The 61,370-nt window shown below is 38.9% G+C and overlaps 5 protein-coding genes across 5 annotated transcripts in view; 2 read left to right on the top strand and 3 right to left on the bottom strand.

Moving 5' to 3' along the window:
• Nucleotides 1–38: 38 nt before the first annotated feature.
• LOC106012165 lies at nt 39–4,948 on the top strand (the record flags this gene model as incomplete). The annotated part of the gene is given in 4 exon segments (XM_013084221.2): nt 39–83; nt 1,539–1,603; nt 2,603–2,693; nt 4,515–4,948. Coding segments are annotated over 4 exon segments (321 nt in total), but the record flags the coding sequence as incomplete, so codon positions are not given.
• A 14,932-nt stretch (nt 4,949–19,880) lies between these two features.
• On the bottom strand, nt 19,881–22,737 carry LOC106012166. Its single transcript, XM_035970524.1, has 2 exons — nt 22,225–22,737; nt 19,881–22,146 (listed from the first exon to the last, which is right to left on the bottom strand). Exon 2 carries the CDS (start codon nt 22,116–22,118, stop codon nt 21,144–21,146), a length of 975 nt encoding a protein of 324 aa, XP_035826417.1. The 5' UTR covers nt 22,119–22,146; nt 22,225–22,737; the 3' UTR covers nt 19,881–21,143.
• Nucleotides 22,738–25,434: 2,697 nt separating this feature from the next.
• Nucleotides 25,435–35,414, bottom strand: LOC101861897 (receptor-binding cancer antigen expressed on SiSo cells). The gene is made up of 5 exons (XM_005101345.3): nt 35,045–35,414; nt 30,618–30,841; nt 28,416–28,667; nt 26,772–26,861; nt 25,435–25,651 (listed from the first exon to the last, which is right to left on the bottom strand). The coding sequence occupies exons 2-5, from the start codon at nt 30,813–30,815 to the stop codon at nt 25,445–25,447; spliced, it is 747 nt and encodes a 248-aa protein (XP_005101402.2). The 5' UTR covers nt 30,816–30,841; nt 35,045–35,414; the 3' UTR covers nt 25,435–25,444.
• A 637-nt stretch (nt 35,415–36,051) lies between these two features.
• LOC101862119 (protein LKAAEAR1) lies at nt 36,052–47,378 on the top strand. Its single transcript, XM_005101346.3, has 7 exons — nt 36,052–36,154; nt 38,885–39,004; nt 39,426–39,508; nt 41,797–41,868; nt 43,191–43,248; nt 45,190–45,312; nt 45,870–47,378. The coding sequence occupies exons 1-7, from the start codon at nt 36,146–36,148 to the stop codon at nt 45,930–45,932; spliced, it is 528 nt and encodes a 175-aa protein (XP_005101403.1). The 5' UTR covers nt 36,052–36,145; the 3' UTR covers nt 45,933–47,378.
• Nucleotides 47,379–55,626: 8,248 nt separating this feature from the next.
• Nucleotides 55,627–61,370, bottom strand: part of LOC101862354 (membrane-bound O-acyltransferase domain-containing protein 2) — a 27,867-nt gene continuing 22,123 nt past the window's right edge. Inside the window, exons 11-13 of the mRNA XM_005101347.3 lie at nt 60,753–60,904; nt 59,906–60,019; nt 55,627–58,422 (exon numbers count right to left, since the gene is read on the bottom strand). Coding sequence (XP_005101404.1) covers nt 58,239–58,422; nt 59,906–60,019; nt 60,753–60,904 — 450 coding nt within the window. The 3' untranslated portion in view covers nt 55,627–58,238. The remainder of the gene's footprint in view (nt 58,423–59,905; nt 60,020–60,752; nt 60,905–61,370) is intronic.

A 61,370-nucleotide genomic window follows, 5' to 3' on the forward strand; every position in this document is an offset into this window, starting at 1 on the left:
TTTGGTTTAAGCGGATTCTGCTGTCTATCAGAACAGATCTGACCTCTCTCCTGGACATCAGCACAGTGCAGGTTATTGCCAAGGTAAGACACATGGGTGAACTGTGTTGTTTACCTGGGGTTTTCAGGCAGTTGTTCTAAGAAATGACCTCATATCATCACCCAAAAATAATGCTGATTCTTCATGATTACTAACTGGAATATTAAAGCAGAATGATGGACTTTTTAACCCGCTGACTTATTTCCACTTATATTTTCCCTCTGTGCTGAATTTATTTTGGAAAAATGCCAGATTTGCACATACGCTTTTTTTTGTTGCTAATAACTTTTTAATTTGTCAAAATTTCTAATGAAGGTAAGAATAAAAGTTTTAGAATATTGAAAGTTCTTTATGAATATCTGAAGCAAAAAGTATTTTGTGAAGTTATTGTTGTAGTAGTGGTGTTGGAAATGACTGAATAAAAACTGCCGGTTCATTAGATCTCTAGATCTAGTCCAGATTCTAGATGCTTCGTAGGCCTACATATATTCCTCAAAGTGTTAGCTCTAGCATCAAAACCCTTTTAATCATCTTCCGATTCAAGGAAAATATGTGGAACATTTTCGTCTGAATCTGATGCGACACTATTTTCATGTTCGTCGCAGGTCGCAATTGCGAATTTTCCAACTTCACTGTCACTCAATTTCAACGTGAAACAAAAAACTCCCTGTGACAAGAAAAACGATGGGCGAAATCAATTCTGAGTAGCCTACCAGCTAGCAGCATAAAAATTAGTACCTCGTTCTTTTCGTACATCGCATTATACCATGCCAATGTCTATCGTGACCGCGATCAGCGCTTTACAGAAGTTCGGGCCGTCGTGACCGAGATCAGCGCTCTAAGGGTTAATTAATTTTTTATTGAATCTGGTTGTTTTAACCTCTCCCCTCCCCCCCATGGACTCAATTTAGATCATATAGGAGGGGGGCTTCCTATCTTGCCTGTCAGGACCAGCTAAGGCCGAGAGGGAAACATTCCAGCGGAAAAACTGAGATACTTGATAAGTATTTCCTCCTTTCTGGGGAATAGAACTTAGATCTCCTGCTTGGAGCAGTGAAGCACCTAACCACTGCACCACAGAGGCCAGTAATAATAGACTGAATTTGTGCCCATTAAAGAACACATTTCTGTGTGGATTTGACTGAAAGACGCTGATTAAAGGCAGAACTTCACTTATTCTGTCGTTTCTTAAGTGTGTTCTAACCAGTTCCCTATGAGGATGATGGAGAGTACCTCTTATAGGTCTTTTTTTTCTTTTCTTTCCCTCTCTTGTCTCTGTCTGCTTGCTGGCTTTTTTAAATACTAAATGACCATTATTGTTTCTGTGCGTTTTTACAGTATTAATGTGAAAAATAATAGCAATGATAATGATAATTATAATTATAATGGGAATAGTAATAAATAGCATAATAATGTAGTGCAAATTTCTGCTCAACAGCAAGTGCTACCCGCTTTACTAAAGCGATAACTATAACTTTATTTTCTGTTTTTCTCTCCAGGTGCTGTGTTCGTGTGCTTCCCTGTTCTTTTTTGACATGCAGCTCTCCCACTCCTTCGCATTCCTGTGAGTGTTGCGATTATTTGTGACTGTTGATGTTTATGAAGTTTTCGTGTTTTGCTGTTGAGTTGCTGCAGAGTGGATCTTGTTTCAGACCTCACCTCCTACTTTCTGCCTTTCTGCCCGTGTGATACCTTTAACCCTACTCCCTTCTTTTCTCTTGGTATTTAAGAAAAATGTTTAAAAACTAGTTTTAGTAACAGTTTTACGTCACAAGGAACACAATAAGGTCATATAAAGTACCTAACATTAGAGGTGTTAGGATAGAGTGACAAACGCAAAAAAGAAAAAGGAGAGATAAAGACGATGGGTGTTTGAGAGGAAAGAAGTAAAGAAGGAGCAAATCACACTAAAGCAGTTTGTACCTCTAGTTCTTCTTATGTCATACTATATAAGACGTATATACAGTACAGCATGGATAGGTCGAACACAGAAGACTAGAAATCATGCATCAGTTGAACTGTACCTGCAGTCCCTTTTTTTTCTTCTCTTCATTATCTTTGTAAGATATCCCTTGAACTACACATCCCTCAAACTACCAAGGCCGGTCCTGACGAATTTGAGCAATATGTGTTATACTGTACATCGTACTGAAGCTACAATTATTATACAGGGTTTCTAATAAAAAGAGGATTCATTTAAAGGATATTAACTCAGTCATCTCTACACTAATTTCAACAAAAATTCGAACAAATAAAATTCAACCATGAGGACGTGAAGTTTGCAAATTTAATCAAATCAATCTACGTTTTCGAGAAATATCAATCAAGTTTTAACGATTTCAGCCAAAAATGGGTAAAACTGTTGATTTTTGTCTGTCTTGTCTTGCTTTTTCCTTGCCCGTATGACCATCATTATATCAATGTCCTTCTGTTTTTACTGTAACTAAACTAAAAAATAGCCGCTATTTTGCCAATTGGCAGAAAACTACTACTGCACTTTCTATGCTGTTCCTCAGACTTGCTACATGTGGTCACTGTGCGTCTTTTTTTTTCCCCACAACAGTCTCGCCATCAACTTCCTGTGCAGTTTCGGATTCTGTGAGAGCTCGAGCCAGCGACGTAGCCCAGAGGGTGGAGCCCTTTCGCTTGGGCAGGTAAGACAAGTCATGGAAAATAGGTTTTTAAAGTTTTTTGCAGTTTTAATAAGAGTTTTTCAGCACTTGCAATACCTATGAATACCAAATATTTGAGATGTTAGTAGAGAGTAACGTATGAGATAAAAAGGATCAGAGATAAGGATGACAAATTTTTTATAGGAGAGGAGTGAATCACACAAGAGCACCCACCCACCACCTAAGTGGGAGATATCACGGTCGCTGATCAATGCACGCTTTTAATGGGATGTATGCCTATTCTGCAGTAATATGTATACACACATATCATCGTGTTGAGATGTGCTCACAGTGTTACATATAAACGTCCACCCACATACAGTGAGTGGGTGGTTGGCGGGTGCTCTGGTGTGGTTTGCTTCTTCTTTCCTATCAAACATATATCGTCCTATTCTCCCCTTTTTATTTTTTATGTTTGTTACTCTCTTGTAACACCTCTAATCTTTTGGCAATCATATGACCTTATGCAGTTGCGAGCGCCGTAAAACCTCTACTAAAACTAAACTAAAACATACAGTGAAGCCCCCTCAAATTGAGCTCTTTGGGACCTCCAGGTTTTCTTTGGTTTAGTTGGGTTTTTAGATGAGAGAGATTGCTGAAGTAGAAAAAAAAAAAGGATTCTATTTGCTTTAGGTTTATCATTGTTTCCAGATTTACTGTGTTTGGTTTAAGCGGATTCTGCTGTCTATCAGAACAGATGAAGATAGCAAAAGAAAAATTGTCAAAGTCACTCTTCAAATCTTAAAGTGCAATTTTCTTTAATGGTTTGTTTTTTCTACCTTCTTTTGAAAAGGGTCTCCAACTTGAAACTGAATCTGTTGTTCAGTTTGACAGGTTTTTTTTTTTAGAGTTGTTTTTTTTTACTGGTTTAACACCCCTTTCAACACTGAAAATAAGGTTATTTAAATATATGGGATGGGACCTCTAAATTTAACATCTGTCTCCCTTAGGACTATGCCAAATGGATGTAGACCCAAACTCCCCAAATAACCTATGATCAAGAACACCTGGTTAGGGATTCAAAACCAGGGCTATCTGCTCCATAGTTCAGCATGATACCAATTGAGCTAAAGGAAGTCCTTTTGTGAGTGACCATTGAAACCTAGTGCACATGTTGAAGGCAATATTTGAGTAGTCTTTATTTTGTGTCTTTCATTCAATAGTACACAACACTGCTAATGAATAGATGTGCTCACATGCAAGTTCATGCTCTCACACATAAATGCACACACTGTCGGATGCCTGTGTACGCTGTCTTAAATGTGTTAAAGAGGAAACACCAGTAGTATAGCGAAACTTGGAAATAACAAAGTCGTCAGACATTTAATTTTGTGGAATCTGCGTGTTCATTATATGCTATTTGAGCAACAAGTTACGCTGCAGTGTAGAGCTTAGCATACATCAATGTTTTGTTCCACAGACCGGAACTCTATTCATAGCCTAGATCTATGTCGAGGCTAACCTATTACTGTTCAGTAGCCAGGGGAAAAATATGACTGTGACGCTTCTATATCTCAACGAACATTCTATGTCAGGAACACAGGTGCGCCCCCCACCCAACAGTGCCACACTTTGGGTGGTTGGTGGTGTTCTAATGTAGTTTTCTCCTTCTTTTCCTTCAAACACCTATCATCCTTATATCTCTCATGCTTCTTTTCATAGCATATTACTCTCAATTAATATTTCTAGTGTACAGTATGTGTGTATCCTACTTATTTTGACCTTTTGCCACTAAACATTTGCAATGAAAGTTTATATAATAAAGTCAGAACTCAAGTTTTCTTGAATTCTTTCTTTCTGTAGGGTCTTCTGCCGCAGTCCTCTGACCGGGACAGTAAGCCTTCAAATGACGACATTGATGAGCCACAACTGCTCAAAAGACACGAACTGCAGCAGGATATGATTCGTCTGGAGCTTGGATGATTCAGGGGGTGATTTTTGTTGCGTTAAATAGAGGTTTGTGACAATTCTCAGATCAGAAAGTTTTTATGATTCATCGGGTGATTTTTTTATGTTTTTGAGTGGAGATTTTGGATGATATATTTGTGTCACGATGTGGTGGAATCAGGCACTGGTCAATTTTTGGGCATGTGGTTTTTACTGTCATCTTAAAACTTGTTCATTCGTCTATCTTTCGATTTAAAAAGTATCCATCTGTCTTTAACAGAAGTCAAAATATTTGCAAATGAAATATGTTATTAATGAACACAAAAGATGTTGAGCCAAAAAAACAAAAATTTTATAGAAATTCCCAACCAGTGGACAAATGCGGCAATATCTTTGATTTCATTAGTTTGATGAGCACCTGATTTCACCACGATGCCTCACGTTTGGTCCTTTTGGAGATTTAGAATGACTCTCTCAAAGATTTTGTACTATTAGATGATCCATGTTTGGGTTTTGGATGATACACATGGAGGTTTTAAATGACCTGTGAGGACATATCCGATGACAGGTGTCAAACTCACGGCCTGCCATCAGGCCTATCAAACAATTCTGTCCATCCTACAGGAAAATTTCAAGTAAGCCATTCTGTGGACCTCCATAACACAAAACTTTTTTCCAAACATAAACAAATTTATGGCATAGAAAGGATGCCTAATACCGATCTTCTACAAGTTGTTAGGAGAGTGAAAATTGAAATGCCTTGATTTGGTCGTTTTTCTATCTTTTGTCAATATTCATTCATGTGCTCACATTCTGTTTAAAAGAGGTTTAGTCGTCCACTGTGTAATAAGTGTTTATTCAGTTTGTCTCACCACCTTAAATGTAATTTGAGCAATTGAGTTTGGTACCTCTGTTTTCGATGGTCCACATGGAGATGTTGAAAGATCTATGAGGACAATATAGATGATCTGCCTGGAGAATTTGGATAACTACATGGAGATTAAGGGTGATCTGAGAGGACATGTTAGACGATCCATATTGAGATTCTGTATGATTTGTGAGGACAATTCAGATGATCCACATTGAGATTTTGAATGTGTAATGACAGTTTAGATGATCCACATTGAGATTTTTGATGACTGTATGTAGATTTTTGATGATCTGTATAAATATTGACCAAGTTTTTGTCCTTGTAGCAATGCGCCATTGACCATCAACAATTTTCACACTCCCGGCTCAAGTAGTGTTAGTAGTTAGTGTTGCATGGCCCCATTAGGTGGTCATTTTTCTGGTACTTTGTGCAGATCTAAGCGGTGGTCCTGTATCTCTGTGGACACAGTGGGTTGTGTTTATGTTATTTCTTTTCTTGGGTAAGTTGGGTTTTTTTCTGTTCAAAAAGCTCCATTAGCTTTCTTAAGATGGATAAAAAATGAATCACATAATTGTGTGACGACGCGGTGGAATCAGGCACTGGTCTATTTTTTAGCATTCGGAGTTGTTGATATCATCTTAAAACTTTTTCACTTGTCTTGCTTTGGATTTTTTTAAGATACCCATCTATCTTCCATGGAAGTCGAGATATTTGCGATTGAAGGGGGTGGGGGCCATCATGTGTCAAGGGTAAATTATGTGTGGAAATGACTGTCAAATTTTGGTTGCTTCCAAAGCTGGAGGTCTTTAGAAACTGCAAATTACCTTTTTTTTGTGCCTTTTTTCAACATTTTTCCTTAAAATCCACTCAGAAATTTGTTTTAAATGGACATAAAAGATTTTGAGCCGAAAAACAAAATTTCGATAAAACTTGCCAAAGGGGTGAAAAGGTGCCAGTTTTTTCTATTTCATTGTCTTGATGAGCGCCTGATTTCACCACAATGCCTCTCAATTTGTTTGTGGGTACAAATGTACTACAAGTCTTGTGCAAAGAAAACGTGGAGATGAAAAATTTCACTATTGTGGTTTTTTATTTTTGTCTGCGAATGAGTTCTTGAAACACTTCCCCTGTGATGATAGTGAGGGGTTTTCTGTCTTTTCAACTTTCCACAAGTCATGAAGACTGCTGAATTTTTTGTTCATAAGCTTACCTCATGCAATTAATACTTACAGTGACTGTTTTCATAGTGTGTATGTTTGTAGTCGTGATTCACTATTCTACATCCAGTTCTTTGCAAGCATTTTTCCGACATAAATTTGGAGCCATGTTTTTGTCTTTGATTCCTTTTATCTTTTTAATGTAGATGTTTACATTTGTATTTTGTGTTTACCTCTTTTTTCTTTCTCTTTTATTCAAGTTTTCTCAAAACTTTACTGAAGTGGTATTTTTCATTTGAACTACGGTGTATATTTACGTCTATCCTGAGGTTTTTTTCATTTTAAAAAAATTCAGTTTTTTCTGTATGTGTTATTCTACAAATATTCTGGAATTGAATAAACATATGATGTTTGTGAATTGTTTAAGGGCACCACAGGTAAACCTTTTTTTCTTGTACCCTGTTTATCATGGTGGATATGACTCACTGACAACACGCGCATCTCGGGTGTTCATCTTTCTTGCTTATTCCCTGTTATCAAAACGATGCATCCGTACGTCATGTTTTACTATCGTATCCATATGCCGTGGGGAACTCTATGCCACCAGTTTCCAAAGAGGAAATTTACTCGTTTATCCGATCGGTATGCTTTGCGTAGCGGTCTGTCAAAATGAATTTTTAAGAAATACTGAAAGTTTCAAAGAGATCTTCGTACTGGAAGTATTCTAAAATGTGAAGAATACTACCCTGGGGGTACAAAATGACCCCAGGGCATACGGATAGGGTTAATTAAACTAAACTCAACATATTGACTGCTGTGTTTAAGACTCAGCCATTTGCCATTTTGAAAAGTGACGTATGACGGTGCCTTCCACTGAGCAGTGGCTATGTTGTTGTTTTTTACCTTGCTCTGTTTATGATGAATGAAAAAGTAAATTCTTCCGTTTACCCTGCTCCTTTCTTTTATGTGTTACATGTATTAGTATTGTCCTAAACTGCTTCCTTGTGAAATGTAGATCATCATTGTTAAGCTGACTTGGCATAAAGGACGCTAAGATGCACGTGTTGTCTGTAAGTCACATCCACTATGATGCCTCATCTCTTAGTAATAATAATAATAATAGATAGCATTTGTATAGCGCAAATCCCTGCTCAACAGCAGGCTCTATGGGCTTGTCTCTTCATTGTTCTATTTGATATATGTTTAGTATCTTCTACATATTTAATAGGATTAAAAATGCATAAATCGTTGGCAAGCTATTCAACTGTTCTAAACCCAGAAAGCAAAATATTTGAAGAAAGAAGAAACTTGTTTCTTTCCTCCATTATAAATTGTACCTTACATGTGTTGTTTTTTCCCAACGTTTAGAATTTGAATTTCAGTAAAATATTAAAGCACATGCAACCAATACCACAGATTAAGAAACCCTAATATGCAGGTGGTTGGAGGGCACCACTGGTAGGTCCTACCTCTTTATTTTCTCTCTTTTGTTTCTGTCTGTCTTACTGTTTCCCAACATTAAATGCCCATTATTATGTCAGTGTGCTTCTCTTTACTCAAAATAAATAAACTATAAATTATAATAAAATTCTGGGCCTAGAATATCTGAACAGCTGACCAACGATATCTTTGTTCAGTTTCATCTTTTTGCAATGGTCTTTTCAGCGTTGTCGGTATCATGTTCACCTACCATGTTCACCTACGCATTGCGGTGTTCTGTAACTTGAGTTGTTTATGGAGTTTTTCCAAGGGCTCTCAGCCAACTTGTCCTTGTCCTAACGGAAGTGAATGTTAAATTAGGAGGTCAAAGGTCAGGCCTCCTAAATTGCCGGTGTTTTACAGAGGCTTTACAGCCATATTATACTAAACTAAATACTACTACGTAACTATTGTGTATCATCTTTTTGTGATCTCCACAGTGAGTGGGTTGAAATGTACATGACATTGGGTTGATATTTTTGGGGTGTTTTTCTTTTGTTTTTTTGTTTTTTGAGGGGGCGGAGTTTGTTTTGTTGATTGTTGGGTTGTTGTTGTTTTTTTGTTGATTTTTTTTTGGGGGGGTCATCTTTACTGCAAAAAAATTTTAATCATGTGTGTATGATACATTTCTTTTTTCTTCTCTTTCCACACATTACTTATTTTTTCATTTCCACAGCCAGTGGACAAACACTTTCATGTAACTTTATTCTTTTTTTTTTTTTTCTTTCTGTTCCGCAGCCAGTGGAAGACCATAACACATTATTCGTTTTTCTTTTTTCTATCATTTCCACAAACAGTTAAACAAACACACACATAAATTGTTCAATTTTGTCTTTCTCTTTTTTCCACTGCCATTTAAGTTACGCAGCCTTATCCATTTTTGTATGGGTTTTTGTTTTTTTTTGCTTAAATGATGTTAACTTAATGATCATAGACCATAACATTGTTTATGATTTTGTTCAGTAAAGTACTTTTTTTTTTCATTTAATATCTTGAATTTTATCAAACCTGTTGCGGCTGAAAACAAACTTGTTTCTTTGTACACTTTCGAGCTTGATTCTGTAATTCCAATGAATTAAGACTCTGTGTCTCTCAGGGGACTGTATTCACGATATTCATGGTTTTGATCATTTGAATCAGTTGGACCTATACGATTCGAGTCAGATTCGTTTTGTAGCAGAGGAATTTCCAGGAGAAAAATATTTGTTAAAGACTTTGCAGAGCAAAGATATTTCCTCTCTAGTTTCTTGTACTTTTCTTCTGAATTTTTAAAAAGCTCTAATCTTCTGGCGCTCATATGACCTTATGCAGTTGCGAGCACCGTAAAACCTCTACTAAAACTAAAACTTCCAAACGCAACAAAGCTTTCCTATTGTTGTTTCTCTTGACTGTCTTCTTTTTTTTTTTTCCCAGCTCTAAATGACCATTAGTCTGCCATATGCTGACCAAACGTTTTTTACTAACAGTAGTTTTGAGAAAAAAAAGGCATTTTGTCAGCATAACCATGAAAGAAAAGGCATTTTTCCAAACTTTGCATTAAAATTTATTCAAAAACTAGTCGCAGTTTCACTTTGTTTGATTTTTTCATGCAAGCAGGGTAACTGATCAGGCTATCCATTCAGCAAATAAAAAAATGTTGGCGCCAAAAATGAAAAAAAGGCGTTTTGTCAGCTTTGAGCAGTATTGTGTCAGCGTGCTTCTCTTTTAGTAGGTATTTCTTCCCTAGCTCTTATTGTATATGGTGTAACATGTGACATGGCATGACACACAGCATAAGGTGTGGCATGTTACAGCATTGTCAAAATACATGTGTAATAATTGTTGCTGTTGTGCAATTCTGTAAAAACTTCCTGGGGGATAATGTAATAATTTGAATAATAATAAAAATTGCATTTTGATTTATTTATATTGCGCCTACCCATGCTCTATGTGCTTTCCAATTTACAACTATCGTTTTGTTCATTTTTTGCGGAGGGGGTCTTTTTTCTCCTATTTCTGTCATTCTGTCACAAATGTGAGAGACAGAACATTAGATCGATTTGAATGTCCTCTTGAACAATAATAAAAGAGATAAAAAAGTAAAGGTGTTCATCTACTTTGTCTGCTTTGTGAGATTTGTTACTAAATAGCACAAGACTCAGTCTATGCTTAAGTTGCCCTCCGCACTCCCATATCTCTGTCCCCGTCGTTTTCTGCAAGAAAAATTCTGAAATTATGCAAACTGAGCCCAAAAATTTGAAATTGTGCGATTTCTGTTAATTTTAACAAAGAATGATAAAGGAAAATAATTGAAAATTATGCAAAAAATGATCAAAGTTTGCTAAATTATGCTGGATGCATAAAACCACGGGGACAGATATCTGTGGATGGTTGGCTTGTGCTCTAGTATGGTTTACTTCTTCTTTTCTTTTCAAACATCTATTGCCCTTATCTCTGCTCCTTCTTTTTTGTGTTTGTTATTTTCTTGTAACACCTCTGATCTTCAGCACTTAAGATGTAGACTGAGTAGAGTCACCTTTCTGGAGCTAGCCCCAAGCCTCTCCACTCCCATTTTGGGGAGAGCAAAGGAAGAGGAAAGTTGATGACAGGGTGAAGGCCTCTGCCCTCCCCAGACGTCCCCTATGAAGGGGAGACATCTTCACTCTTTTGAATCAGTCAGTGTTCGTGATTGCTACTACATTTTCTTCATGTAAAAATTTTCGAGGCCGGCCTTGCCCTGTCTATGCAAGATGGATGAAGAAATATTTTAGTGGATGGTTTTATATTGGTTGAGAAAACGAATGCTCAACAGGCGCTGTTACTGGGTTCATAAAATATACCAACGTTGTAATAAGTATGGTGAATATCATCATTTAATGGAGCAAGCCCTTTTTATCGTGTGCAAGTGAGTACACACACAAAGTGTACCCTTCTCCCTCCGAGACCTAACATAGACAACACACTCTATGGAACATTACAGCAACTGCAGCAGACCTGCACTTATCACTACCTGGCATTGGACAGAAGGGCGAGAGCCCAGCTGTTGCTGGATCGATAACAACAACAACAACAACACACACAAAGTGAGGGTTTTTGGTGAATGAAGGTGCGAAAAAATTTAGTGCTGCGTTAAAATTCAGTCACCAAATTTGGGGGGGGGGGGGCATGGAGGGGACTCGCCTCAAAAAGGAGAGGTGAGGGGTTGGTGACTCGACTCTGTCACTCGCAAAACTTTTCCTGTAAATTAAACCTGCCGCTCTCCAAATTGGGGCCAGACGGCAAAAAGGTGTAGGGAAGGTGACTCCAATCTGTCTGCATGTTTATACTACCTAACTGTGTTGCAAGTATTGTATAACTCTTACTAAGACACACAAACACACACACCTTAAATAATGTCATGTATGGATAGTATGTATAGTATAAGGTTTTACGGAGCTCGCAACTGCTAAGGTCATATGAGCGCGCGAAACACAAGTTGTTCACCTTTGCAAAAGTTCCCTTCACGACTGGTTAACTAATTTACTTTAAAATGCTAAAAAGTTAAAATATTTAAATTCGGTGTAAATACATTTGTGGTTTAAAACAACTCTTTTTAGTAACAAAAAAAATTTTTAATAATATCAGATTCACTCTACAACTCGCCATAAAGGCCAATGGTCTTTATAAAATTTTTAATTCTGCTGGGAACAACGACGGAAAAAATATCCTGCAATTTCTTGCATTTATAATATTTTATTCGGATCTCTCCAAAGTCTAGACATTCTGTTAAAATGTGTCTAATGGTAAAATCTGTGTCGCATCCGACACAGAACGGCTTCTCATCTCCCTGTAGGAGGTATTTGTGGGTCAGGGCCGTGTGTCCGATGCGCAATCGAGTAAAAATGACTTCGTCTCTTCTGGAGAGGTCCGAAGGATTTCGCTGTTCTAGTTTGGGTTTTATTTCATATAGTTTATTTTTCTGGTTTTCCCAGTGGCTCTCCCACAGACTGGAGGTGTACTTTTTGACTTTATTTCTAAAGTCAGTCTGTGGGAGAGTGTTTGTCGTTGATCCCAGCAGAAGGGATGAAGCTTTCTTCGCCAGGTCGTCTACCTGCTCGTTTCCTCGGATGCCCACATGGCTGTCACAGAGCAAACAAGAAACACAGAGCACTTCCAGATAATATTTTATTCAGTACCAGCTTCAGAAACAGGGAACCAAATTGCAATCTGCAAGACCCCCACATGATCAAAACTGGAAATGGAAGAAAGCAGAAAGAATGGACTATGTATATCAATATATATATATATATATTATATAACATATGGGAGGCAGCATAGTGAAATCAGGCGCTCGTCATGGAAATTTTTATTGTATTTTTACTTTTATGGCTTAACCTCTTTTAGATCCATATTAAAAACTTTTCCTTGTGAATTTTACTGAAAAACATTGATTAAAGGCACAAAACATGTAATTTTTCAGTTTTCAAAGACTTTTTAGCTATTGGAGTTACCAAACTTTGACAGCTATTTTCTCGCTAATTTCACCACTGAAACCAGGCGACCTCACTTCCTTCAATCGTAAATTATATTTCTTTCATTGGGAGCAAGAAGGCAAATAGCTTTCAGATGATACCCATAACTCCACGTGCCAAAAAATATTGACAAGCGCCTGATTCCACCGCGTCGTGGCACATATACAAAATCAGGGATGCCAAATGACTTTGGTAAAAAAAGAAACTCAAAATGAGCGGAGTATCACATCTCACTTAAAACGAACCTTGTAAAGTTTTACAATAAGCAAACAAAAACATCTCTCCTACCTCTCCCCTTTCCTTTACAGTGTATCGTGCTTTGTTGTATCAATTCCAATAATATTGTTTCTGTCTTGAGAAGAAGGACCTTATGTCAGTGGCCTTCTTCTTCAGGGATGCTAAATGATTTTTGGAGAAAAAAAAACCCCTGAAAAAGCAGGATAAACCAGATATTTGGCATCCCTGCATGATTTATCTACACCCAACAAATGTGATCTTAAGAGTAAAAGTGGTCAACCTTCACTTTTGATCAAAATTGAATAATCACTCCTGCTGGATAAATCTCTATTGTATCTCATTTTCAAATAAACTCTACTGCATATTTTTAAAGTTATTTTTATGCATTTTATCATCAAATCTAAAATTTAATTTATAGTTTGTGGAGTTATTGTTTTTTAAAATACAATTCAATTTTCTGCAGAACTAGGAGAAGTGAAGTTAGACCACCCTTATTCTTGAATCACAAATTAGTACTAGTACATGGGCATGATGTTGAAGAGATTGTGGACTATCACACTTGAAATACATACAAATACAAAGCAATTCCATCCACACTTCCCAGATTAATTTTTTTAAAAAATAAATATAAGTGTTTTTTATGCCCCCATCGGCACAATTTAGACGTTTAGGAGGCGGACTTCGACCCTGCCTGTCACTGTCATGGCAAACCCGGACTGAAAAACATTCCAGCACAAAGGTCAAGATAGTAAAAGTCCTCATTCAGGAATCAAACTCAGGTTTCTTGTATGTGACAGTGAAGTACCTAACTGCTGCACCACAAATGCCGGTCTCTCAAATTTTGATAGAGTGTACATTTTACTTCTCATTATTCAATATAATTTAGATCATTAAAACATTTTGAACTTTTTAAGACGCTGGCTGCTTCAACCTTGTATGCCAAGGCCAATCCAGTCTCAATGAGATACTGCATTCAAGCAGACAGACAGAAACATTGAATAAAACAAACCTCCCAACATGGGAATCAAACTCTGGTCTACCACCTGCAACAGCGAAAAGCCTAATATCCACAGATCTTGAACACGAAAATCACGAATTCTCGGATATCTCGAACATAATGCTTCAATTCAGTCCCTATGTTTTCTTTGTATTGACTTCACGGAGTTCCCGATCACTCGGAACATGCAACCCTCAAATCTCGAACAAATCCACTTTGCATTTTCAACTAAAGACCCATCTTTTAAGCCTTTCTGGCAGCGGGTAGGTGTTGCTTGGTTTTTTTTAATGGGGCTGTTGTCTCCCCACGAGAGGCTGGAGGAAGGGGGGGGGACAGGGAAGGGGATTTGGGAGTGATGCTGACCGCACCGCATGACTGGCTCGCCACACGTGCAATCATGCTGTGGGACGAGAGTGGTGTGGATGACAAGAGGTGTAACTTTCTATAAGCCAATGAAATCAGAGGAAAGGAATCATGTAGGAGTCGGCTGTGTACACGTGAGATTTTCTGCTTTCCACTTTCATCTTCATACAATCACACTGTCAACATGTTCATCAAGGGAGCCAACACGTTAATTGTTTTAATGTTCTCTTTACCTCCCTTGATTTTCTCTCAATTTCTTTGTATTTGGGGCTTTCACCGAGATGACGAATTACGGAAATCTTGAACACTTATTCCAATCCATGACGAATTCGAGTAACTAGTGTTCGACTGTAATTACATTAACTAATGCCAACCCGTTACTTTCATAACGACACATTAAAAGAAACAGAATGAGCAACTATTGAACTGAACTATGGCACAAGTTCTTATTTATGTGCGACAGCAGAATATAATTGTTAATGCTCCACGCTTCCGTCAACAAAGTTTACATTAATAAGAGGCTAGCTGAGTCACCTCTAACTGTCACCGTGTTTGCAATCAGATGAGAAACACTGAAATATAAAAAACTTCTCCACTCGGGTACTGAACCCATGTTTTCTGCATGCATGACTCAGCTCTTAACCATTACTGTACACAACAGATGTCGGTTTTAAATACTCAAATGCCATTCCTTTGTGGCAAATAAAGATTAATTCTCCCCCCTTCCAAACTGTCTAGGCATTAGAAGAGGACATCTCTTGTACTTGAAAGGAAAGGATGACACAGATCACAATCATACCTGACTCTGTATCAAAAGTGTGTTCAGTTGTGGATGAAAAAAAAAAGTAAAATGTAAGAGCAAAATTTCACGGGTCAAATAAAGTCTGTCTGCCTAATAATATCAGAACAAATCAGGCCGACTAATGGCAGCCCCTGTGTAAACAATATACAGACAGGGTGATCCAGAAAAAAAGCTACAACTTGTTTGTAAATATCTTCCTCCATACTGAAGTTTTGCGTTTCAGATTTGAACATAACAATAACATTTGGAAGCCAAAAGGAATTTGTCTGACATTCATTTTAGAGAAGTCCATTGAATGGTTTTGCTCTAATGGTGCATTAAAAAAAAACCCACCCATTTTCAACTTTATTTTTCATCGTCATTTTCATAGCATGACGCCCCAGTTTGCATTAGGTCTACCACTAAAAGTTGCAACAATCGCGCAATACTGCAAGCTACAGCAGTCTAATAAGTCAATAGAAGTCTGCAGATATTATTTTCCAAAATTTCATTTGCCTGCTGAGATGATGGTTAAGTCTAGTAAAGAGCAGAGAGAGCTTTTTGTATTGAACATTAACTGTCCACAAGCTCACCATCCCAGACATTTCGTAAGTTCTGCGCACGGCATGGAAAGAATGCTTAGGTGCCCTCAAGACCTTTGGCGTCATCACTTTGGATCTAAAGCGAATCAGAACTTAAAATTTCCTTAAAAAATGACCACTTCAGGTCAAACACGCACCATGCACAGCCCTTCAAACGTCATCAGGGTGCCAATTTCAGTAGTCAAGTCCCAAGAGATGTCTGTCTGTTGACGATCTGCAGCTAGGACTTTCCTACACCTCAACAGTCTGCATTCTATTGTAAGATCTTAACCTACGACTGTACCATTTTCATCTTCGTTAGGCCGAGATGACATGTCTCAGAGCATGGCAATGTGTTCATGATTCCTCTATTGTCTTGAAAAGCGGGATCATTTCCTCTATGAATTTGGTTTAGTGCAAAGCCCATTTTCACCCTGAGGTCTTGAAAAGCGGGATCATTTCCTCTATGAATTTGGTTTAGTGCAAAGCCCATTTTCACCCTGACGTTAACTCAAAAATGCTGTCTATTGGGCACCCCACTCCCTATTGTCTCAAGAAGCCACTTCATACTGAATATGTACTGTGTATATAGCTCTTTAAACTGATGGTATAGCAGGTCCATGTGTTTGGGCGCCATTGAACATTTCGAATGACGCATTAAAAATGTGTCGAGTATAAAGGAGGGCATGTAGAGCACTGCTTGTAGGAATTTCAGAATGAAATCGTTAGTTTTCTTAAACTCTGTAAAAAGAAATTAAATATTGTTTAAATGTCACAGGGATGGAAAATTAAATGTCAAAGTGAAAAAAAAGAAAAAAAAGTCAATCAATCTTTTCACGACTTACTTTACAAGATTTTTAAAATTGGTGAACTTTGCGTTTTTGGGTGCTTTTTTCTTTAAGTCATTTCCGTTTTCGAAACAAATTTCTTCTTCGTGGATTTTATGTCAAATTCCTTTTGAATGAATTATGTCTGTTCCAAATTGCAGCATTCAAGAAAAATTTTTGAGAGAGATATTTAGAAAAAAAGTTGTAGTCGTTTTTTTATCACCCTGTGCATATGAAAGTAACCTCTTCTTCGCTTTATCAAGTTTGACCCAAAAGTCCATTTGGGCCCGTGGGATTCTGCATGCAAACAAAAGATCTGACCTCACAAAGCACTGTGCCTTTTGATTGGTGGTTTTCATTAAATATATCAAAAGTATCAAATAGTGTCCAAGAAAATCAAATATGTTTGATTTTGGAAGATTAGATTTGACCCAGCTGTGCCAAAGTAGTAGATATTGCCCCTCCAAGAAGGAAAGACCTGGCTGCCATCAAATGTATCAAATGGACATTTTATGAAACTTGAAGTGCAGTGTGCACTGCCTCTAAGACATTTTGACCCAACAGGTCACATACATAAAATAACCTCTTGCAATCTAAAAATACCACTCAAATTAGTCAAATGCAATCTTGAGTGAGCATACACACAAAAACACACCCATAAGCATACAAGTGTACACATACATGAACCTCTAAATACATCATGAAACACAAAACCCAAGACATGTGATCAAATCCATATCACATGATATCATAAGCTCTACATCATCATTATAACTTACATTATTAGCATTATCAACATTAGTAGTACAGCTAACATTATTAGCATTATTGAATTGTAATACCATCGTTCATATGACTAAACAAGAGACTTTGCAATTTTTCACAGCATGGTGCACCTTTTTCATATTAACTCATTCAGTGCCAGGCTTGTCTTACTTTCTTGTTTTTAAATAATAAATAGCATTTGTATAGCGCATATCCCAGCTCAACAGCAGGCTCTATGCGCTTTACACTATATTATTACCCCAGCAGACCATAGAACACTCAGAAACATTCTCAGCTTCCCGGGAAGCATACAGTGCAAGCAGCCATTTATAGGCACTAAAAAACTAACATACTGACAAGATCTTCCGCTGTCTATAACCGGGTAGTCTTGAACCTGGCAGGGAAGGGGTTAAAGCTAAGCTTGACACATCATCTGTGCAACACCCAGGGACTATGATTAATTAATCATTATTGTGAATCAAGACTGCCTGACACTTCGCTACCTCAGAATTACAAGGTTCTATCTGCTCAGGACCTAGTTTTGAGAAATTTGACATCAAAGATGTTGAGTTCCACATCATGTCAAGCTTTTTTCAAATGCAATTCTTTGAATATATTGACAACGACTCCGAATAATCTTACGATTTCGACAGAGCAGATAGAACATTTGGTTTCCGACCTCATGGTCCTAGTAACTCGAAACGGCCAGAAATGTCAGATAGAACTTTGTAATTCTAAAGTAGGACTAACAAGTTAATGTAGCTCGCAGTCCACTCATCTGCACGGGACCCCCAGGTGGAAAAGAGCATCCACATCTACACACACTCAACCCTGGCCAAGAATTATGATACAATTTATGAACAGCCGCAATGAAGAAATGAATATATGACAAACTATGAAACCCTTTATAACCATGATAAACCCACATTCAATAATGAGGATGAGATTACCATCACCTTTCATGTGGAAATAGTATTAAAAGTGTATCAAATCCAATATATATACAAAACTTTTTTTTTTTTTAAATCATCAGAAAGATAACCAGTTCACTTCCACACACATGAGTGTCTCTTGTCAGAATCAAACAGGGAACCTCCATCCCAATCAGTGACACAGAAGGGGGAAAAAAAGGCGAGAAAGTTATCTTTTAGTCTTAGTAAGAGATTTACGGCACTTGCAGCACAATTATGTCATATAAGAGCCGGAGATTATATAAGAGCCGGAGATCTAAAATCATACCAGAAATGAACATACAACGAAAAGTCCGGGGAGAAATAAGGATGACAGATGTTTGATATTAAAGAAGGTGCAAACCACTCATACACGAGGAAGTTATAATTATAAAGACACGGCATACACAAACATGCCGACTGATTCAAATGATTGTAAACATTTTAAGCTCTTATCGACCCAAGCTGGATTATTTACAATGCAGTCTCCTGTGACTTTGCATGTCATTGCCATTCCCCACCCCCCTGACAGTAGACCGACAGAGCTACTCAAGAAATTCTTTTTCTTCTTCTTCTTCGATCTCGGCTCTAGAAATTCGTTCCCCAACTTCAGAATCGAACTCACATCTTCTTCAAGCAACAGCATAGACCCTACCCATTACATTACAGATGCAAGTGTGTATTAATTATACTAAATACTTGTACAGTTTCATATAAATTATTCTATTAGTCACCTTAAGATGAAAAAAATACTCTCCTTTTTTTAAGACAAGGCATTTACACATCCGTGTTTAATTAAATCGATATACACAGAACTGGGACGCCAAAAGTTTAGCCTGACGACGCCATGTCAGCCAATGGCAAAAATTCTGTCAATGTCACTCATAACAAAAGTACATGTAGTATATCTGAGCTTGAAAGGAAAAGAGGTGAAGAATTTGAAATGGGTACATTTGAGGAATGGTCTCAAGCATTGATGGACATTGAAATACATTTTTTTAAAAATAAAACTTTAATTATGTTAGGAGACGGATTTGCCCAATCAAGGGAAGAAATAAAGGTGAAGAAAAAGCAGCTTAAAAATATAAACAGTAAAAAGCCTCAGTCCATCCCACACACTGCACCCGCAGTGGAATTTTACTTGCAGCGGGAGGTTCCCCGCCGAGCGCCTTATCACGTCGGGGTCACAGAGGTCAGCTCCCTGTCCCGCTCTGTCTGGGCTGACTTAATTTTTGGTACGTTTTACCGTACAGTTTTAGGTGTATCCTTCTATTTATGATAATTATCATTTAATGCACACAAAGTACGCATTTCTGCTCTTGAGACTAAAAAAACCCTGGACATAGCAGCTTGTCTGGTTACTTCGTTAGTAACTGACAAAGTTCTGATTTCTAAAGATTCACAGGTGACCGTGCATATTTCCAACACATTTAAACTAAGAATGAACGTGTTAGCTGTCATCATTTTTATTCCAAACAAGAAGTTTATCTCTAACCACATATTTATACAGCTTTGTGTTTTAAAAAATTGCATAATATATCTTTCCTAGTTGTATGCAGGCTGCCAGGAACAGTTTAGAAATGACCATAAAAAATCTTTTTTTCTCAGAAATTGTTTGCAAATAGGTGCATTTTGTAGCTTTATCTCCACATAGCAAGGGGCTTTTTGAATTTTTGAAATCCATCAATAAACAAAAAAGTTACGAATTTTTTAATCAATTAATTTTTGGTACACTTTTATATAAGGAAAAAAAACCAAAATATGGGACGGTTTTCGATGAGTTTTGAGACAATATTCGCCATAACTCGCTCATTTCTCGGAGTATGTAAATGAAACTTGGCAACTAAGTACATTTTCTAGTGCAGAATCTAGTCCTGCTTTCAGTTTTTTCATAGCTATCATACTTTTAAAGTTATGAAGACATTTATTCGTAAAAATGTGGCGGTTTTCAGTGTGTTTTGAGACGAAAATTCATCATAGCTCGCTTATTTCTCGGGTTATGTAAATGAAACTTGGCAGTCTAGTGCAGCTTTTAATGCAGAATCTAGTCATACTGTCAGATTTCTAATATCTATCATACTTTTTACGTTGTAAAGACATTAACAGGTTAAAAAGGTGGTATTCTTTAAAGATTTATAAAGAACATTAGTCATATCTTCTCCCAAAGTCATAATATTTGAAAGGAATTTGGCAACATAAAAGATTCCTCCTTGCTAAGCAATGCTCAGGATCAATTTCTCACAAAAATGTAAGTAGAGAACTGGATTAGTAAAAGCATGCACACTTTGTAATTGAAGAAAGAATGCAGAATAGACTGACCGTTGTCATTGTTCTTCCTTTATTGAAATTTTTAAAACTTTCTCTGGACCTCCTTCCCGTTAGCCACGACCCAATACCGTCCTCCAGCCCGAGCCATAAACTCCAAACTTGTCTCAACAACACTCTTCCTGGACACCCTACGTACGGGGTTGGTGACACAATGTTGTAAGTCCTCCTTCAGCTTCTGAATAAGGTCTTTGAATTCCAGGTAGGTTGACTTTGGAGAGATTACCATTGTCCAAAAGGGGCCAGTGACTGAATGAGAAAAAAAATCCTAAACACAAAGATAAAAGAATCAAACTTGGATCCAAAAGGGCGTCGTACAGACGGGTTTGTTTTGCATTTATGTTTTTATGGGATTCCAAAAGTTTGATGAAGTCCTCATCCACCCCTCATGATGGTGGAATACCTGGGCAGCAACCTCAAAGAGACCATTGAACCGGTTGTCTTTGTAGGATTTTATACAGCTTTTCATTCCTTTCTCTCTCCAGACAGTACGCTCCCCACTCATTCCTAAGTCCTCTGTAATCCCCCACAGGGCCCAACAAACCTGATGCATCTCTCAGCATCACAGCCACCGGTTGTTTTACCTCTCCCTTTGGAATGAATTCCAACTTCTTGATGGCTGTGAGCACATAACTGTGAAATCCTAGCAAGACATGCGCCGCACAGTGTAGATGCTGCACATCTGTCGCTTGCTCTCCATGTCTTTCCGGCATCTCATCTCTCTATTCGTCCAACAGCCTGTTGCTCTTCTTTTCATTCGCTGCCCTGTCATTCATGTAATACTTCATCTTTTTTAAAATCTCAATCTTTTCACTTTCCTTTGACTTTCCCATGACTTCTCCTAACTTTTCTGTTCTCTCCTCTGCTATTGCCTGTCCAGTCTCTGACACAACTGATGTCCAACCCAAACAGTATGCTTCTCCTTCTTCCGTACTGATCGACGTATCCAGAATCTTTACTTTCTTCCTTGTTGTTCCATCTTTATGCATACCAAATCCTTTGCTTCTTTTCAGTGCCTTCTTCCTGATGAAAGTCTTCGCCAACACCTGTCCCTCGTCAACAATCCTCTGACATGCTGTCCTACTCGGCAGCTGACTAAACTTCACTCTACAAAATGATCCAACAGCTTCCATCACCTGTCCAATCTTTCCTGTAGCCACTTCCAGTCCTGTCAAATCCATCACACAAAATCTTGTCTCATCTGTAAACTCTCCCTTTGTGTTTGTAGTCTCAATCTCAACTTCTGCTTCTTTTTCCTCCTCAACCAGCTCTTCAGCTTTCTTTGTGTCATGTCTCCTTCCATGGTATCTCGCTCTTGCAATTGCTGCCTTCTTCTCCTTCAGCAACCTTCTCACTTTTTTCCTCTGCTTGAACATCTTCGTCTTGAGTTTGGCATTTTCCTGTATTCTTTCCTTCAGCTGCTTTTTCAAAAACTCATTTTCTGTTTCCTTCTTATTTATTAGCGAAGTCAACCTGCTTTTCTCCTGCCTGAGTCCCATCCTGAGCTTAACATTTCTTTCTTCCCTTCTCTTCATGTTCTTCACACTGTACTGACTTTTCATTTTTGCCTGTTTTATCATTTCCTGTTTCAATTCGTCATATTTCTTTTCCATCAAAGACAGTTGTTTCTCCTTTTTCGCGATTTCATATGTTAATTTGTTCGCCCTTTTCTTCGGTGTGATTATTCTCTTTCGCATGATTGGATCTTGTGAAAATGAGTGAGGCCTATGTGTTGATGGGGCCGGTTCAGAAAATGAGTGAGGCCTATGTGTTGATGGGGCCGGTTCAGAAAATGAGTGAGGCCTATGTGTTGATGGGGCCGGTTCAGATGAAGTTGAAGGGGTCGGTGAGAGCAGAAGTGGGTCTGATGATGGGGCCGGTTCAGATAAAGTAGATGGGTCGGTGAGAGCAGAAATGGGTCTGATGATGGGGCCGGTTCAGATGAAGTAGAGGGGACCGATACAGACAGCAGAGTTGGGGGAGGGAGTATGAATACATCCTCCCTAAACTAGGGATGGGCAGGTTAAGGTACCCAGTATCGGAACTCCCGGCTCTACCGAAGGAGGTGTCAGTACCGGCACAAGGCCTCCAGTACCGGCTCTCGGATGGAGCCAACAGCAACGGTTAATACCGGCTCTGAGAAGGAGCCGACGAAGACGAGGTTTTTTTTCCTTACCGGGCCACGGGAAGTGTGCAGTGTGTAGGCTTAGGTCTAGCAGCTGGGGCGTCAGATGCACAACGCAGTGGGTGACCTTGATACAGGACTTCAGATTCAAAATTGACAATCAAAAACGAAGTGTTTGCTTAAATTTAAAATATGGCTTCAAATCAGGTTCCACGCGAGCCACTTTGCTTATTTGATACGCTGATTCCGAAAATGAAATCAATTTTTAGCGGCGATAACTATTTTTAAAATTCTGCTTGCAAAATTTAATCCCATGCGGCGGCAAACTTCAAAGGTATTTTGTGTCACAGTTCGCCTCTCCAATTCTGACTGATGTGTGTGTGTGTGGGGGGGTTTGGGGGGGGGGGGGGGCGGGCGGCGCTGATCGTGGCGTTAGACGCAAGACGCGAAGTCTGTGACGTCACCTACTGGTGTCACTCTCAGTACCAGTACCGGAGCCGGTACTGGCGGTTCTCGGCCGAGAAAGTACTGACACTGGATTTCGCCGGTACCGCCCACCACTACCCTAAACCTCTGCAATGGAGCACCCCTCAATTTCGACGCCTTCTTGCCGATGTTGTACATTTTTTACCGCAGCGCTTTGGCAGGAACTGACTCATTTTGAAGCCATTTCAGAAGCCAGTTGGCTGCGGTGATCGATTTCATTGTTGACGTTTCTCTAATCATGTCTAAAACGATGCCATTTGTTAGTAGTGTAGTGGCAGGGGCCCCGTATTTTTCAATAAGATCGTCTCTGTGTATATCCATTGTGGGACAGTGTCCTATTGTAGGGTAGATTTAAGATGCGCTTAGATAATATATAAGTCATGGGAATAGTTCGCATGTGTAGGCTACAAAAAAAAAAAACTCGTACTAAACAGATTTTTATATCTCTCCCCCCCACCCCCACCCCTCTCTCTCTCTCTCTTTCTGTCACACACACACACATGCACGCGAGCATGTACGCACGCGTGAACGATAGCAATGTAAGAACGTGATCATCTTCCCAGACTGGACTGAATTTTTAATAATTATGTATCACACTCTATAATAACAATCTTTCTGACCTCCTACTACCTCACTTTTCGAAACACAGCAAAGTGGACGAGTCCAAGTATGTGCTTTCACAAGAGGGGGGAGATAGGGTTTCATAACGCAAACACAATGGTCATATCACTTCTCAAGATGTTTCCTTTTCTGTTTCTATTCTTCTCTCATGCAATTAAACAAATAAAAATGACTACATCTATTGTATTGTGACTAAAATGCGACACAAATGCAAGTTATCAACCCCCCGTTTGGTGTTCAAATGTCCTTTCCCCCCCCCCCCCCCCCGCTTCGAGTTCATATAACCGGGCCTCGTTTTGCGGCCCATGGCTGATGACGTCACCGGTGGAATTTTCCGAGCCGCCAGTCGTTCACCCAGCATGCGCAAATGGCAATGCCGTTTTACCTGTAGTTACCCCCACATTTTAAGGGAATAAAGAAAAATGGTGTACAACTTACCAGTCAGTTTGACAAATCACAGCTCCAGAAAATCTTCAAACCGCACCACATTGAACACTTTCGCAAACGTTTTCGACGGGTTACTGAATGAGTACAAAGTTGTCAAACTAAACACTGCGAGATTGGCCTCTTTTCTGATTGGCTGCCAAGTTTCATTCATATCCATTCACGAGAAGCAACGTGAGAGCGAGTTGAAGACAACAACCTTTGCGTTAGCTCGTCCCACGAAACACCCCCGCGGCGGGGGTCAAAAATCGGCAGAACAAAATGCGCTCGGTGGGCATTGCTAAATAGTTGTCAGATTTTACTAATTTGCTGAAATTTGAATATGTTATGTATATATGAATGCACAGTCTGGACAAAAGGGGAGGAGGGGGGGGAGTTAAAACATTGGTTTTCAGGACCAACTCTATGAGTAAAGTCTTGAGTGTGATCCTTAACTCCACTGCAGTCAAAGCATCATTAGACCCAGCCGTAGATCTAGTCTCTGGCAGCTCTAGCGTTGATCCCCTGCCACTTCCATTATCGTCAATATTATCATCGATGTTATGCGAAACAATGCTATTGTTTTCAACAGTCATATCTACTGATATATCTGACTAGGAATCATCATATGGGTCTGGTTCAGAATCAAAAAAGCCAAAAATATTGCGGTCTGATGGGCCTGGCAGCGAAAAGTCACTCATTGTAAAAATTCCAAATTCTTGGAGTAGAACTGCACTTATGACGTTATCGATATTTTCTGCTCTCGACAGATAAAGTTGACCAGCGGTATAGGGTTTAAGGGTTAACACAAGGAAAGAGCAAGACCGACTGACAAAAGCAACAGAGATGAATAACTGGACACGATAATGGCCATTTTACACCAGAAATGAGCAAGATGGATTGACAGAAACAACAGACCGAAAGTGAAGAAGAATAACTTGACACAATAATGCTTCTTTAGCACTAGGAAAAAAACAAGATTGAAAGACAGAAACAATAGACTGAGAATACAGAAGAATAGCTTACCAGTGGCAGAACCCTCCAAATACCCGCATAAATATATAATCAATGAGTCAATGTTATAATCTCCTTGAAAAAAAAAGCATGCGAGCCCACGATGGTATGAACCAATAGCCCAGTCAGCCGACAGACATCATCACACACACAAAGTCTAAAGAAACTAGAGCTCGCAGATTCACAGCATCTCCTAGATAAACATAAAGAAAGCCATGTATCCTTGTGCACCCATTTGAAACTGAAACAATAATAATGAAAATAAATGTAACTGACAATAAGAGTGAAAAAAACCCAACCCATGTACAATCCAAAAGCTGAAGGCCCACCCATCAACAATTTCGTCCATACTCGTCAAGAAAGTTTGAATACCCCGCTGTTCTTCATCCCTCTCATCTCCTCTTTCTTCTGCTTCCTCCTCTGCTGCTCCAGCTGTCTCTCCATCCTCTCCTTCTTCTTCTTCTCTTTGATGGCCTCCTCTGCCTGCCAGGTGAGATCCTCCAGGGCCTCCCCAGTGTCCCACGCGTTGGTCCCGTCCTCCCACTCGCCCAGCTCTGAGGTCTGGTGGAACAACAGGAGATAAAAAAATGTCATAGCCACATCATAGCATTTAATCCTTGAGTTTGTTTGTTTGTTTTACTATGGTTTTACGGCGCTCGCAACTCCATAAGGTCATATGAGCGACGGCAAAGGGGTAGATGTCAACAGCGAAGTCCAAAAAGGGAATCAAGCTTACTCTGCTCACCTCTCTGGCCTCAACAGCACAAAGTCTGCTTTGACTGTCAAGGCACTCCGGAAATAGCAGTTCAAGAGAGTGACAAACATAAAAAAAGAAATAGAGGAAAAATTACAGTAATAAGGATGAGGAAAGAAAAATCAGCAGTTCCGCCTATGTTGTTCCTGCACAGTATGAGCATGACATTGATGAATCAGCCCATTTACAATTCTACTGTGCATAAGAACATCTTAATATCCCCTTTGGGAATAGCCAAAAGACACTTCAGTCAGTAGCACTGCCATGGGGGGAATGAGTTTGTAAAAAATAAGAGAGGATAAGATAAGACAAGATAGGACAATATTGGATAAGATAAGGTAAGGTGAGATAAGATAAGACAAGATCAGATAAGATAAGATAAGACAAGATAAGGTAAGATAAGACACACACAAACAATAGTCAACCAGTATCATATCAAAAAGTATCTTTTCTTAATTTCTAGTAGTCACACATGAGAATTCACAACAGCGTGTAGAAATAATTTTCATTCACGATTACAGCAAGTCTAGGGGTTCTTGCATAACATTTGTTACCTAACCGTCATAGGATTAGTTCCCAGTGCAACAACAAAGGACATTAAACCCAAAACCAGCGGGAAAATGCCGATTTCTCTAATTTCATTATTTTGACAAGTGCCTGATTTCACCACGCTCCCCCAACATATATGAGCAGAAGGTCAGAGATGTTACAAGAGAGTAATAAACACAAAAAGGATGGTAGTTATTTGATCAGAAAGAAGGAAAGAATATTAAGCCACACTAGAGCACCCGCAAAATACCTACATTGGAACTACAATAAGCTTTCAAGCAAAAGAGATATATAAAAACACTACAAACCATCATTATAACTTTAATAGCAACAAATTTAGGCCAACACCCCAAACTGCGAGAACAAACCGTCACTTACAAGGGCAGGCACATCAGACATGACAGTCATTCTGTTCATCAGTGACCCTGTTGTGCTCGGAGGAGGGGATTCCTTCTTGCGTATCAAAATCTGCAGAGAGAAAAAAAATTAAAAAATTAACAGTGCCTGAATCTGATTTGAAGTAAATGAATGTTAATGAGCTGTGAAGACAGTGTAACCAGCATCTCTAAAGGCTTTAAAAGGACATACTCCAGACTCTTTCATCTACTTGATTACTTGATCATGGGAACAACATCATAGCGCTCCAGGCATGGCCATACGTGCTCCCCGCCCAATATCCACCTCAAGAGTCCATCTGCTGATCATTCCGGTGTTCATTCAGTACCATTCTGGTTCTGCCACTTCCTCTTTCATTTACTAAGTATTATGTCAACATTGTCCTGCACTTTATACTTCCATGAGCCATACGAAAGGATGTTTAAAATATGATAATTCTCTTTTCATGTTTTGGAAAAACTAGTCAAATGGACAGCAATAATAAACAAAAAGAAAAGAAATAGGATCATTTTTCATGAAGTGCCATCATCATAAATCTTCTCAAAAAACATGTTGTAGTGTATTGCTTTTCAATCAAGTCACACTTCCAATATAATAAATAATAAATGACATTTACATAGCGCTCAACCCCGAATAAAGTACACAGGCTCTGAGCAATATCATATAAAAGCAACAAAGAAAACAGTTTGGGCTGACTCGTAACGCTTAGAAATGTTCTATGCCCCCACTGACAGGCACCAGAAGCGAGGGGAGGATGGGATGTTGTGTAGCACACTGCTATCAATAAGCTATACAGGAAGTTGAGGAAGACTATAATAAAACCGGCCCCGTTGGATTATGCGATTGTGCGTTGCGGCGCGGCCGCGTTTTTTTTAAAGCGCAATTCTGCAACACTTGCATAATTTTGGATTCCCCGCGTTTTTTCACGTTTTTTTTCCAGTTTTTCACAAAACAATTAATTAACACCTCGCCATTTGACTTAAGGGAAGTAATCACCGTAATAAGTCTCATTTAAGTGACAAGTTGATATTTCCCTTGTTAGAAGATCTTGGTTATGGGTTGGGATTTTGTTCCTGGGCATGTTCAATTTTTCAATCCATCAAAAGTTGTTGTTCTCATGTCTGCTTATGTTTCGTGTTTGACAGGTGTCCCTGGTTTTAGTAATGTGCCAGCATCAGAGGTCCAGAAGTCCTTTTTTTTTTTACATTTTTCTTTCCACTATAGAGAAATCTGCAGCTGAAAGTTACAGAGATCATATTTTTTTGGTTGTTTTTTTTTTCTTTCCAAATACACAACAAATTACTGATACTGATATGTTCTGTTTTCAATTTTTCTGTACATCATGAAAATTCTTGTTGAAAAGAGCAAAACATGTCGTGAATGGTGATATGGTAACTTGCATAATTTTTTCATAATTTTGCTTTTTTTTTTTTTTCATAATTCCGCCATCTAAATTTGAATAATTCTACGGGGACAGATAAAAAGGAGAAAGAAACATGGAAAACAAACTTGACATTTAACAGTGCAGCTAGCAAGAAATGGACAAAATGACAGAGGTGCCAGTGACAAAAAAATATCGAGAAGGACAATAAAGTCAAGCACTAGATGCAACAGTTGACTTATTACTTTAGGCTGCTTTTTCACATCAGGCGTCATGTCTTGAAAGAAATTGGGCTCTGGTTCGGGCTCTGGTTGTGACATTTTCTGGTTGTAGTAGTAGTTCTGAATGCTGGAGCTGGGCACACCTGGCCGTGCCACCGCTCCATTGGCACCCTGACTTTGAGCAGGGCCAGGACCAGGGTAAAATCCTGCCTGTGGTGGCTCAGGGCCGCCACCTACAGGAGGTTCATTCCATGAGTCCCACGCCTCCATCTCAAGCTGACCGTGAAGGAAAGAAAAGATATACTCCAGTTATGAAATTTGTTTTAGTAACCATTTTATGGAACTTGCAACATGATTATAGGTGTTACAAGAAAAAAATTTTTTTTTTAAAAAGAAGAAGGCCAGATAAGGACGATAGATGTTTGACAGGAAAGAGAAAGCAAACCGCACGAGAACACCCACCATCCAACCATTAATTATGAAAAGCCATTTTGATAATTAGTCCATCTTTTTCATTGTACTCTTATGATTATAATGTGATATGCATATTCGTCGTTGATTGTTCTCTGATAGTATGAATAGCTGCTTATGTGTTCGTGGTAATCTATTTAAGAGCATTCATATAATGCATGTTCATTCACTTGTATTTTATGTTACTTTGAAGGTCACCTATAGCGGCATTGTATGGAGTGGGCACTTCAGAAATTATCTGCTTTACTATTACTATTAATGTGTTTGTAGGGAAAAAAAAAGAGAAATGAACAAAGAAAAATGAAAGGTAGAAAGGAAAAAAGCATCAATTTAAGTGAATTTTAATCCAGAGGCACTGCTTAGTTTTCTTTAGTAAGAGTTTTACCACACTTGAAACACAACATGGACATATAAGTGCCGAAGACTAGAAGTGTACAGTAACAAGAGAGTAACAAACACAAAAACAAAGGGGGAGAGATAAGGATGATAGATGTTTGATAACTCAACTAAACATAAAAAGTACACCATGTCGAAGAGTCTAAGTTGCCTCTGTCATAGTCCAACAAAAAAAAATATTTAAGAGTTGAGAGATTTCAAAAAGAGCTAATGATTTTTCAAGTAGGAATACACTTCTGAAAAAGTGTTAGCATTCAAAATCATTAGATATAGCACTACGAAAACATAGGTATTCCACTTGAACGTAAAAACAAGATGACACCAAACACAAAATATAAATAGATAGTATGGCAAGGAAGATTACATACTTTTTAAAAATAAGTTTTTGTGTGGAAAAAAAATCACATGCACTTGTGGGAAGGCAGCAGAGAGTAGACAGAGGATGGGTGACTGATGAGCAAAATGTCAGAAATTAGCACAACCCAATTTCATTGACTAAGGATTATACTGAGCCTTCTTTAATGGGGATAAATTGTGAGGCATCGTGGTGGAATCAGGCTCTCGTCAATATTTGGGCATGTAGAATTATTGGTATCATCTTGTAGCTTGTTCACTTGTCTTTATTTGGATGAAAAAAATATCCATTTATCTTGAATACAAGTGGAGATAGTTGCGAATGAAGGAGGTGGAGTTGCCTGTTTTCACAGGTACAATTAGTGAGAAAATGGCCGCCAAAGATTAGTTATTTCCTTAGCTTACAAGTTGGTGGTAACAGAAAATTTACATTTTTTGTACTTTTAATCAACGTTTTTCAGAAAAATCCACACAGAAACTAGTTCTTTAATGGGCATGAAAGGTGTTGAGCCAAAAAACAAAAATTTGATAAAAATTCACAAACCTGTGAAAAATGCAAGTTTCTGCACTTTGATAATTTTGACGAGAGCCTGATTCCACCACACTGGCTCACAATTTATTCTTTAAAAAAACAAACGAGGCCTGAAAGTATGTGAAGAAGGGACTTACATTTCAACCTAAACGAGATGTGATACAGCGGGACAGAGTTTGGGACTTCAGTGCTTTCATGCCATATCTCCATTTTTCATAACAGTGAAAACAGTTCATAACAAAGAGTGAGCTTAAGGAAAAGTCACATTTTCACAGTTTAAAAAATGGAAATACCACAGGAAAGCACTGAGGTCGCGAGTAGGAGATCATAGACCAGGACAAAAGTGCATGAAGAGCTCTTGTAGGTGGCCTGTACTCTGGTATGGGGTGAGAAAGGCTGATGATGATGTTGAAGATAATGACAACGATGATAATGAATGAATACATTATAATCTATACTTTCAGTTTACTTACCTCCTCCTCTTCTGCATTCACTTGTCCATAAGAGGACGGTGTGTCAATCCTCAAGTCACCAGTCCCAATGGACGTCAGTTCCGATCCATCAGATTCAGATGACCTCCGACGCCGACATACCAATCGGCGAAAAGGTCGGAATACAGAACAAAGAAGACTGTACACCGACTTGAAGACATTCCACACAACTTGTAACATGACTGCTAATAGCTTTCTTTTTGCTCCTGTCAAAGGGAAAGTATAAAAAAAGATTTTTTTAAAAAAATTTCTATCAAATAATAGATGGGACAATGGATTTATGGGCAACATTCAACCCCATGACTGTGCTAAAAACCTATAAACTTATCTCATGTCTCCATAATGAATCCACCATCCAGTAAATTATCCCTCAGTGACAAAAATTTCTGTTTTGTTTCATCACTATTCCAGCTTTGAGAAACTTTTGAATAACGAGAGTGACATCCTTTGGAAGCTTTGAGCTCATATTATATTATTATATGATATGATATGATATGATATGATATGATATATTATATTAAATATATTGTATCATATTATAAATAGACTATTGGACAATATATTTCTGGACTCAATAACTGATAAAACAAAGCAACCCAGAGCCGAGGCATTGAATGGGAAAGCTTGCTCAGTCCCAATACTTTGTTGTTCACATCCTTTATGGGTATAAATTCTACCCGATCTTGTCAATGGATATTTAAGCCATCTCTGCAATTCCTTTTCTATTGATGCTGCCTGGCACAGATAACATGAACACTCACACTCAAAATCATGGATAGCTCGTACAATATGTATGCTATTCCCCAACTAAACAAATATATACTTTTTAGCATTGGAAACTGTTTTCCTCAAACACCAATGGACATGTCAAACAGCGGATCTAAAAAAAAAAATTGATCAAATTAATATTTCCTCCCAATTGTCTTGAATTCAAATCGGCCTGTGTGTATGGAAAATAACACACCCATCATCATCAAGAATATCATGCTAAATGAGCCGGCGAAGCTTGTACCTGCACAACATGATACACACACAGCTGGTATTGAGATGCATCATCGATCATTACCTGTAGTGTACAAAAGGCCCAAGAACTTCGTTGAAACTAGTTATATTACGTGAAGCTGAGTGCTGGGTAGAAGGGTGTGATTAAAAGATGGGTAGTGTGGCACTCCATTTGGGCTGTATGGTGTGTACATTACGTTTCTTGTTCTTGTTCTTGTTTCAGGAAGCAACATCCCTGCACTCCGGACATGTCCATTGATGCTCCGTTGCTCTCTCCAAAATGTTGCCGAGGGTCCTTCTACTGATTGTGCCAGTGCACATCTGGTTGAACGTTCTTCTGTTCTTTCCTGCAAGGATGCCAGATTTTCCGCCTCCTTTTTTTTATTCCCAAAAGCATCATCCTCTCCACGGCAGTACTGGCCTCTGCCTCCCTATCTTCCTCCTCAATCAGTTGGCGAGAAAGACATTTCAGGATCTCGACCCTATCTAGTTGAACCGTATTGTCAACTAAGGTGGCCACACCAGCCAATCTGTCGGCTTTTTCATTTCCCCTAACACCGGCATGGCCAGGGCAGAAAATCCATGTGAGCGATCGTATAGGCGTTGGTTCGATAGCTTGAATCCATTCCGTTCTCAGGAAACCTTTTTCGATCCTTCTGAGGGTACACATGGATTCAGTGATAAGAACAGCATGGGTTGTGTGGGGGCGATCTTGGGTCATCCAATCAAGTGCTTTCGTGATGGCTTCAATTTCCATTCGCATACTTGATGTAGTCCTGCTGCAGGCTCCAGATGCACTGTGTATGATTTTTTTGTTGGCGAATGCAACAAATCCCCATCCACTTCTCTGGCTATCTCTTTTCACTGAACCATCTGTATAAATTATAGGATCCCCTGCTTTTGAGTTTGTGTCAACAATCTCGTTGATATTGCTCTCGTTGATGGCAGCCGCAACATTTCTTCTGTCTCTGCCCATGCTTATTTTGACCTTGGTGAGGTCCCTGTATTCTCCGGCCACCTGCTCCCATTCTTCGCCTGGTGGTAGACTCTCAGGTACACAGATTATTCTCAGGGAATCCTCTGCTTCCGCCATCCAAGATTTTCCTCTCTTGATTCTGACTCTCCTGTTGTCATGAAGTGCTTTGTGAAGTGGATGATCCTTCTTGCCCTTTACATTGAGATACATCTTTGCCTGAGCTATCCTATGGCGTACTCTGATGCCACTTAAACCTAGCAAGTAGCGCATGCACAATATTGGAGTGTCCTTGGTGCAGCCCAGCACTGCTCTCATTGCCTCATTCTGCACTCTATCCAGCTTTGCGATCTGTGTGTCGGACAGCGTGAGACAGCCCAATCCGTAATCAATGACAGACAGGATGACCAGCTGCAACATCAGGAAGAGCACTGTTTGCGGAATCAGAGCTGCTGCCATGATCTTGATTGCACCAACACCTCGTTTGGCCTTTGTTACCACATGATTCACATGCTTGTTGAAGGATAACGACCTGTCGAAGACGATTCCCAGATACTTCAGCTCTGACTGTCTGTCGATAATCTCATAGTAGCAAGTGATTGGTGGAGTTATGTCTTGGACAATCCTGTTGTTGAGGGAACACCAAAGTACCTGCGCCTTTGAAGGATTGATGACTGCTTCATTTTGGTCGCACCATTTTACAACTGAGTGAAGTCTTTTCTCCATGTTCCTTGCCATCTGAAGTCTGTCATCTCCGTGCTCGTATGCCATTATGTCATCTGCAAAGCTCAGGACACGTCCAGATTCTTTCTGATGCATCGTTACTTGTGCAGTGTACACATTGAAAAGCACAGGAGAGAGGGGAGATCCTTGGGGCAGTCCTGGAGCAATTGGTACCGGATCTGAAGTCCATTCACCCTGTCTCAGGGCCATTTTTCTCTCCACCAGGGCTACTGCTACCCATCTCACCAGCCCTCAGCAACGATTCTGGAGAAAGCGTCGCCAAAGGAGCACGTTCTCCGTCGCTCCTGCGCCGTTTCCCTTTTAGATTTTTACATTACGTTTGTGGGTGTGCTAGTGTCTGTACAGTCAAACCAGCCTTAAAAACGGAAACCTGTGCTAGATGGATACCTGCCTTAACAGAATTTCCCCACTCCCCCCTTGATAAATTCCGGGGTGAGAATAGAAATACGATCTACCTCTCACCCCGGGTGAGACTTGCCAGCGTAGGCTATTCTCACCCGGTGTGAAACAAGACCTGTTTTTCCTCATTTTGGAATACTGTCTGTCGGTGTGGATGATCAAATTGATAAAAGCCAAGAAAAAATTACGTTATAGCACAAAAGTAAGCTAATTTGATCGTCTCCAAAGATGCTACGGCTATTTCACTTTTCGAATCGAGCCGAACTACGCGGGTCGCCATTTTGTATTGCCCGGAAGTTCTCGCAAGATCTACTCCTCCCCTCTCTCTCTCTCTTTGTCTCTTTCTGAATACTGTCTATCGGTGTGGACGATCAAATTGACCAAAACAAAGTTTTAAAAAAGATTTTAAACAAGAAAACTAAATTAATTTGGTAGTCTACAGAGATGCTACGGCTATTTAACTTTCCGAATCGAGCCGAACTACGCGGGTCGCCATTTTGTTTTGCCCGGAAGTTCTCGCGCTACTCCTCTCTCTCTTTCTCTCTCCACTGCCTACAGACAAAATTGCACGCTTTTAGGCTAACATTAACAGTAGATCTAGATATATATCTAGATTCTAGATCTAGTAGGCCTAAATAGATCTAGAACGTTTGTTCACATCACAGAATTCTATAATTCTGTTATCACAGTGTAGAATTCTGTGGTTCAGGGTGAACGCTTCACTGGTTGGCCTAGGCTATAACGGTGAACGCCCACCGGGTGAGAATAGCCAAAAGACTCGCCTGCGCTATTCTCACCCAGGGTGAGAATAGAGGTGGCCTATATCTAAATCTAGAACGTTTGTTCACAGCACAGAATTCTATAGTTCTGTTATCAGAGTGTAGAATTCTGTGGTTCAGGGTGAACGCTTCAGTGGTTGGCCTAGGCTATAACGGTGAACACCCACCGGGTGAGAATAGCCAAAAGACTCGCCTGCGCTATTCTCACCCGAGGGGTGAGAATAGAGGTGGCCGTGTGTGTAAAATGTCTAAGAAGTAATGGAGTTAGGCCAGGACCACTTCTCCCGAAGAGTGCCTAGACCAGTAGACCTAGATCTAGAATCTAGATCTAGACTGCTTGAAGATGAAAATAAAGAATAATTTAACAATTATGAATCAATTTGACAGATTGATGAGATGAGATTGTCAGTGTCAGAACATGAATTCAGCGTCAGTCAGAATGATCCAAGCCCAAGCACGCACTGTTTACAACTTAAAATTTAACCCTTACGACCCGAGGCCCTAGTATTCACCTTCAGTTGTTTATACTGTACAATATGCAGTTTATAAAACTTCTGTCATCATGTTTCATATAGATCTAGATCTATATGCCACTCAGAAGTTATAATCGCAGGATGTGACAGCGGACCAGTGTCGGTCTCGTCTACTTATTCGTGTGGAAAATGGAAGTACAGAAGTAAACATTATCGATATTTATTCGAAGAGTTTATCGAGTATTTTTGACTGCTTATTCTTTACAAGTTCACAATCTTTGGTTTCAGCAATGCAATTATTACAAAAGAAATAATACTTTTTTTTATTATCGCGAGACCAGGCTTGTAGCCAACTTTGAAGAAAACATGAAATGTGTATTAATTTCCCACAATTTAATGATCCCATTATGTTCTGAGAGTAACAACATGAAAAGTCAGAGAAGCGCAGGGAAAAACAACCCATAGACATAGTTTAGTGACGATGGCGAATTATAAGTACTTGTACATGTATAGGGATAGAAAATGCCCAAAAGTAACGGGGAAGGGGGGGGGGGGAATCAAGTGTATAGACCTATAGACGTAATTACCAACGATAGATCGGTATGCTATTTGAAAAGCATGGTAAAAAAATAATACCGTTTCCTTTCTTTTTTCTGTGACACTGGGGGGGGGTTGAAGGGATGTACAACTCCTTTCAGACCATTTGTGTCTCTGTCATAACACGATCTGCTTCTGGTCTGTTGAACTTACGTTTCCAATTTTTTTTTCTTTTTTCCAAAAGTGGGGAAAGCGCCGCCGGCTGAAGTAAAATGATCAAAACAGATCTACGCATATTACATGTTAACCACAGGATTGAAGAATCGTATAGAAAAAGAAAATAACTACTTTTTACCTCGCACTTATTCTAGGATAGAACAATTTTGGAGGTCTATCAGTAAAACATAAATTATTAGATCTACATGTATATTAACATAAAACAGCAATTTATAGGACCATAATTAATCGGTACTATAACAGTAAAAGTGTAACTTCCGGAAATCAAAGACCTAGTTTACTGGTTGCTGGGCGACCGGAAGACGTAAGAAAAAGATGGCAGGTTAGTTCGTCGAGGAAACAACAATCACTGCCAGTTTCTTTAAAATGAGCAATGTGAGTTTCAGAGCTTTAATTCTTTTGTTTATATGCCTGCCGGGGTTATAACTCTCTGCAGTTTAGCATTGTAAAATATTTTGGTTGATGAGCCGTTTGAAGAGCATTTTGTATTTTTCTTTTAAAATCACAATTTGGTAATATTGTATTGTAGTTCTGTTCGTTAACGTCCACCGCCCATTTGTTTACACCCAGAGAAGAAATCTGGAAGTCTTGATGACCAAATAGGCAACACAAAGAACAGGGATGCAACTGATGCAACCTAAGCTGCAAAACATCAAATTATGGTAAAAGTCAGGGGGGCATCGGCATCATGAACCCCCCTGCACCCCTGAGAATCTCACAAAATTAGGTGAGGGGGGCCTACCCCCTTGAAACTCCCCTTCTCTTGACTCTTGGGGCCCAAACCGGAGAATAATAATTGAGGGTGGGAACTGCCAAAAAAGGGCCACCTTTGTTTGAATTTTGATTTTCTCCTCATCGATTATTTTCTTACCTGGCAATTCAGGGTCCTGTCGTTCAGCTTTGGACTTTAACGAACTACAACATCGTCCAACATTTAAATAATAATAGCCCTTGTTAAATTAGTAGGCCTCTTGATCTAGATCTAGAAGCTATATTATAGTAATCTATTATCTATTTGTGGTGGCAAAATTTTGCTATTCAAAAGGCTTTTTAATGGCGGAATCGATCGACATTCGGTTTTCGCCAAAAGATTCTTTGAAATATTCTCCAGATCATGACGCCCTTCGTTTTTTCCGTTTTGAGACAGTTTTGCTGCAAACAGCTAAATTTCTTTATTTCGCCAATCACTTTTGTAGGCTGACGCTTCTGTCTCTGTAATTTTAGAAAATCCGCAAGGTTTGTTTATTTCAAGTCGTACTTCAGTTCGATACTATCGCACATTGTCGCGCAATACTGAGGACTATTTTAAGTATGCGACCCGTATAGATAAAGCCTCATGTTTTCTTTTTTTTACTTGGTGCTAAATTCGACTGTTTCCTTTCGTTTTTATGCCCACCATCGCTTTTTTATTGCTCCATTCCAGTAGAGTGTAAATTAATACAGTAGGCCAAGGACTTTTAGTTAATATTAATGCACCGATCATTCCTTTCATAGAAAGGGGGCCCTGCTAGTATAATATATATGGTAATGTTAATTGTGACAGAGTGACGCTGGGACAAAAAAAGAATTTATAAAGAAAAAAGAAAAACAAACTCACACACACACACACACACACACACACACACACACACACACACACACACACACACACACACACACACACACACACACACACACACACACACACACACACAACACCTGGCGGTATTCTCACCATTTTAATAGGAAGTGCCTATTTGCAACGCCGCGTTGCGATTAGTGCCAGTGCTAAATAAAACGCCGTGTCACCGTGTGTAAAATATTAAGCTTAATCTGCACTTCGTTATAATTGGAAGTTCTGATGGCTGAAGTGACAGCGCGTCTGCGCTTGAAGTCAAACCATTATTTTTTTAGCGTGGGTTTGATCCTGGTCCTGGAGGTTGGTTTTTTTTTCTTTTTCTGGGGGGTTTTTTTTGTTGTTGTTGTCCTCTTCTCGACTGACCAACAAATTGTTCCCATAATTATATCTTGTTGCTTTGGGGGGTTTTTTCATGTAGTGATGAAGCATGCACATTCTCATTTTGTCCCCAAGAGGAGCTCTGTACTGCTGATGTTTTGTTGTAATATTTTTGTTGCCTCGATATTTGGGCTGTCCATAATGTGTACAGACAAAGTCAACTCTACTGTACAGAAAGTCTTTGTGGATTTATGCAACACTCTTTAAGTTTGCCTTCTTAACTGTTTCAGATGATTTTTTTCCTAAAGGCAACAAAATTTTCATCTTTAAATTTCGCAAATTCAAATTCATCGTAAGATTCGAATGCCTGCTCTAGAAAGCCTTCGGATCCATTTTGTCAGGCGGAGACTAGATAACCAGGACGCTGGGAAGCGAAGCGGAAAAGGTAGACTAATATTATAGATAGTAGATGATGTTTATTAATCATCAATGCAATGAGCTCCGTGTTTGTTCTGTCGCTATTATCACCACGTTAGTTGTCACAGCGTCACTCTGTGACAATTAACATACCACCTTATAGATAAGACAACGAATGAGAGATATGATTGGAGTGCATCGCTAGCTTTCGTATTGAGAAGGTGTTGCAGTCATGATATGGTGCATATGGTTTGGTATCTTAAATGTTCTTCTTTGTGCTTCCCACTAGATCTCAGGGGTAGTCAACTGCTGGTTCTTCAACCTGCAGTGCAACTGATATTTTCGTATATGACTGTTTTTCCGACCTCCTATGGGACTCGGCCTTGCCATCAGGCAGCCACATTCTTTTAAGAATGTTGGGATGAAAGCAGGTGACTGGAGATCAGGATTAAAGGAGAAGAAAGGAGAAAATTTCAGAGTAGAAAATGTTTTCATCTTTGTCAGGATTCGAACCTGGGAGCTGTTGGATGAAAGTTGAACCAAACACCTCTAGACCCTGAGAGTCCCCATGTAGTTTAGTATTACTACTCCTTGTGTTGGAGGGAAGAGTTCCACATCACAGTCTGTTTGTCAACTAAAGAAAAAATTGAAGTTCTTTTATGTGTTGAACTGCCTTTTTTATATATATTTTTTTTTTTTAAAAAGATTCTTAGATGCCTGTGTGATGTATAACTTCTCCTTGTAAATCACAGAAAAAACTTCCCCCCGTCAAAAATGGGGATGAAGAGGGCTTGCGGTTTACGAACAGAAAGAAAATTTCGCCAGCAGAACTGAAAAAACTTGCTCCTCAGCAAAGGAGCAGATACTTAGCGGTAAGTCAATAACATCTGTCTGATTTGAAATATTGTTCCATATAAATCATTTTCTCATGGCCCTGTAAGGTATGTAAGGGGAAGAGCATAAGGTTTCTTTTCTGCCTATTTCTTATTCTTATGTGAAAACTTCAGTTTCTTTCACATTTTCCAAGTGAACAATTGGTCTTTCTATTGCAATTTGCTGTTTATCTCGCTATCATATAATCGTATATATTATATATATTACATCTTATTATATCTTATCTGGGATATGGTGAAAGCTTGTATCATTGAATATTTATTTTTTATGAAAAAATAATAAATGCGCTTGTACTGTTTTTCTTTATCACAGATTGGCTAATTTTTAGTTGTTCTCTCGGTTTACTTGATTTTTGTGAACAGTACCCTTTGTTTCATCTCCTATTCAACTTTATTTCAGTATGAGGAGCCATCTAAAGAAGTGACTGATGCGCGCCAGGCCTCAATGAAGAGGCTTATTGACCAAAAGAAGCAATATGAAAAGTAAGTTTTCTTTAACATTGTTCTTGACATTTTCATACTACAAATATTGGGGGGGGGGAGTGAAATAGAAATTATCTAATTTTTTTTTTTTAAATTCTTCCTTAACCAACCACTGAGCTATCCGTACGGCTAATGTTGCCATTTTGAAAAAAAACTAATGAATTGCTGTAAAAACAGCCATTTAGTTTGACCTTCTCCCTAGGCTTTCTCAGTTTCAGGCCTCACATCCCGCACGACTGGCCTCAGCATTGGAGGCCGAACACGTTCGCGGAGGGTCAGTGTGAAAAGCGGCGATAGACTAGTGTGCTGGTGCGGGTGATGGAGCATTCTCGCACTGTACTCACTAGACTGGCCTACAACGAACCTTACTTAAATTCAATGTATTTTTGTTGTTGCTGCTTTTTTGTGAGAGTTTATCGGCTCTTACAAGAAAGGAAGATCACACCGGTGACAGAGTGTATCAATTGGTCAACATGAAAATGAATTACGTTTGCATTTTACCGCAAAAGAAGACCGTGGCACACTAGTGGGGTAACTTTTGTTCTTCACTTGCAACATCGTTCTCATTCTACATGTTTCAACAAATATGAAAGAAAATTAATTTGACACGCGCACACACACACACACACACACACACACACACACACACACACACACACTCACACACACACACTTACGTATATATATACTAAGCATGTAACTGAACACAATCTATTACCTCGGAAAAAAAGGTACTTTGCTATTTTTTTCTTCGCCTGTCCTTCATTTGCTCCACTAAACTTTTCATGAAAATATTTGCCTGCCGCATCAGCTTACGATAACAATATATATCAAGATGGAATATCACTGGAAAGTCCCTCAAAATCGCCACTAATCAATTTCTGCCCAGTTTTTCAGTGGTTTCCTTTAAAAAACATTTTTTTTAAAACTCAACCCAACAAGTAGTAGTAGTAGTGTAGGCCAACAATGTCTTTCAGGTACACACAAAGTGCAAAATTTCATCTAGGCTAACTGACTCAAGCACGTGACAACATCTCTAGTGAAGCCTGGATGCCTGATGTGCTTCAATTTGTGAAGCTTTAAATGAAATCTCTTTCACATGGTCATGGGTGTGGTAAACAACAGTAAAATACATGGAAAATGCAAAAACAGGGCCATCTCGAGTTCTGCTGAGCAAGACAAAAATGTATTATAATAATTTTTACTCTTTGCATCTTTGCCGAAGGCTGTCAGCGTCATATCCATTGTTTCATAGAATGAATCGAACTTGAAGACATCTCTTTCATCAATATCAGCAGCTCTAGAAGAAGCTGAACTTTTTGTAGTTGCTCTCTTTTTTGGAGCTGGTGTGCCACAACATGATGGTGGTACTTCTGGAAATATTGATGGAGGCTCTGTGGGCACCATAAATCTTCCAGCCTGTGCCAAAGGTACATCAGGGGGAGGTGTAGAGAGCAAACTCCCTTATATATATATATTATATATAATCTGTGACTTCTTCTACGATTAATTTATTTGAAACACTTTTGATCCACTGTACTTTTTTTCATAATCTTTAGGAAACCTATATTATTGTTGTTTTGCTATCTCCCTTTTGGCTGGCATAACCACTTCTACTGCCCCATCCCCTACACTTTCTTCCCATGTTCAAATGTTGCTCACACGGTTTATTGCGCTGAAACTGAGACGTCAGCTGAAAACTTTTTCACAGTAGCATTAGTAACAATATAACATTTAAGATGAAAGAAAACTAGAATCTGGGCTGAACACTAAAACACATAATATAAGCACAAATTTAATCCTTAGAATTGAGTGTAGTGAAAATACATCCAAACGAAAAAAATGTGCACATCCAAGAGCACTGAATGAAACAATGAAGAGACTAGGAGGTCAGACAGACTAGACGGCTACACACTACACACCTTACTATTACACTATCGGCATGCAAAAGCGTATTGCAAAAATGTTCCATCACCTCTATACGTATTAATATTAGAACATCTGCCTATCGCCGCTTTTTGCTTTAAATCGCCGCTTTTCACATTGATCCCAAACATCGATAAGATAAGAACCAGTCTCAAGGCGAGCTTATCAAGAAAAGGTCGTCCACCCCGGCCCTCAATGCCGGAGCCAAATGTCCGGGAATCTGGGCCTGAACAGAGAAGGCTAGTTCTCCCCTTTTGACCAACCCTTTGACAAGCCAATATCTTTTGACAGATTTCAAAGCTACTTTCTCATATATATCATGCCCCAATTTCATATTTTTAAAAATCGTTCTCTTTTCTCAGACAATTTGTTCCATTGTCGAACGAGGAAGAAGAAGAGAGGGACAAGCATGCCAAGTTAATTGGACAATTAAAGTGAGTACAGCTTAATGCTATCATGTCTGTTGTAAGTAATGTAGTAAGAGTGTTCATCTCTTGTCATTGTGAACTGTCTCTGCTATAATGATTTAACCGGAGAATGATTCTAGTATTGTGCCATCTTATTTGCTAATTAGAACATAATAACGTTTTTCACATTGCTTTATGAATGGTAAAAAAAAAATTGGGGCTGTTGTAGAGTTGCCAAAAGACAACATTATTGTGAAAGATGGATAACATAGCTTATATAATACTGGTATTCTAAGTGAGTGAAAATATGAGAAAATTCAGCTTCCAAGCTGTATTACTATGAGAATAAGTTCACAAAACTTTGAAAAAATATTACAAAGGTTATTATGGCCATACTCTTTTCACTGTTTTGGAAATATGATAGCAATCATAGACATAGGGCAACAACTCAACACACAAACAATGTCATCACTTAGAGGTGGCACCCATGTGATTTTTTGGGATGAAGATGACGACTTATTTCTTCATTTCTGGTCACTCTATGTGAGAAGATGGGAATGAGGGTTATGTCTTGCCCCCCAGGACAGCCTGGGGGGATCTAGAGTAAGCACCAAACAAAAAATAGAATACACTTAACACTAATATTAACATGCACATCATTTCCAACATTAGAACATCATCATTGTCACCATCATCATCATTCTCATCATCACCATCATCATCATCACTGACTAAATAATTCCCCTTTTTGTTGTTTTGTTTTTCTTGAAACATAACAATTTGCACCATGTCAACGCACTTTTATGTAACCTACAAGTATCGTAACGAAAATAAATCAGGACACTGGACCAAAAAAAAAAAAAGAAAAGCCTTAAAGTTAAAAAGCTGTTAGAGAAGCTTTACTGTAATCTTACAAAAATCATTAAATGTTACCCAAGCCCAAATCTTTTTATTCTTTATATCATAACTCATTGTTTTTTGCCTTCTAATGTAAGATCTTATATCTCTGGTTGCTCCTCCTAAATTCTGTCTTAAAGTTTAAAAAAAATTTCTTCTTGCTTCACTATTTGATTTTGTATGTCGTTTGTGTCGCAACATGATGGAATCAGACGCTCGTCAATTTTTGGGCATATAATGGAATCATTGCTATCATCTAAATGCTCATCATCTATTTCGCTTTTGATGAGAAAAAATACCCATCAATCTTATTGGCTATAGAAGTGGAGATATTTGCGAGGAAATTATAGCAAAAAAACAGTAGGCTTCCTGTCACTACTGCTGATTCAATATTTGCTTAGATGAAATGAGATAGGATAAATACTCAAATGACAATCGCTATTTTTCTTCAGAGCTGCTGAGGCACGGAATCGACTGAGGATTATGCGTCTGCGATACCAGGCCAATAGGGTAAGAATTATGTACGAAGCTTGACCTGCAGGTGCTCAGTTTCACTCTTGTGGGGTAAAAATGTTTGGAGGAACATGTGAGGGGTTTTGTACCATTTAGCACAAATTCCCATTTTATAAATGGTAAAAGAAATTTTACATAATGGAAAAACTACCGATGGGATCCTAAGTTTCCTACTTTAACATTTTACTACTAAATGCTCCACAAATGACAAATTTCCTAATGAATCTACAACATACATTTGGATCTGCCAAATACCTCATATGTGAAGTGTGCTGACAAAATGAGTTACTTCTTGGATGTTATCCTTATGGAAATAGATACGTCACGCCTATAGGGGAAGTTTTTATAATTTATAAGTATGAACAAATAAAAGGCATTTTGTACTTTATGCATATGTCATCATTAGAAAATCTATAAATTTCAATGTAGCGTCGATTTTTAGCCAATATCTCTGTTTGTGGGTTGTGAGAAGTAACTCATTTTGTCAGCTCGCCTCACATATGCTTTTGCTGTGTTGTGATTTTTTTAAAGAAAGCATTACTCAAATTTTGTACGTAGTTTGTTCCTTTTTTTTCCTGTTTTGATTTTAGTCTTTGGAACAAATCAATTTTAAAAACTTGATGTTTAAAAATTGTATGCAAAATTCATGGATGGGCTGAAGAATAAAAAGTAAAACCCATCAAGCTACATTGCGTTTTGTTTTAGAGTAAAATAGAGGAACTAACCTCAAGCAGTTGACCTGCTTTTTTCAGTTCTCTATTTGAATAAAGGACTTAAGGATTATCGAAAATATGTACTGAGATCAAACCACTGCAATAAGAATAGAAAACAACATCAGCGAATTTACAGAAGATAAAGAACACCTACTGGATCTATTAAACGTCATCGTACAAGAGAGTGACAACATGGGCCTAAGCCTGAACATCAAGAAAACTGAAACAATGGTGATAAGCAGGAAAACTCCAACCCCAACCTACAATATCAAAATCGATGGTACCACCCTCAGGCAAGTACAACATTTTAAATATTTGAAGACCATTATATCATCAGATGGGAGATGTCGCATTTGTCAATCAAAAGCAACCTTCCACAAAATGAAACAGATACTTATAAATGTCAATCTGTCACTGGAAACAAGAAAAAGAGTACCGAAAAGTTGCATTGAGCCAATCCTATTATACGGGTGCGAAGCATGGACAATCAATAAACAACTGGAAAGGACAATTGAGGTGAGGTTTATAAGACACATGCTGCGTATCCCATGGGCAGCTAGAAAAACAGATGAAGATGTCTTGGTTGAAGCAAATTGTAGACGACAGCTTATGAACAATATACAAAAGCGACAAAGTTCATTGGAAGCACAATGCGGAAATAAGAACTGGAGAATATTGTAACAACAGGCAAGTTTGATGGGAAGGAGAGGCAGAGGCAGGCAGAGGGAAAAGATACAGGACAGGTTGACAACATAGCTGGGAACAGCAAGAATGACAGACACCATTGCTGCAACACAAGACAGAGTGGAGTGGCGGTCCAGGATTTCCCACGCCAGTTGGCAAAGCACCGGATGATGATGATTCGAATAAACTTAGTCCTCACAAGCTGACCAATGACTTCCTAAGTTACAGTTCACAACTGTACTAAGATCAAGTGCTCCTGGCTAAACTTGAAGCAATTAATATATCCAATAGAGAGAGAAGACAGCTTTGAAAATTCATGTATATGTTATGTAAATCAACTATGAAAAGACACTTTTCAAACTCAAAACAGACAGAGTAATCATTTCCCTCGATGTTGGGCAGTTAGGGGAACCTCAATAAATTGCCATCCCTGCTATTTCGCCAACTTCATGCTTGTCCAAAGGGTGGTGGTATGAAGTTGACCGTACAATCAAAAATCTAAAAAGCAACAACTCAAAGATTTCCACCTACTTCTCCCCAGGCCCAAGAGATCTCTCACCTGATAGCATGTCAGCCTGTAGCCCTGAAGGCTGTGAGGCTTCAAGCCCTAGTCCCACCCTACTTCGAGATGAAAGACAAGGGAGACAATCTAGACAAATTTGATGTGAGTTTCAAATTTCTTGTTTATGTTGTTAGTTAAAGTGCTTAGTTATAGCCGTGTATCATCCTGAGGGCTCATATGACTTCACAATAATTTTTTGGGTGGGCCAGTTTATTCCAAATACCTCTTTTTTCTCCTGTAGGACAATGTATAAACAGTATTGTAGTTGCAGCCTGTTAGGTGCATCTTGCTGCAATTTATATGTTCCATCTCTGCAACTGAAATTTACACATTCCATCTGTACCAATCGATTGCCAAATACCTATTTTTGACCTTGTGAACTGAGAGAAACAATATAAAGTACCATGATAACCGAGGTAGGCCAAATGCTAGCATTGCGTGATGAAGATGTATTAAGGTTCTTACCTTTTATTAAAAATTAACCCCTTGGATGTTTCACCAGTCTATATTATTACTAGTAATTCACACTGCCCTCTTACCTTTTCTTTTTGTTACACATACTGAATGGCAAAAATGTAAATATCCTCTCTACACATCTTTGTATTACAAAAGTGGCTTGCTATTCCTTAACGTTGATTATCCAATTTTTTTCTCCACAGAGAAAACGAGTGGAAGACCTTCTTGAAGATGCTAAAGGACTGATCACAAACCGCACCAGCTAAGATGTACATGTACAGATCTCAGACTCAAGAGTGTTTATTGTGTGTACATGTATATTTTTGTTAGCTAGGATATCAGTGCATGAATGTCCTTAGTTTCGTATTGTGTAAACAATGTGTCAGTGGCTAAGAAGATGCAATTGTACTGGCCTTTGAGTGTTTATTCTGTGTGCTTGTATTTCTAGCTAAGATGCCAGTATATGGATATACAGGTTTCGTCTTGTAAACAAGTGTTATGGACAAAAGGGTAGTTGTGCAACTGGTAAAGTTTGTCATGTGTACCTGTTTCTGGAGAAGATGTCAGTCAGTGTGGTGGCTTTTGAGTTTTATCAGGTTAAGGGGTGTACATAGGCTAAGAAGACACAGACAAACTTGAAATTGGTAGTGTGTACATGTATTTTGTTTATAATTATGTGTGATTGGTTGAGTAACATAGCACAAATTTTGTTGTGTGTATTTGTGAGACTGGCTGTGCAGACTAGACTAGTGCTGGGTGGTATCAGCAACATTGATTACCCGCAGTACTTTACTGACACAGGACCTTGAATACCGCCACTACTTAACGCTTGGTGTTGGCACCTTCCTAGTGCCAGTAAAGGAACGCTTGGTACTAGTACCTTCCCAGTATCGATATCTAAGGCCTAGTGCCAGAAATGAGACCGTCTATGGTAGTACCAGGAGTACACGCACAGGTCCTGTACCAATATGGGGAGTATTGTGATATGGGGTACCTGCCTAGCCCTAGTGAAGACCACAGGAAGCTTGCCATGTTGTTAACAACCTCAGTCCCAGCCCGTCGTCCTGATGGTCTCAATCGAATCTCACTAGAATTGGACCGGGATCAATCACACAACCCTCGATGGTCTCCAGATTGGAGACGTTATGAGTGGAAAAAAAGTATGTTTATGAGTCACTTAATGTCGACATGACACTATTTGGTACCTCAAAGTAGAGGCAGTTGAGTTATTTCTGTTGGTTTTTATCACTTAACCCTTTGAGCCTTTGCCACCGGTACACCCGTAAAACTTACCATATGCCTAGCCACCGGTGCATCGGTGAGCAAGACCCCCATCCCCAACCAGGCCTGCCTGAGAAAAAAATACGTACAAAAAACAGTGTTTACTACACAAGACATTGACAATTTTGAAGATCGTTCTGAATTAGATGCTGGTATTGACAAGGACCACCCTGAGGGGGATATGGAATGTGATTCTGATGATCATATGAATGTCAGGAGCTCTGGCAGAGGGGCACGGTAACCTCAGGAGGTCAGCGCTCAAAAGGTTAAACATATTTTCATTTATATCATTGATTCATCAGCTCAACAAGGGAAAGAAGGGGAGAGTGAACCATTTTGTATATAAAATATATATTTTTAAAGATTTTTTTATAAATCACTGACACCTACTTTTCACTTCGTTGTAATTAAAAATCAGTTCACATCCACAAGCTTTCCCTTTTATGTGTTTCTTATATGACATGAATGTTTATTTGTGTAAGGTTTGTGAGCCAACAGAGAGAAATATTTAGCTTTTGTTGGAGTCTTATGGCCTTTGCAACACTAAATTAATTATTTTCGATACAAATGAGGGGCTGAGATGCAAAACCCGCAACATTTATTTTAGCACTTTTGAAAAAATCAGCTTTTTTTAATGCTGCTATATGCCATGCGTTAAAAGAAGATTTTTTGGTGGCTTTTATGAAGTATGTGTTGGGTTTTGTCCGAAAACACTTTGTGTATCTGATAGCGGGTAACAATGTGCATTTATAAGTTTAAAAATCTCGATTTTTTTTCCAGAATGTCGCTTAGTGGGTTTTGCATCTCACCCCCTCAAATGCAGACACAGAGAAATAATCATGTAAAAGATTGCAAATGTTTTACACCCCCCCTGCAACGTAATTGGAGACTTTATGGTTAGAGCTCAGTGAGATCAGCTGTACTTCATCAAAATCAAAGGTACGGTATGCTCGGAGCTGCCAATTTTCCAGATAGATTCGGAAATCAGGATTATGAAATTGTTTGGTTTCTGTCCGACTTCAAGCCAATTATAGAGAAAATAGTCTAGATACAAGTCAAAATATAGTAGACGATATGATCTGTATATTTTGAATCCCCATGTGAGCACTTTCAAGGCATGTTGGCACCTCTGGTATATTGAAGAACACATTGATAATTTCAAACAAAATCAACAAAATTGGGCATGTACTATGTACAGGTTATACATTGAATGCCCGACTTCACAAAGTAAGTTCTTTAGAAGTTCAGCGGGTAGAGGTTAGGGGCCATAAAGACTATATATTATACTTTGGAAACCATATATAACAGGCCCGGTAATAACAGGGATCCGGTAATAACAGGGATTTTTAAATCCCCGTTTTTTTCCTACTCTTTGTCTCTATTAAAAATTATCGGCAATAACAGGGCATCATCGGAGCCCAACCGGTTATAGCAGGGACAAAGGCTCGATAACAATGTGTAAAAAGTAAGAGAGAGAGAGTAATGCAGTGATGGGAGAAGCCCATGAAAGCCATGCCACTGCAAGTGCAAGCACACACAGCGTGTGAAGCTAGAGAGGGCTGCGGGCGGTGTGCAGCAGACCTCGATCTAGCCAGAAACCTAGCAACACGCACGCGTAATGTGTCATGCGCAGGCCTGCCGCAGGCACACACACATGCACCACACCACACTGTGACTGTTCACTAACAATAACAACAGCACATGTGAAGATCTAGCTTAACGCTCTCTTTGGACGACCGGTCGGCCTAGATCTAAGCCTACTTCTTTCATTATGGCCACCAACGATGTCAGGTGCTAGAGAAAATGCCTTTCAATGGACAAAATATACTAAATAATCCATGCTGTTGACAAAAAGCAAGCTCCACTGGCACAGATTTGTCGTCAGTGTGTGTCGATACACACCATTATCAAGGATAGAGAGAAGACAGTGGCAGCATACTCAAATGGAAAGTATGCTCAGGATCGAAAGAAGATGAGACTACCCGATGCAGATGCTGTGGGTGGACCAAGCTCTTCTGATGTGGTTATAGGAGGCAAGGAGAAAGTTGGTGCCAAAACCCCTGTTCATGGGTACTTGTGGCAAGGGAAACTACCCATGAATAGGTACAGCTGGATTAGTCCACAAATGCTTATTTTCCTTGCATTTCTGATTTTATTTTACAGGGATCAGATATAACAGGACTTTTTCTCTACTCCCATCATCCCTGTTATATCAGGTTTCCACTGTATATATATATATATATATATATATTTATATATATATATATATATATATATATATATATATAGATATATAGATAGATAGATAGATAGATAGATAGATAGATATAATATAAGTAAGCAAAGTGCATCTCTGATAGGACAAAGTGTTCGGAGGGCAATGAAAACCCTCCAGAAAAAAAACGAAGTAGATAAATATCCCATTGAGGATACAAACCATTGTACCTGTAATCCATGATGCATCAACCCGTCCGAAAATCCCCCCCCCCCCCAATAAACAAATAAAAAACAACACCCAAAAATGAAGAAAACAACAACAAAGGCAAGATGAGATTATACACACCAGTTTACTTATACTTCATTAAAATAGACATGAGTTGTGCAACAAACACACTACTCTTCAGCAAAGAAGGTACTCACAGTGAGGGCAGAGACGTGTGAAGAACATCAGAGCCACCCTCACTCGCCCTCATCTCAGTCACAAGGAAATCTGTTAATGCAACACACACAGACACTCAACACAGCTGTTATTATTACTGGGGTGGAAATAGTGGATGCTCATTTTGTGATGCGAAGTAATGTGTTATTACTTACCCTCTAAAGCAGGGTCAAATTCAAATGTAGTCACTCTTTTTTCAAAAATCATATTTTTTCCAAAAACCACAATATATCTAAACAGTTACGGCCGGTCTGCAGACAACATCTTTTTCAAACAAACGCGTACATTCAGACAGGGTCAGTGTAGAGAAGCATTATGATTTTATAACACACATGCTAGGACTGTGCAGATGAAAGTAAGAGTAACCACATGAAAATTATGTTCATCCATTAACATAATAAAACAAAAAGAAAGACATATATTCTCAAGATTTTACATGTCAACAACATTTTTAACCACTCGTATTCACACCTGTGAGTATAAATTTCTTTCTGGCAAAAATGAACTCATCTAAGAAACATACACGATTCTATTTTTCACATCAGTTGGTGAACAAATAGACAAAGTAGGGAATAATTTGTTTGTTTGTAACAGAGAGCTACATCAACACGATGGTCATCTACTGCAAGGAGAAACAACAGAAGAAAAAAAATGAAGTAGGTCCTACCTACCTACTTACCTACCTACCTACCTACCAGTGGTGCTTCAAAGTATGCTGTTCGTAAGGTAAGTGTTTTACGGCGCTTACAACCGCCAAAGGTCATAAATCATATGAGCACAAGGCATGCTGTTGAATCATCAGTATCACAGTCAAGTCAATGGTAAGATCGGATTCAATTTTTGGTTTCCTCTTGAAAGCGCCTTTTCAATTTCTTTTCAGTAGTTTGAGTAAGGACAAGCACATGGGCACGATAATGGGCATTCGGCGTGAGGGAAAAAAAACCAAGATACAGAAATAATTGAGGGTTAGAATGTAAATTAAATCCAACCTCGTAAGGAATGCCTTAAAAAACCCTGCTTTTCATTAAATCATGTAAACGATAAACAAATTCATGGGAAATGCAGAACTAAATAAACTAAGAAGACTAGAATATGTAGATTTTAACACAAACTGTGGCAAGACCTTCTGCTTTGTCCACTCCACACTAACAAAAATAATTCTCATAAATGCTTAATACCCTAACACAATATTTAGATCCTTTAGGGAGCAGTAACAAACACAAATGTTGTCAAAGTTATAAAAGATATTTTAAAAACAATTGCAACAGTTGTTTCAACAATAAAATAAACTAATAAAGAACAGAACTCCTTGTATTATAGCAATAAATCTCAACAGAGAAACAGAAAAAGGAACTGTAACGCCCTGTGTATGTTCCTTGTTTTATGGCAGTCTGACATTGCACTTCAAAACATGGAGAAAAACAAACATTTTTTGATAAACAGATGCTCGGCACTGCCACAGATGTAAATGACAACAGTGTTTCTGTGGTTCACAACACAGGGAAAGTCACTTTAATAGTTTGAGTTTCAGAAAAGCACACTAACACATCAATGGCAGGCTGCCCATCCATCAGCATATATGCTTTAGTACTCAACAATTTAAAATTGAGTAATGTGGCTTAAAAATTGGTAATATGACTGTGGATAGTTTTCTTTCTTGGGGTGTCAAGGACAGGGGCTCTAGTCCAGTATAGTATAAATACTATAAATGTAATGTAAACAAGGGTGTGGCGCAAATAGAGGTCTTGGCTGGCTCGTGGTTGTCGATTTTTTTTTATAGCGAAAAAAAAAAACAGGAAGGGGGCGGGTTACTGCTTGCAAACACAAAAGAAAGCAGAATGCTTTACAAGCCTTTGATCCTGATTGAGTATTATAACACATACCACACACCCACCGCAGCTGATTGTTTCAAGTTTCAAACAATGATCCTATTTTTTTTTTTTTAGAATTCTCCCATTGGCCGGGGCCATAACCCACAACAGAAAAGGACAGGAATTTTCTCACACCTTGAACTTGTCAGCCTACCTAATGTTCGCTTACTCCTATCCTGGCTTTAGCACTTCTACTAAAGTCTCATGCTTTTCTAAGGGCGAAGTAAGACAACCGCACGTGACATTAACACAGAGACTGTCCGGGTCTGAAGGTTTTTCTCCCCTTTTACACCAGGAAGGCTGGCAGTGGGTTGGGGTAGCCAACATCTTTTTAAAAAATCTGAATCTGAGATATTACGACCGTATTTTCATAAAATTGAATAAACATCGTAACAATTCCGCCAGATTCGTAATGATGGGCAGCCCTGCAACTGTCAAATAGTACTTAGGAAAAAAAGCAAGAAGGACAAGACAAGAACAGAAGGTGAAAGAATAAAGAAGTAGGATCTACCAGATTGTGGAGGGCTCTTTTAAAACTTTTTTCCCCTCTTCACCTTGGTCACCCTGTATTCAGTTTGAACTTAAAAAACATAACAACACACATCAAACAATGCGTGATGCATTCCAACACCCATAAGGGAAAACAAAACAAAAAGTTGTGATGAAAAAATGTTCACAAAGGAAAAAAAAATCCGAGAGGTATGTGAGCTTGCAATATTCACTTTACTTGTGACCTGAGGGACAGTTAATTCAAGGTATCACACATGATGACAAGGGGCATACAATTCACAGATGTGTGACGACTAGAACTACAATACTAAACACATGTTGAAACTAGTCAACAAATTATATTCCCAACATTTTTTCCCAATAGATTAAAAATTTATGGCAAACACCAATTCTCTATGTCAAAGATATTATTTCTTAATTTGTTTCAAATAGGTTAAAAATTTATAGCAAACACCAGCTCTTTATTTCAAAGATATTGTTTCTTAACTTGTTTCAAATATGTTAAAAATTTATAGCAAACACCATTTCTTTATTTCAAAGATAGATATTGTTTCTCAATTTGTAATTTTCTAAAATTATATTTCTATCAACATAATTTAGATCATTTAGAAGGTCGGCTGCTTCCACCCTGAAGACAGCATGGAAATACTGGACAAAATAACTCCCTCGCCAATTGGGAATTAAATTCACACTATCCATCTGTATGCGATGACACTGGTTTGTGGGGATGGAATAAAGAAAACTGATAGCTCCAAAACTGAGTCAAACACTCCTCTAACATACGAATGAATGGAACCTTAAAGCTATTAAACAAGATGTTGGATATAACTAAACTACCGCTGACCGATGCCTGCAAATACCACTGACCACTGTAGTCCACATCCCATGACCTTTTGATCCCTTTTCAATGCTGGAGGTCATTAATTTAACTCAAGTATTGACCTCCATCTCAGACAAGACAAAGCAATGAGTTGAAAACCATGAAATATCACCAGCTGATCAGCATCCATGTTTCAAACCAGAGTGATGAACATCATATAATAATATAGTGTAAAGCGCATAGAGCCTGCTGTTGAGCGGGGATATGCGCTATACAAATGCTATCTATTATTATTATTATTTATTATAGTCCAGAAAAATAACACCAGGGCTAAAGTTGTGCTTCAATTCCACCCTCAGTCTAAAATTACAAAAGAAATTGAAATGAACAGTACAAAAGTGTTAATTCCAGTTCACAACGTTCTCATGAAGACGCGAGTCAAAAGCCAACACAATAGTAATATTATGGCAATATCTGCAGACAAGAGCTACAGCCATGGACCGGTATGACTGCAATGACCACCATGTGAGGGTGTGCAATGATTAGAGAAAAATTCACTAGGTCGATGGAGGAATTTAGGAAATGTATTAACTGCAAATACATAAAAGAGGGAAAGGAAAGAAATAAAATCTACTAGAAGCGACTTCTAATCATGCGAACACAACGTTGAAAATCAAAGAGTTTGCAATAAAAGTAGGAAAAAGAGAGAAACACTTCAAACAAATACTTGCCATTTTAGGTCTAAAAAAGGCAATGTACTTGATAAGACTGAAACAACCGAGATCAAGATAAAGTAAAGAAGGACCTACTGGTGATACCTTCCAAAAATCTGTTCCAAGAAAAATAAAGGTTACTACAAAAATCCCTACTTTTAACAATGAGTAGACCACTTCAGCAAACGAATGTTCTGTTTCTTACTTCAAGAAGAGAAAATAGTTTGTTTAGTTTTAGTTACAAGTTTTACTGCACTTGCAACACAGACAGGTAGGTCTTATCAGTTCCAAAGATTTAGAAGTCTGTAACATACAAAGAAATGAAGGACAGAAGAAGACGACAGATGTTTAATAAGAAAGAAGGAGCAAACAAGACCAGAGCTCCTGTCAACAACCCATGAAAAAAGAATTGTGAGGGAAGATCCACACTGAAACAGTTGGATTTTAAACAGAAAGGTTGGTGAATACCCACTTCAGATCAATTCTCTCCCCCCCCCCAAAATATGCACCCTATACAGACCATAAAAATCAGCCTGATGCATCCAGCAATCTCACAAAAAAAGACAAGTCTGGCTGTTGCCCTGGACCCATGGGCACCTCTATGTACAGATGGTCACCATTTTGATCTTCACTGCAGAATTCACTGCACTATATGTACAGACCTAAACATAGTAACAAAAATATAATGTTGCTCGTAAACAAAGTGTGGTGAAAATTAAAAAACCTAAGGACAGTAGCAAAGTGTCTATTGTAAACAATAACTGAGGAAAGGGGGGGGGGGTAAATAAAGCTGAGGATTGTTTAAAAAAATATTAATCTAAAACAACGGACACAAAAAAATTTACCCTGTTTCGTTTCAACAAACACATAAAAAGTATTTTCAGCCAGCCTTCCTTTTAATAACAATTGAGTTTTTGGAAATGTTCATTCTCATCACTCCCCCCTCTCACGCAGAGATGCTCACATTGCAGGAGGGAGAAAGAGAGTTAGTTTGAGCAAAGAGAACCACATTGGCACAGTAATCATCGTTCGGTGTTATGGGGGAAAAAGCAAGACAGACAGACAGACAGACACAACAGAGGGAAAGAAAAGAAGTAGGAACTACTAGGGTATCCTCCAACCACCTGGATCTAGAGAGATAGTTGGGGAAAAAAAGTAGAGAGGGCAGGAAAGTGGGAAAACTGATACACACCAGGCTATGGCATCTTGTTGGGAGATTTTTGACACCTCAAGACACTGGTTTTTTGTTGTTTTTTTAATTGATTGGATAAATTTTACTCCCATTTGAACTCAACTCAAATCATTTTAGAGGCAGAATGCTTCAAATCTTGTTAGACCTAACCCACACAAAGAGGAATACAAAGTGGGCCTGACGTTGTGTCCTTGGGAAAAGCATTTTGCATGAATTTTCCTCACTTCACCCAGGTGGTAATGGGTACCTGGCCATAGACAGTGAAAGATCTTGTCAGTATGTTAGTGTTTTAGCGCCTATAAAAGGCTATTTGCACAGTATGCTTCCCAGGAAGTTCAGGTTGTTTCAGAATGCTCTCAGGTCTGCTGGGGTAATAGAATAGATTGTGAAGCGCATAGAGCTTGCTGTTGAGTGGGGATTTGCGCTATACAAATGCTGTCTATTATTACTATTATTATTAATACAACATCCCAGAAGAAAGAGAGATGCTCGATAGAGTAACTTCTTCACGCAATCTCAAGATACTGGGAAATCTAGAGAGAGCCCCCAGTGCCTCTCCTGCTACAAAAAAAGAAAAATCAAAGGTCACATCACAATCACAATTTGTGGTCACAGAGCAACCTTCAGCTCTACATTCTACGTATATTCTACCGAGCCTAACACTTCTTTTAACAAATAGCAATAAACATATGAATAAGAAACAGAAGAAATATCTGTGCAAGTAAAAAGATACCCGTTTATACATAAATGCACAAAATCTGTCTAATGCTTAATCAGAGAATCTGTCACTTCAAACAAAAGCATAAATAAAGATAAAGGTCCCAGAAAAACTAAAGGTAGCTGCTTTTCAAGAAGCAATCATTTGTGGTTTCATTACAAAACAAAAAGATAAATAAATATAATTTTTTTTTAAAAACAAAAACCTGTCACCAGAAAAAAACCCTGAAGAGGAGAGAACAGATCAACAAATTTGTTACATGTTTTTGTTCAGTCACACCAGCCACAGATAGCAATAACAACGAACGCCCGAGGGGCAGGTGTACGTGTGGGAGGAAAGAGAAGCACATCGACACAATACCAGTACTTTAGGGCAGGTAAAAAGTAAGATCGACAGACAGAACAGAGGGAAAGAAAAGAAGGACCTAAAGCAGTACTCTCCAACCAATCCCTGTTTTGTTTGGATGCTCAAATCATAGTGGCCACAGATAATGGAGAAAATGTTCGGGCGATGGTCAGGACTTGACATGAAAGCAACATGATATAAAAAAGAATAAAGACACCTCAAAAACAAAATCTTTATCACAACGAAGCAACTCTTTTTTTGTTTGAGTAAAAAAATGCATAATATTGACACAATAAAGTTCATGTGCTGGATGGAAAAAATAAGACAGATAGACAGACACAACAAAGAGAGATGAAAGAAGTAGGACCTACCAGCAACATCCTCCAACCACCCATAAGCAGTCAGAGAGCGAAATCAACTCCACTGTACAGGACAAATAAAACCGACAGGAAATAATATCAGTACCTAATGCAATCTGTTCACTAACAATAGGTTGTAAGGGTTCACACACATTTTGACTATCCCTCAACTTCATTCCACGTCCACAGCCATCACATCTACAGATTCCAGTAGTTAGGGTAAGCTTATCTCAACACTTCTACGACACATATATTTAGGTGTACGTGTAAACATGGTGAGTATATGAGTGTATATCTAAATATCTCAAGACTAAATAGCAGATCATGGAGTACAGAGAAAAATTTCTCGCATTCGGTACTCAGGCAGGCTTCTCCACGTAAAAATCTCAACAAATAAATCACGCAAGTGTGCTGGGGCGGAGGGCATACCAAACTCCGGCAGACATCTTTCCACAAACAGCAACAAACAACACAGCCTTTGAACCCGTGAGATCAAAATGTGCCTACGACAGCCCGGCATAACAAAGTCAGCAGCACAACCCAAACACACACATATATACATATGAACACATGAACAATTTGATGAAAAAACGCGACAAATGCCATTTTCAAAGTTCGGCCAAAACTAGTACTGTCCTGTCTAGAGAGTGAGGCACGTTCCAGAGTCAACTTCTTTTTTCAAAAAATGAGATTTTTCCTGATTCAAGGGCTGCAGAAAGTGAAGGGTTTGTTTTACAAAAATGGTTGACGTTTTTTTTGAAAAACCACGACATATCCTCTGTGCGCCAATCAAGTGCTTCCCACAAGTCACGTGACTTAGCCTGTCTGAACACCTACAGTACTGTCAGTCGCCAGACCATAGTATGCGCTCACTACCTCAGGCATAAATAAACAACAAATGGACGCACTGCACTGAATTAAATGCCAAAGGAAGTAATTTATAAATAAACAACAAATGGACGCACTGCACTGAATTAAATGCCAAAGGAAGTAATTCTATTTGATAGCGGAATGGTTGATGAACCTCTATGAATTTTTAAAGCCAGTTTCTAGTGCTGCTAATTTTTTTGTTTTATCTTAAAACAATCTACCACGCCTTCAGCACTCTAAACTGGTGCGGTACTTGAGGGTTTTTCATTATATGAGCCTTCGGTACTGTAAGTGTTTACGATTTTGTCAGCGGCGGCTCTTTCCCTTCTTAATTATTGTAATGTGGATATCAAGCGTTTTGTCAAAAATGTGTGGACATATCCCCAATTTAAAGGATAACCATCCAACATAGATTTAATCATACAGCAAATATCAGCTAAGCCTTACATCATGTTCAATTTAAAAATCAAAGTTGCTCAAGAATATTCAGTACATAGATGAAAAACACAAATCTTCATTTTTCTCAAAACCACAAAAATGGATATGTCGCAAAACTGTTCATGTATACATATGAACATGATCGCTCAGAACAACAAGCAACAAAAAAGTCAGCAGCACTATCCATACATACAACTCACACATACACACATAAACATATGAACACATACACACATAACAGCAAGAACAATGTATACACAACACACATGCACACACACGAACCTACAAGTAGACATAAGTATACAAACACTATTACACAAGAACATACACATACACCAATGTATACACACATTAACATACACATATCAACTGCTTAGTGTAATACTACAAAATATAGACCACTTGGAAAAGTGAAACATGATGCAGTCTTACACTGAACAGTCAATTTTATATTTATTAATACACACAAAGAACTAACTCCTCGCACAAGCACATTACATGAACAAACAGACATACCCATCTAAGTACAAAATTACTGGGACCAGCAACCCCCCACACTATAGCCCTACCCTCCACCCAGCACACACAATTATGCCCTGCAACAGTTCCTCACTGACCATATTATTAGCAACAGAAGTAACTAATCAGTTAATTAAAATGATAAAAAATTGTTACAAAAGGGACTGGGGCAAGAGAAGGGGCGCTCAAAGAGACAGGGGATGCCAGACACATGCACAAATACACAAGCAGTGATGACTGACAACACCTCCCCCTCTCCTCGCTCCCTCTCTCGGGATCACTCGACTTTCTCTCGTTCAACGATGGGTGCAGCCTCCGGGGTCTGGTCACTGCCTGGGGCCGGAGTGGGCGGGGCAGTGGGCGGGGCAGTGGATGGGGAAGCAGACTGACCATCGTTCACAGGAATTTGCTCAGCCGAGGACACGCCGTTGGAAACTGGGGGAGAGCCAGCACCACCAGACCTGGAGGGAGAAAATGGAAATTGAAATTTTTTTCCTTTTACGGCCCCATCAACACAATTTAGATAATGTGGGAGGCAAACTACATCCACCATGTCTGTCGAGGCCAACCCAGCATGAGGGGGAAACAACATCCTAGCAGATAGACGAAGATGTTCAAAAAGAAAAAAAAAACCCTTCTCCACAAAGTAATCAGCAGTAAAAGAAACAGACTCCTCGGTATCTACTACTTCTATCAATAAAAAGTGAAAATTTAGTATTCAAGAGATAATGGCATTTATATAGTTGAACCTCAGCTCCAAGTGTAGAAAGGCATATGAAAAGAAGGAGGAAAACAACAAGAAAAAGAAGTTTTATGTTCTACTAAGTGTTTTGCAGCACTTGCAACACAATAAGGTCATATAAGTACAGAAGATTAGGGGTGTTACAAGAGAGTAACAAACACAAAAAAGAAGAAGGGCAGATAATAGACCTGTAAGTGTGCCTGAACCAGATTGTCTGAGAATTTTGCACACACCACACAACCCCCCCCCCCAAAAAAAATCCATTTCCCACATAAGAGCTTTTGAGCGTGTCATAGAACAGCAGCACTTGTAGAGGAACTGCTGGCATCAGCCCCCTAAAAAGAACCTGCAATGGCCCTTCAGAAATGTTTTTAAAAAACACACCCTGAAACAAACAAGGAGCATAATGGCCTACATTGTTATAAACAGTTTGATACAATAACAATATAGAATTGGAATGGGAATCCTCCATATAGTAATCTTAGATAAATCTAAATCTAGATCTAGTAGAACAAGTGAATAGGAATAGGCCTTGAACTAAATCCGCATCCAAACAGAGGGTAGGGACTCAGCTGAAGCAGAGTCTAATAATTTACGCACCTGAGGAAATGCACTTTTGCAAATATTAACATTACAGCACAACCAATAATAGTGTTTGACACAATAGAACTGGAATATGAATCCTCCATAGAGACCTAGATCTATAGTGATCTATATAAATCTACATCCAGTAGAACAAGTGAGTAGGCCTTGAATGAACTCACATCCGAACAATCGGTCAACAGACGAAACTCAAAATGGCAGCTCGAGCACGAAACTGAAAGTAGGTCTAATTTACGTCGCCTTCCTTTTTCATATTCATATTTCTACTCAAGTTCCGACAATTATGTCTGAAATGCCAACGTCGGCAGTCGGCACCAAAACGGAAGTGCAGATAAAGCCAACCGGAGAAAAGGGGGTGCTGACGATTGGCCAGGCCTCGCACTTCGCACACTGACCAATACAGGTGGGCCTAGCGATAGCATCACCCGCGTCGCGATTGTCGGATTTCAGACGATTGTCAGCAAACACGCAGGGTTAAGATAAAGAGGATAGATGTTTGATAGAAAAGAAGAAGCAAACCACACCAGAGCACCCGCCAACAACCCACAGAAAAAGAAGAAAAAAATCACTGTCGTAACACCGAACCTACTCATCCATACCTAGAGGAAGGCCTGGTGGAGGCAGCGGAAGCCGAGCCTTGCTTGGCCGTAGGCAGGAAGGTGAAGAGAACGTAGGCCATGGCCGTCATAATGTGGAGGTAAAAATACAGGGACCTGAGGAGTGGAGTAAGGTGATGCATACAACAAGAGTAAGGATTTTTTTTTATCCCCCTTAAGAAACAAGAAAATCATCATCACAATAATGGTAATTTTTTCTCTGTTAAATTGAAAGTTCTGGAGCAGACATTGACCACAGTATCCCCCCCTATTACTTCCTGATGTCGGTCTTCCTGATTAACTCACTTTTTACTGAGTTGTTGTAAAGCTGTTCAGGCCATCTGTGCATGTTGTTCTCTGTATGAGCATCCAACTAGTCTATAGTCACCAGCACGGGTCTAGTAGTATATAGTCACTTGAACCTGGGTATGGGTCTTGTGTACAGTCTCTTGAACATGAGTGCAGGATAGGTTCATTGTGACTCATAAATGAGTAAAGACTCACAAGGAACTCCAAGGAACATTTTGTTTTATATGAGAAAAGAACACAAGTACTCACAAGTACATGGGAGAGGACCACGCACAGACGTACATATATATATGAAAAATCATTACCAAATGTACTTGTACATGAGAAACAAAGCACACGCACTTACTTTTAGTTTTTACTTTTAATAAGAGTATTACTGCATTTCCAAAATAATTAGGTCAAACAAGAGCCGAAGATTAGAGGGGTTACAAAAGAGTAACAAACATTTTTTTTTAAAGAAGCGAGATAAAGATGACAGATGTCCAATAGGAAATAAGGCTCAAACAGCACCAGGGCAACTGATAACCACCCACACACTTACTTGTACATAAAGTAACAGGAGTAAAACTCGAGCACCAGGAATGGAAAGCAGAGATAACAGTTTGTGAAGCGGGTGGCGATGAAAGTGATCACATCGTACACTTGGATCTTGGTGGGACTGGTCTGAAACCATGGACGGACTTTGCGACGAACCTGAAACAGACCGGTGCAAATTAGGATCTTTTTTTTAAAAACTGTAAATGTTTTACGTTTAAATTGAAAAAAACTTGGGATTGTTAAAGAGGCAGAAAGTGCTGCTTCAACCCTGTCGGGCAGGTCCAACCTAATAAAAGTAGAACAGTTTCATTTAGTTTTACTAAGCATTTTACAGCATTAAGTTTTAGTAAGAGTTTTACTGCACTTGCAACACAATTAGGTCATATAAGTGCACAAGATTAGAAGTGTTAAAAGAGAGTGACAAACACAAAACAGGAGGAGAGATGAGGAAGATAGATATAATAGGAAAGATGGAGTAAACCACACCTGAGCAACTGCCAACCACCCACAAAGGCCCCTCAACACCATGCATAAAGAAGTAAAACAGAAGAACACACACACACACGCACAAACACACACACACACACACACACACACACACACACACACACACACACACACA

Source organism: Aplysia californica, unplaced genomic scaffold (genome assembly GCF_000002075.1).
Source record: "Aplysia californica isolate F4 #8 unplaced genomic scaffold, AplCal3.0 scaffold00279, whole genome shotgun sequence".
Taxonomy (NCBI): Eukaryota; Metazoa; Mollusca; class Gastropoda; order Aplysiida; family Aplysiidae; genus Aplysia; species Aplysia californica.

Coding starts and splice junctions, on each gene's coding strand:
- LOC106012166 (XM_035970524.1), bottom strand. CDS start 22,118: ATGCGAAAGAGAATAATCACACCGAAGAAAAGGGCGAACAAATTAACA.
- LOC101861897 (XM_005101345.3), bottom strand. CDS start 30,815: ATGTTACAAGTTGTGTGGAATGTCTTCAAGTCGGTGTACAGTCTTCTT. Junction 28,668..30,617: donor TGAATGCAGAAGAGGAGGAG/GTAAGTAAACTG, acceptor CTTCACGGTCAG/CTTGAGATGGAGGCGTGGGA. Junction 26,862..28,415: donor ATGTGAAAAAGCAGCCTAAA/GTAATAAGTCAA, acceptor TTCTCTCTGCAG/ATTTTGATACGCAAGAAGGA.
- LOC101862119 (XM_005101346.3), top strand. Junction 39,509..41,796: donor CAAAAGAAGCAATATGAAAA/GTAAGTTTTCTT, acceptor CTCTTTTCTCAG/ACAATTTGTTCCATTGTCGA. Junction 43,249..45,189: donor TGCGATACCAGGCCAATAGG/GTAAGAATTATG, acceptor ACTTCTCCCCAG/GCCCAAGAGATCTCTCACCT.